The sequence below is a fragment of the Garra rufa genome, chromosome 8, assembly GCF_049309525.1.
Source record: "Garra rufa chromosome 8, GarRuf1.0, whole genome shotgun sequence".
In the NCBI taxonomy this organism is placed as follows: domain Eukaryota; kingdom Metazoa; phylum Chordata; class Actinopteri; order Cypriniformes; family Cyprinidae; genus Garra; species Garra rufa.
The window spans coordinates 48,297,766-48,369,854 of record NC_133368.1 but is presented as its reverse complement, the minus strand read 5'-3'; the positions used below and the strand labels follow the sequence as shown (position 1 = coordinate 48,369,854).

At 34.0% G+C, this 72,089-nt stretch overlaps 1 protein-coding gene across 1 annotated transcript; it reads right to left on the bottom strand.

Annotated features, from left to right (window-relative positions):
• Positions 1–16,994: 16,994 nt before the first annotated feature.
• slitrk5b (SLIT and NTRK-like family, member 5b) lies at positions 16,995–28,671 on the bottom strand. Its single transcript, XM_073846115.1, has 2 exons — positions 28,538–28,671; positions 16,995–19,917 (listed from the first exon to the last, which is right to left on the bottom strand). The coding sequence occupies exon 2, from the start codon at positions 19,915–19,917 to the stop codon at positions 17,314–17,316; it is 2,604 nt and encodes an 867-aa protein (XP_073702216.1). The 5' UTR covers positions 28,538–28,671; the 3' UTR covers positions 16,995–17,313.
• Positions 28,672–72,089: the final 43,418 nt, after the last annotated feature.

Here is a 72,089-nt window from a genome sequence, read left to right as displayed (position 1 = left end):
AGTAGATCCTTCTGAGTTCACAATCAGTTCAAGAAAAGAGTTCTAGTTTTTCCTCATTAGCAGAACATTCTGTGCTCAGTGGACGAACAGTTTCTCTTCATTTCTGACTTCAGACTTGCTCATTAAAACCGTACCTCTGGCTTTACCCAGTATAGAGTTAATGCAGCTTCAGGCCACTTTATCATTCATGTGGACAGAAAAGGTAAAGCAAAAGCAGGCTGTTATTTCATCTGGCCTTGTGCTGTTTAGAACATGATTCTGCAGATCTGGGACTGTAATAATCTAATGCGTCTACCTGTTAGCTATCAGTTTATCAGCGGTTAATGTGTTTGCTGATAGCCGCTGTCTGTGTTTGTCCTTAAGTGACTTGAGAAGTCTTTAAGCAGTACTCTGTCTTCTCGTTCTGACCTAAATTCAATTATGATAGAAATGTAACTTTTGCATCAACTGTTCATTTAAAGAGCAGGTCATATGGGGTTTTGAAAAATATCTTTTTTGCAGTTTGTAACGTAGCTATCCTTCAATGTAAACTGCAAAGTTGTTGTTGTGTACTTGTTATTTTACTGAGGACTGCTTCTCTAATCTTGGCGCTTTTTTCTTCTTTATTTGGACAAGTGAATGCTTAAAATATCTATTTTTTTGTGCTAATATGTGATGTAGACCTAGTGCAGCCTGAGGTTTCCAGTGTAAACCACTATATTACTGTCTTACTGACATAGAAAAACGTTACACATACAGTAACTCACAAAAGTGAGTACACAACTCACATTTCAGCAACCATTTTAGTATATCTTCTCATAGTTAACAGTAAAAATTAGGTGCTTTAAGTACAGTTCTACAACGTTACTTTCGATCCCGATCTACATATGCATTTATGTTCGTGCGAATTGTTCCTGATGCAGCTCCACCCACAGCAGAAGTGAGTATAAAGGTTTTTTTATGCATCTTTGCAAACAGCCTTTCTTAATAATGTGCAAGTTTCACCGCTAAACGCGGCTAAATGTGGCTAAGTGCGGCTAAATGCGGCTAAATGTGGCTAAGTGCGGCTAAACGCGGCTAAATGTGGCTAAGTGCGGCTAAATGCGGCTAAATGTGGCTAAATGTGGCTAAGTGCGGCTAAACGCGGCTAAATGTGGCTAAGTGCGGCTAAATGCGGCTAAATGTGGCTAAATGTGGCTAAGTGCGGCTAAACGCGGCTAAATGTGGCTAAGTGCGGCTAAATGCGGCTAAACGCGGCTAAATGTGGCTAAGTGCGGCTAAATGCGGCTAAATGTGGCTAAGTGCGGCTAAACGCGGCTAAATGTGGCTAAGTGCGGCTAAATGCGGCTAAATGTGGCTAAATGTGGCTAAGTGCGGCTAAACGCGGCTAAATGTGGCTAAGTGTGGCTAAATGCGGCTAAATGTGGCTAAGTGCGGCTAAACGCGGCTAAATGTGGCTAAGTGCGGCTAAGTGCGGCTAAACGCGGCTAAATGTGGCTAAGTGCGGCTAAACGCGGCTAAATGTGGCTAACTGCGGCTAAATGTGGCTAAATGTGGCTAAGTGCGGCTAAACGCGGCTAAATGTGGCTAAGTGCGGCTAAATGCGGCTAAATGTGGCTAAGTGCGGCTAAACGCGGCTAAATGTGGCTAAGTGCGGCTAAATGCGGCTAAATGTGGCTAAGTGCGGCTAAACGCGGCTAAATGTGGCTAAGTGCGGCTAAATGCGGCTAAATGTGGCTAAGTGCGGCTAAATGCGGCTAAATGTGGCTAAGTGCGGCTAAACGCGGCTAAATGTGGCTAAGTGCGGCTAAATGCGGCTAAAGTAAACAATACAGCTCATAATCCCACATCAGAGAGGGGCGGGGCAAGCAGAGCTCATTTGCATTTAAAGGGACCCTGCAATAAAATTAGTTGCTGTTTTGCAGAGATGATTTTGACAGGGTAAAAGTGTGTGTTTTTTTACAGTACTATTGAGAATTTTTAACCAAACTATATTATAGACCTTTCATTAAGACCCTAAAGAATCATATGAACCTTTGGAAAATGGGCATCCGTTAGGATAGGCCAATATTTAGTTGAAATACAACTATTTGAAAATCTAAATATTGGGAAAAACACCTTTAAAGTTGTTCAAATGAAGTTCTTAGCCATGCATATTACCAATCAAAAACTGAGTTTTGATATAGTTATGGTAGGAAAATAACAAAACATCTTCATGGAACATGATCCAATTTATTTTTGACATAAAAGAAAAAACAATAATTTTGACCCATACAATGTATTTTTGGCAAGTGCTAAAAAATATACCGTGCTACTTAAAACTGGTCACATACTATTGTCAAGGTTGCCAGGTTTTCACAAAAAAAAAACAACAAAAAACACATACTTGAAACTAGCCCAATCATGTTTCAAGGGGGTCCCCCATTAAAAATCGCGTTCCAGGGTGTAAAATACACATTTTTTTGTCAGGGTTCCCCTGGATAATTTGCAGTCCAGGAGTTAAATATGAAGTTATTTATCCCACGGACATCAAAAACAACTCTGGACTTGGCAACACAGTACTCCTCTCTGTGCCAATCAAAAAAGGCTTGATCAGCTGACCAATCAGAGTAGAGTAGGCTTATGGAGAGGAGGGGTTTAGAAATATTACACTAAAAGCTGCTTTGAACGAACTGTTTCAAAATCATTGACAAATGACTATGTATGTATACAGTTGCAATCAAAATTATTCAACCCCCTTGACATGCAAGACATTTTGTTCCAGAAAATTTGTTTTTCTAAAAACAAATCTACAAAGGCATTAGTACACTATTAGATACAGTATTTTAATACACATTTGAGTAATTCTGAGAACATAAATTGATAAATAATGGGAAAAAAATCAAATTGGCTCTAAACGTTCATGTTCAAAATTATTCAACCCCCAAAAGTAAAATTTGGTGAAGAATCTTTTATTATTTTAAACCACCAATGAACGCTGTTTGAAAGTGTTTAGAAGCGTTGATCACCTCTCCACTGCAATCTTGGACCATTCCTCAGCTGAAAAAGGTTGAATAAATAATTAATTGAATAATTTTGATTGCTACTGTATACAGTGCCTTGCAAAAGTATTCATACCCCTTCATTTTTTTTTCACATTTTGTTTGTTGCAGCATTATGTTAAACTGCTTTTAATTAGTTTTTTCCCCACATCAATTTACACTCCATACACCATAATAATGACAAAGCAAAAAACAGATTTGCAAATTTTACAAATTTATCAAAAATAAAACACTGAAATAAGTACATTGCATAAGTATTCATACCCTTAACTCAGTACATAGTTGAAGCACCTTTACAGCCTCAAGTCTTTTTGGGTCTGATGTGACAAGCTTTGCACATCTGCATTTGGCATTTAGCCATTCTTTGCCTCACCTTTTCACCTCTCAAGCTCTGTCAGCTTGGATGGGGGCTGGCAGACATTTTCTAGAGTCCTAGTTGTTCCAATCATCTTCCATTATGGATAATGCTTCTGTCAACCTTCAATGCAGCAGATTTGTTTCTGAACTCTTCTCTAGATCATTGCCTTAACGCAAGTCTGTCACTGAGCTCTACAGGCAGTTATCTTGGTTTTTGCTCTGATATGCATTTCCAGCTGTTAGACCTTTTCTGAGAGGTGTGTGCCTTTCTAAATCAGACTCATTCAAATAAATTTGCCACAGTTTAACTCCACTCCAAACGTAGTAACATCTAGAAGCAATATGAATGCTCCTGAGCTAAATTTTGAGTCCCAGAAAAGGATCTTCTCAGTTTTTTTATTTCTAATAAATTTGCAAAGTTGTTACAAACCTGTTTGTGCGTTGTCATTATGGTGTATGAGATTTAGATTGATGTGGGGAAAAACGTAACTTAAAGCAGTTTAACATAATGATGCAACAAAACAAAATGTGAAAAAAATGAGGGGGTATGAATACTTTTGCAAGGCACTGTATATTCTGAGAAAAATACGTTTTCTGACATTATATGCATTTAAATCTGTTGTAGGGGAGTCCAACACATAATTAGGACACTTTAAAAAACTATATGACCTGCGTTTTACCATACAGTGCACATACAGTGTATAAATATATACAGAATTGAACACTGTCACTGAAGAATAGTTGTCTGCCTGACATTTCTTGTATATTTTCTCTGAAAAACTCTAAAGTAAATCTTCTTTTTCTGGTTATAGTCCGTGTTTGGCATTCATCAGAAACACTGAACAAGAGCGATCGCACAGAAACATACCTAAGGGAGCGTGTATGGATCATACACACGACTAGCTGAAGGATGTACAGTACTGCAAATGAAAAATAGATGATATAGAAGAAATGTCACGTTCCTTATTGAAACACTGAGGCACATCCTTACGGAAAAGAATCACACAAGACAGCCAGAGAACATCAATGTCTTGAAAGAAATGTTAAAAATGTCCTTCAGACCAGTGTGTAAGAGTGAAAAACAGATTATGAAAACGTTTGCGTCAGCGCCAGCAAATGCTGTTGATGTACTAAAACTCAAGGTTCGCATACTTTTTGTGAAATTGAAAGGAAAAAGAAATACAATATCAAGCTCAAACTAAACTGAACTAACTTTTATTGAAGGTTAAATGGGTGAAAGTAATCGCATTGGAGTTCACACTGAATCTAAATGCGGCCCAAACAGATTTTTCTCATGACTTGTGACACAGAGCTGTTGTTTTGCACATTAACACTCACATTTGAGCATAAATGAGTGGATGAGGATGGCTGGAGACAATAATGGGATGTTACAGGTACACTGTGTGCTGCATGACAAAATAAATGACTGCCAATTAGAGCTGGAAACTCGGAAAAACAATTCAAAGAACACCACATGCAGATCCAGTTTGGATCAGGCTTGCAAAAAAAATTGTTTTTGTTTTTTTCAGGCTGATTCTCAACCCAAAATATTTTATAAGAACATTTTGTTATTTAGAATTAATTAACACGTAAAATAAAATACATTTTTTTTTAATTAAAATAAAATACAATATGTTTTATTACATAAATAAATATCACATTTATTTTTAAATAATTGTATAATATTATTTATTATATTATAATATATTTATTTAAATGTCATGTTGTGTTCTGTTTTTTTTTTAACACAGGGATAATTTTATTTTTCCCAAAATTGTAAGTTATTTGTATCGCATTGGAGTGAAACTTCCCAATTTACCCCCAAAATTTTACATTTTTGCGCTTTTTTGTTATTCATTTGACAAATTTATCAAAAATGCATGCAAATTTCTCTTTATCATTTAAATAATATAATTTTGTTACATTTTTTTTGAAGTATGACAAAAATTCCAAGAAAATAATGTCATATTGCAAACAAACAAAATAAACAATTAAATATATAAATTAATAAATAAATACAAATTTTTAATTAAAATAAATTTTAAGAAAAAAATATTAAACTGGTTTAAGGACCATTTTTTTTATTACTTCAGTAAATATTGGATATATTTATAAATAATTTTATAATATTTTTATTTAAACTTCAAGTTGTGTTCAAGCCATTTTAACTATTTTAACTATATTTAACTTAATTTTTTTCACAAAATTGCTAGTTCGACTGAAACTTCCAACTTTTTGCAATTTTTGTCAATTTGCAGTCAAAAAAGGAACAGCAAAAATGCTTCTAAATTTCTTATTATCCTATATTATCCTAAAATATTGAATTTTATCTTGCAATTTAAATATCATTTTGTTCAACATTTTGTTTTTGAAGTATGACAAAAAATGTCCAAGAAAATATTGCAAACAAACAAAATAAATAATACAATAAATGAAAAAAATTATGCAAAATGCATAATTAAATTAAATTAAGTACCTTTCAGTTCAGTAGTTTTACATAAATAAATATTACATATATTTAAAAATAATTTTATAATATTTTTATTTAAACTTCATGTTGTGTTCAGGTCATTTAACACAGAGATTGTTTTATTTGTCCTAAAATTGCAAGTTATTTGTATTGCAATGGACTGAAACTTACCAACTTACCCCCCCCCCAAAAAATATTTTTTTTGCACTTTTATGTTATTCAATTTAATTTGCAGTCAAAAATGACCAGCAAAAAATGCTTGTAAATTTCTTATTATCCTATATTATCCCAAAATATTGAATTTTATCATGCAATTTAAATAATAATTAAAGTATGACAAAAAATGTCCAATAAAAAATGTCATATTGCAAACAAACAAAATAAATAATAAAATAAATTTAAAAAATGATGCAAAATGCATAATTAAATTAAATTAAGTACCATTTTTACATAACTAAATATTACATTTATTTAAAAATAAATTTATAATATTTTTATTTAAACTTCATGTTGTGTTCAGGTCATTTTAACACAGAGATGTTTTTTTTTTTCTAAAATTAGTTATTGTTATTGCATTGGACTGAAACTTACCAACTTACCCCCCAAAATTAAAATTTTTGCACTTTTTGCACAAAATGCTTTTAAATTTCTCATTATCCTATGTTATCCCAAAATATTGAGTTTTGTCTTGCAATTTAAATAACATAATTTTGTTTAACATTTTTTTTTAAACTTACAAAATTAAAAAAAATTGAAATGTTGACTTGGCAATTTAAACTACTAAAATAACTGAAATTTAAATAAAAATTGCAAACAAAATAAATAAAATACATTAAAAAAATATGCAAAATGCATGAGTAAATCAGTATTAATAAATATTAGACAATACATTTTAAAACCTACAAACTTAAAATTGAGAAATGTTTGGCTTGGCAAGACACTACTAAAATGACAACAAAATAAATCAGATAAATGTATAAAATTTATTTTAAATAAAATTGAAATAAAAATCAATTAAAGCTAAATAGAAATATTTGGGAATACAAAAATGAAAATGACAACATATAAGAAAAAAATATTAAAATACAAAATAAAATGAAAACTGAAAATATAAAATAAAAGGTAATTCAAAATATGAATACGCACGATATACTAAACAAAAATTATGCAGAAATTGCTAGTAAATAATTGCAAACAAACAGCATTTAAAATGAAATGTAAATTTTCTTAGTAGAAAGTAGAAAGACTAAAATAATATTTTCTTATAAAACACTTATATACAAACCTATAAAACAAGAATCCTTTGTTCTAATCCTAAAATGACTAAAATTAAAATTAAAATTGCAAACAAAATGTATGATGATATAATGAAAAACTTACAAACTTTAAAAATGTTGACTTGGCAAGTTGAACTGCTAAAATGTATACAATTTATTTTAAATAAAATAAAAAGAATGTAAAATAGCTGCTTTGTATGTAAATATATGCTAAAATGTAATTACATTTTTTTTACTTTTGTATTTATCTTTTGTAACATTATAAATGTCTTTATCTGTTATTTTAGTATATTTGAGATATTTGTATTAACATTTTGTATTGGTTTTCAAATTTTAGTTAAATTCTTTATCTTTTTGTTATTTGTTTTATTTTATATTATATATATCACTAAAATTGAAATAGAAATAAAATTGTATAATAATAATGTATAAATTAATAAAAAACAACATTAAGCATATAAGAAAAGAATATTAAAATATAAAATAAAATGAAAACTGAAATTATAAAATAAAAGGTCATTCTTAATATTAATACACACTATATACTAAACAAAAAATTATGCAGAAATTGCTAGTAAATAATTGCAAAGTAAAATTTATTGATACTAATAAAACACTCCAATTTGTTATTTTAGTATATTTGAGATATTTGTATTAACATTTTGAATTGTTTTTTATTTTTATAATTTCCATTTTCATTTTCATTTTAGTTAAAATCTTTATTTTTCTGTGTTTTTTAGTGTTTATAATGTAGCTTATTTTTTTAAAGTATTTTTAAATATTCTATTTCTTTATATATTTTAAAATTATTATAAAAAAAAAAAATATATATATATATATATATATATATATATAATTAAAATTGAAATAGAAATATATAAAAATAATGTATACAATTTATTTTAAATAAAATAAAAAATAAATATTTGGAAAAACAAAAATAAAAACTAATAAAAATGACAACATTAAGCATATAAGAAATTAATACACTATACAAAATATATAATATACAAAAATTACACAGAAATTGCTAGTAAATAATTGAATTTAAAGTATTGTACATTTTCTAAGTAGAAAGTAGAAAGACTAAAATTATATTCTCTTATAAAACACACTCAGTTTTTTATTATCCTTTTTTTATTATTTGTTTTGTTATTTATTATGTCATTTTGTTATTTAGAATTAATTAACACGTAAAATAAAATACTTTTTTTTAAAAATTAAAATAAAATACAATTTCAAAAAAGATAATTTGATACGTTTTATTACATAAATAAATATCACATTTATTTTTAAATAATTTTATAATATTATTTATTATATTATAATATATTTATTTAAATGTCATGTTGTGTTCAGGTTTTTTTTTAACACAGGGATCATTTTATTTTTCCCAAAATTGTAAGTTATTTGTATCGCATTGGAGTGAAACTTCCCAATTTACCCCCAAAATTTTACATTTTTGCACTTTTGTTGTTATTCATTTGACAAATTTATCAAAATTGCATGCAATTTTCTCTTTATCATTTAAATAATATAATTTTGTTAAAAAAAATTTGAAGTATGACAAAACATTTCCAAGAAAATAATGTCATATTGCAAACAAACAAAATAAACAATTAAATATATAAATTAATAAATAAATACAAAATTACATTTGAATTAAAATAAATTTTAAGAAAAAAAAATATTAAACTGGTTTAAGGACCATTTTTTTATTACTTCAGTAAATATTGGATATATTTATAAATATTTTATAATATTTTTATTTAAACTTCAAGTTCAACTAATAAAACACACTCCAATTTGTTATTTTAGTATATTTGAGATATTTGTATTAACATTTTGTATTGGTTTTTATTTTTATAATTTCCATTTTCATTTTAGTTAAAATCTTTATTTTTCTGTTGTTTTTTTTGTTTATAATGTAGCTTATTTTTAAAAAGTATTTTTAAATATTCTATTCCTTTTTTATATTTAAAAAAAGAAAAAAAAATAATTAAAATCTAAATAGAAATATATAAATAGAAATATATTTGCTTTTTTCAGTTAGCACAGGCTTCATTGATCTGAGTTCATTCACCATTGTTTTTGAGTGAATATTGACTTTGTTGTGAAGAGTCAAAAAAAATCTGTTTGATATTTATGGCAACTCGACTTGAAATTTTAATTTGGCCTTTGGCATGAAGATGAAAGTCATTTAACACGGAGAGACGCTCAATATTTGAAACACTTTACAACTGAAAGTGTAGTGAAGCATCGCCGCAGAGAAAATACAAAGCGCCTCAGGGTTCAGCACAAGGAGGTCAACCATTGCATGGCGACATTATTTGTTCATACAATGAAAATGACTATTTGCATGCAAACAAAAAAAAAAAGGAAAAAAAACTGAATTGACTTTCAGTGTGAATGAAGTCTGAGATGCTGCTGTGCTTCTGGACTTTAATTGAGACGGTCCGCTTCAATAATTGAAAAGCTGCTCTCGTGTTTTCTGTGCAGATGCTGTCAGATGGGTCTCCAAACACTTGACAGGGGTTTTTTCATTGGAGATCTTGTTATGGTGTCTAGTTTGGACTTTTCTCCACAAATTAGTTGTAGCAGCTGAGATGTTTTACCTGTATTGTTCATTCCTGGTTGAAGCAAACATCTATAGCGTTTGTCAGTTATTGTGAGATTCAATATCTGTGTCATATCCACTGCTAAGCTCTATTTATTTGATCAAAAATACTGAAAAAAATTGTAAAATTGTGAACTATTATTGCAATTTCAAATAGCTGATTTGTATGTGAATATATGTTAAAATGTAATTTATTTTTGTCACGCGCAGCTGAATTTTCAGCATCATTACTGCAGTCTTCAGTGTCACACGATCCTTCAGAAATCAGTCTAATATGCTGATTTGCTGCTTAAAAACATTTATTATTATTATTATTATTATTTTGTGATACATTTTATGCATTTATTAAGTCTTTTGTAACATTATAAATGTCTTTATCTGTTATTTTAGTAGGCTCGAGATATTTGTATTAACATTTTGCTATGGTTTTCATTTTTTATATTTTCAATTATCATTTTAGTTTAGTATTTATTTTAGTTTTTTTGTATTGTTTAGTGTTTGTTGTTTATATTATGGTTATTTTATAAGTATTATTCCTTTGTAATTTACCACTTTTTTATTTATTATTATTATTTATTATTACTATTATTTATTATTTTTTAGCTGAATGCTGTTTTTTTTCCCCATAAACATTTTAGAAATGTTAAATGTCTTGACCTGTTATTTCAGTATCTTTAAGATGTCATTGTTTTTATTAACATTCTGTATTGATTTTATTTTTTCTACCTTCTTTTTAATTTTAGTTAAAATGTTTTAAAATCATTTTTAGTATTTTGATTTTTTTATGTTATAGGTTTACTTATTTTAGTACATCAAGTTAAACTGAATTAAAATGAGTAATGTAGCTGATGTATTATTATGATTATTATTATTTTATAAAATATATTTATATATTATGATTATTTCATAACTATTTTTTTATTTACCTTTTTCAGTTTTAGTTTTAGTTAATCATAATAAATCTGGTCTTTACTGTCACTTTTGATCATTTTAATTTGTCCCTGATGAATAAAAGTAAAAACATATATGTGTGTGTGTATACTATAGTGATTATTTTATTATTATTTTGTAATTTACCACTTTTCAATTTTATTTTGAATTGATTTAATATAAAAGTTTTCCCCATGAAAGAATCCTAAAAAAAGTATCACAGGTTCAAATAAATAAGTGAATAAAGCAAGCAGCACAACTGTTTCAAATATTGATAATAGATCAGCATATTAGATGCTGTAAATTCAGCTTTGCAGCTCAGAAATAAATTATATTTTACAACATATTAAAATAGAAAGTCGTTTTTTTAAATTGTAATAATATTTCATAATATTACTGTTTTTACTGTATTTTTGATCAATTAAATGCAGCCTTGATGAGCAGAAGAGACTTTTTAAAAAATATAAAAAATCCTATTGATCCCAAATATCTGAATGGCAAGGTATACTAGATATTGCAACGTGTTCAAGGCGGAATATTAGTGCAAAAACTGACAAACTGTGTCTAGTTTGGACTTATTTCCAAAAATGATCTGCAGCAGCTGAGATGTTTTACCTATATTGTCCATTCCTGCTTGAAGCAAACATCCATATGGTCTCTGTCTGTTATTACGAGAGTAAATATAGGAACATCTGCTGAATTTTATGACGTGTTGAAGACAAAATCACTGCAAAAACTGACACACTTTGTCCATTCTGTAATTCATTCGGTTTGCACATGTAAACACACAAATGACACCATATAATAGTCATCATAGTGACTTTGAAATCCATGAAATAATTGCTATTTTCAGTCAAAATCCTATACAGGCGATAGAAACGAGAAGAAACACTGACGTGCCGCAGCAACCGCTGTTTTTGCATAACAATCTCTCCAGACCGCCTCAAGCCCTGCATGAAATTTTCATTGGCATTTGCTGAATAACAAACCCTTGTGTAAAAAGAGGCTCGGGTTGTTGTTTCCTTCACTGAGTCACACATCAGAAAACCGAAGGAAAGTAGAGAGAGGGGGGAAGGGGATTCATATTTGGCTTTACACGCTTTCCCTGTAGTCGTCTTGTCTTCTCCCACGAACGCTCTCATGGCGCTTCTTATTAGCCGACGTGGGTGGACAAACGCCCAGCCAATGTTTAACCCTCTGGTTGTGTTCTGGTCAAGTTGACCCAGAGAACATTTTTATTTTTTTGCATAAAAATACTAGTTAACATTAATGCACTGGACGCAAACTTCCTGACTTTGTTCACACAGGGTTTAAGCGATTCTCTGAATTTTTTGTTGAGTTTTCGTCATTTTTTGTGGGTTTTATTTCACTTAGTCACACTTGTGGTGTTCCCGGGTCAAAAATGACCCGACTCCAAACAATTGCTTATAAATCTATCATTATGCTAGATTATCACCAAATATTGGATTCAATCTTTTTGTCAACTTGTTTTCTTTCATTTAGGACTGGTTTTGTGTTTCTATTCGCATCTGATTAATTGTAAGCCTCATTTATCCAAAAGTAGGTACCTCGTTTTTTGAGTGAAAAAATCATTTTCTAAGCATAATTTTAACAATACCAGGCAAAAAAGGATAAAAATTTGCACAGTTTCTCAAACTAGTGTGATTTAATGTTTAATCAGGAAGTTTGCTTTAAAATGCTTTTATTTTGTAGAAAATTGCAAAAAGTCACACTTGTGGTGTTCCCACGGTCAAAAATGACCCGACTCCAAACAATTGCTTATAAATCTGTCATTATGCTAGATTATCGCCAAATATTGGATTCAATCTTTTTGTCAACTTGTTTTCTTTCATTTAGGACTGGTTTTGTGTTTCTATTCACATCTGATTAATTGTAAGCCTCATTTATCCAAAAGTAGGTACCTCGTTTTTTGAGTGAAAAAAATAATTTTCTAAGCATAATTTTAACAATACCAGGCTAAAAAGGATAAAAATTTGCACTGTTTCTCAAACTAGTGTGATTTAATGTTTAATCAGGAAGTTTGCTTTAAAATGCTTTTATTTTGTAGAAAATTGCAAAAAGTCACACTTGTGGTGTTCCCGCGGTCAAAAATGACCGGACTCCAAACAATTGCTTATAAATCTGTCATTATGCTAGATTATCACCAAATATTGGATTCAATCTTTTTGTCAACTTGTTTTCTTTCATTTAGGACTGGTTTTGTGTTTCTATTCGCATCTGATTAATTGTAAGCCTCATTTATCCAAAAGTAGGTACCCCGTTTTTTGAGTGAAAAAAATCATTTTCTAAGCATAATTTTAACAATACCAGGCAAAAAAGGATAAAAATATGCACAGTTTCTCAAACTAGTGTGATTTAATGTTTAATCAGGAAGTTTGCTTTAAAATGCTTTTATTTTGTAGAAAATTGCAAAAAGTCACACTTGTGGTGTTCCCGCGGTCAAAAATGACCGGACTCCAAACAATTGCTTATAAATCTGTCATTATGCTAGATTATCACCAAATATTGGATTCAATCTTTTTGTCAACTTGTTTTCTTTCATTTAGGACTGGTTTTGTGTTTCTATTCGTATCTGATTAATTGTAAGCCTCATTTATCCAAAAGTAGGTACCCCGTTTTTTGAGTGAAAAAAATCATTTTCTAAGCATAATTTTAACAATACCAGGCAAAAAAGGATAAAAATATGCACAGTTTCTCAAACTAGTGTGATTTAATGTTTAATCAGGAAGTTTGCTTTAAAATGCTTTTATTTTGTAGAAAATTGCAAAAAGTCACACTTGTGGTGTTCCCGCGGTCAAAAATGACCGGACTCCAAACAATTGCTTATAAATCTGTCATTATGCTAGATTATCACCAAATATTGGATTCAATCTTTTTGTCAACTTGTTTTCTTTCATTTAGGACTGGTTTTGTGTTTCTATTCGCATCTGATTAATTGTAAGCCTCATTTATCCAAAAGTAGGTACCCCGTTTTTTGAGTGAAAAAAATCATTTTCTAAGCATAATTTTAACAATACCAGGCAAAAAAGGATAAAAATATGCACAGTTTCTCAAACTAGTGTGATTTAATGTTTAATCAGGAAGTTTGCTTTAAAATGCTTTTATTTTGTAGAAAATTGCAAAAAGTCACACTTGTGGTGTTCCCGGGTCAAAAATGACCGGACTCCAAACAATTACTTATATATCTCTCATTATGCAAGATTATCACCAAATATTGGATTCAATCTTTTTGTCAATTTCTTTTCTTTTATTTAGGACTGGTTTTGTGTTTCTATTCGCATCTGATTAATCGTAAGCCTCATTTATCAGAGAGTAGGCACCTAACAAAAAATTATACAAATTTGAACTGTTTCTTACACTGGTGTGCTTTAATGTTTAATCAGTTAAGTTTGCTTTTATTTTGTACAAAATTGCAAAAAGTCACACTTGTCAATCCTGATTAAACATTAAAGCACACTAGTGTGATAAACAATGATTATAAACAATTTTAGTTAAAGTTTTTATCTCATATTGTGAAAATTATTCATAAAAAGCTATTGACGGTACGTTTTACTTTCAGATAAATGAGGCCTACGATTAATCAGATGCAAATAGAAACATAAAACCAGTCCTAAATGAAAGAAAATAAGTTTTCAAAAAGATTGAATTCAATATTTGGTGAAAATAGATAACAAATTAGAGATTAATAAGCAGTTGTTTGGAGTCGGGTCATTTTTGACCCGGAACACCACAAGTGTGACTTTTTGCAATTTTGTACAAAATAAAAGCATTTAAAAGCAAACTTCCTTTTTAAACATTAAAGCACACTAGTGTTAGAAACAGTGCACATTTGTATAATTTTTTGTCTCATATTGTGAAAATTATTCATAAAAACAGCTCTTTTCACTCAAATAATTAGGTACCTACTTTCGGATAAATGAGGCCTACGATTAATCAGATGCAAATAGAAACACAAAACCAGTCCTAAATTTAAAAAAAAACAAGCTGACAAAAAGAATGAATCCAATATTTGGTGACAATATAGCAAATGCAAGATTTATAAGCAGTTGTTTGAAAAAAAAAATTTAAACCGGGAACACCACAAGGGTGACTTTTTGCAATTTTATACAAAATAAAAGCAAGCTTCCTGATTAAACATTAAAGCACACTAGTCTGAGAAACAGTTCAAATTATTATAATTTTTTTTTTATCGCATATTGTGAAAATTATTCATAAAAACAGCCTTTTTTCACTCAAAAAATGAGGTGCCTACTTTCAGATAAATGAGGCTTATTATTAATCAGATGCAAATAGAAACACAAAACCAGTCCTAAATGAAAGAAAACAAGTTTTCAAATTAATTGAATCCAATATTTGGTGATTAAATAGCATAATGAGAGATTTATAAACAGTTGTTTGGAGTCCGGTCATTTCTGTCCAGGAACATCAAAGGTGTGACAGGAATCCGAACACAAGCAGAGAGTTAAAGGGTGTTTATAATATTGCACAGCCACTGTGACCTGTATATACTGTACATTTTGTGCTTTGACTGCATATGCCTTTTAGATCATGTACACATAGTCAAAAATTTTCAAAAGGAACAAAAAACGAATTTTCCCAGCATTAATTAAATCTAAAAAGTAATTGGTTTGCCTGACAAGACTGTCAATAGAAATGTTACAATTGTACATGTTACAAAATTCTTCTTAGTATAATTTAACCATTGCAAAAAAAGTGCAAAGATCTGCAGAAAACACAATGAAACAGATTGTCCCTTTCGTCACAAGTTAGGAAAAGTCTGATAGAAATGTGAACGTCACAACATCTTACGTCTTTAAGACAAGCGTCACTTTTATATTCACACAGAACTCATTCAAGGATCTCAGAATGTATTAAACAGATGATACAGAAGTAAAAGAAAGTTGTTTAATGCACGGTATGTATGAGAATATGGTGTGAATCTCACAAAACCCCCAAAATTTAAAAGAAAAAATTATTTTGCATTAGAAAAGTGAACCTGGTTTGAAGGATTATTAAGATTTGTTGCATCGTGTCAATTAATTGTGCATGTTTTTGTTAGTTAACTAAAGATCGAAAGTATTTTTAATAATGCATTTATTTAAAGCCGTGTTAAAGACTGTATAACAACACTTTACATTGATACACTGCAAAAAAAAAAAAAATCTCAATAATGTGGAACATAATTATTTTTACATCATAAAATACATTTACACATTTACTTGCAAATTTCCACTGATTTCCATTGTTACATTGCAAAAAAAAATAAAAAATTGTTTCATATTTTCCACATTAATGATTATTATTATTATTAATTTATTTATTTATTGTTATTGTATTTATTTACTTATTTGTGATAAATAAGTAAATTAATTAATTAAATTGTATATTATTTAAATATTTACCATATTAATGATAATAATAATAATTATTATTATTTATTTATTTAAAACATGGCAATATGAAAATGGAAATGAGGGAAAATATGTTTAATTGTCCAGCAAAATGTCACAATGCAAAACGAATAAATAAAAAATAATAGTAATAACTAGGCTTCATTTTCTTTGTAAAATGTAAAATATAAATAAAATACGCATTTATAAAAAAATATATATTTATAATTTATTATTTAAATATTTTCCCCCACATATTATCATCATTTATTTTATTATTATTATTTTATTTATTTATTTATTTATTTTTGAAATATAAAAATGGACATGTGGGAAAACATACTTGTAAATGTCACAATGCAAATAAAAATTAATAAAAAAATTATTAGGGTATTATAGATGTTATATATAAATTATTTATCATAGATTATTTTTTTATATTATTATTATTATTATTTTTTCAATATGAAAATGGAAATGAGGAGACACATGCTTTTGTCACAATGCAAAAGACAATTATAATAATAATAGTAAAAATAATAATAGTAATATCTAGGCTTTGGTTTATATTATTATTATTATTATTATTATACTTTTTGATTTCCAATATGAAAATGGAAAGAAGGAAACCACACTTAATGGTCCGGCAAAATTTCACAATGCAAAAGAAAATTAATAAATAAAAATAACAGTAATATTTAGGCTTATATATATATATATATATATATATATATATATATATATATATATATATTTAAATATTTTTTCACATTATATTATTATTATATTTTTTATTATTTTATTTTTTTTCCAGTATGAAAATGGAAATGAGGAGGGGCATGCTTGTCACAATGCAAAAGACGATTAGAAAAATAATAGTAAAAACAATAAGTAATAACTAGGCTCCATTTTATAATAATATTATTATTATTATTATTATTATATTTTTTTGATTTGCAATCAGAAAATGGAAATGAGGTACACCACACTTAATGATTGAGCAAAAATGTCACAATGCAAAAGAAAATTCATAAATGAAAAACAAAAGTAATAATTAGGCTTAATTTCCTTTGTGCAAAATATAAATAAAATATACATTTATAAATATAAAATATAAAAAAACATTTTAAAAAATCCTTTCTTTTAAATTTTGAGCTGCAATAATTTTTTTGTGAGATCACCCCTAATATCTCCCAGATATTGTTTTATTAAAAAAAGCCAAATCCGTATTTCAGAACTGCGTGAACGTCGTCCTTTTCTCGTGAACCTCCAAATAGTCCGGTTCGAAATGCAGCTTGGCTTTCAGTTCCCAATATTCGCTTCGGTTGGGCTCTATGTAGACGGTGGCTGGCGTCGAGCAGTACACCATGGTCTGCTGTACCCTTTCCGGATTCAAGTATTGATGTCTGGCGTCAAAGTCTGGCGCGCAGTGAGCCGCTGCATTTGTGCCATGCTTACATGGTAAATTACCTCTGTAAGAGGCCTGCTGGTCCCTAGCCAAGATATCTCGGTAAAAGTAATTATCGTCCAAGATTGGAGAATGTCTGTTGAGGGCGTCTGGAGTGCCAGCGCTAAACTCAGAGCTGATCGCGTTGCTCCCGACATCTTCATCCGAATTGGATGCCAGAACCCTATTGAGTTCTTCGAAGTCCCTGTAACTCTCAATCCCGCTCCCATCGCTAAACGGGCCATTTTTCGCAGCACTTTCAGCTCTGGGTGGGATGTACTCATAGACATGTCCCGCCGATGTTCTCGACTTCGTCCTATCGGTGTAAATCGCATTAAAGGAGCTCGCATTGGCAGTCACCGAAGCTAGTCGTTCAGACTTTTTACGCCGCTTCATTATGACGGCAAACAGCCCAGCGGCAGCGAAAACCGATAATATAAAAAGAAGCAACAAAGCAAGTATCAGTACTGAAAGAGGAACAGCGGGATACTGCGTATCATAATCCAAAGCGGTTTCCAAAGTAATAGTACTGCCTGGAAACGATTCCTCCGAGGGCGGGACAACGGAAGATTGCGTATTAGAGCTTTCCGGGCAAAGATGAGGCCCTCGAATGTATCTCAAATCCTCTCCTGCGAGACTCAACGGAGATTCGCAAACGACGCTGTTCACCACAGTCCCCGTGCTAAGCTGCTCCAACCAGTTTTTCATCTCCACCACGAGGCAAGAGCAATCCCAAGGGTTCTCGAAGAGATCAATCTGGACCAAAGACGCAAGGTCGTCGAGAACGCCTCCAACCGGAAGAGTTCGGAAATGATTGCTTCGCAGATTCAATCGAGCCAGGCTTAATCCGTCAAAGACCCCAAGTGGTAGAGTCTTGAGAAGGTTGTTGTTGAGAAACAGGAGTTGGAGATTGGGCGCCTGCTGGAAGGCTCCAACCGCGATCTCTCGAATGACGTTGTACTCCAAATAGAGAAACTGCAAGCTTTGTAAACCGTAAAACATATCCTCGGTGAGCCTCTCGATTAAGTTGCCGTTAAGATACAGCCTTCTCAAGTGAATAAGCTGGCCGAATGTCCTATCGTGAATGATTGCGATGCGATTATTGCCTAGGTGGAGCAAATCCAATCCGGTTGCGCCATTAAAATCGGAGCTGCAAACCGAAGAGATGTAGTTTCCGGTGAGGTACATCTTTTTGGGATTGTACGGCTTGGGATCGAGTTCCGAAATGCTTTCGATTTTCCTCTCCTGGCAGTTGACGTTCAACCCAAGGTCTGAGATTTGCAAATTGCATGTGCAAGCATTGGGACAGTCTAGGGGAACGGGCGATTTGGTTTGGTACGCCAACATCGGACCGTAATTCTGCGGCTTGCTCGAAGACGAGCGCGAAGTGGGTTTGACCCGGAGCTTCCCGGATAAGCGGCTGCTTTTTGTGGCTCGCAGGATGGTTGAAGAAGCAAATCCCGGTATAAAACTCGCAGACGTGGTTTTGTAAAGAATCTCGCTGCTGTGCGCCGGTTCTGCACGCATTTCGTATTCGGCGATGGCTCTGCGTGGACACAGTTCTTGTTTGGAGATTTCGTCGAGGTCGCGTCCGTGCAACCGAAAGGGAGTCTCGCAAACCACATCTCCGACTAACGCCGTGTAGGATATGCTCTCGAGCCAGGCTTTTAGCGCGATGAGTTCGCATGAGCAATTCCACGGGTTTTCCTCGAGCTGTAACTCCACAATGTGACTGAGGTGCTCTAGAAGGCCATTGTAGGGGAGCACTTTGAGTTGATTGCCTCTCAGGTCGAGATGAGTTAAAGGAACGTACTGAAAGATGTTGTTTGGCAGAGCGGAGAGCAAATTGTCATTAAGGATGAGCACTTCCAAATGACGCAAAGCGCTTAGGGCTTTCGGTTCGACGTGGCTGATATAATTATAATCAATCTGTAGGTACTCAAGGCTTTCAAGTCCGAGGAATGTGTCGTCTTTTAGCACCTCTATTTTGTTGTTGTTTAGATGGAGTCGCTTTAACCCCTGGAGTCCGTTAAATCCACCGTCTTCGATTTCTGATATGTCGTTGTTGCCCAGATGCAAATTGGTGAGTCCTTCGTAATGCACGAAGTCGTCGAGCGAGACTTTCTTTAGCAGGTTCCCTGTGAGCAGGAGATGATATGCAGTGAAGTGCAAAGGCGTTACCTCTGACAGATTGTTAATTCCTCTGTTTTCACAGCTGGCTGTAAATATCCCATCTCTGTCTTCACAGACACACAGGCCAGTACATATATCCTCGTAAATGTCGAACATCTCAATTAAGGTGAAGAGCGTGGCGAAAGACGATATGGCCAATATCCACATATGCATGTTTGTGACGATGGATGGTTGAGTAGAGATGTGTGCTGTCATCTGAAAAGAGAAATATGCAATGTTAATTCATGGACAAGAGGATTTCAGCATATAAAATCAATGGTAAATGCAAATAATTAAATGTAGCTCAGTATTTGGGCCATAGAATTGGTGCAAACTGCTGTCCCACAACCAAAAAACACATCTATTTTATCTAACCCACAATAATATTTAAAGTATCAGTAAGCTTAATATATATATAAAATTATCATTTATTGGGTACTTTCAATTTGGAGGTGGGCATTCCAAACCTTAACTCCTAAATTTCAACTTATGAAAATGATATTGAAATAATTTTTGTATTTTTTTTCCATTGTGGTTTTTAAGGCGAGACACTGCAGGTGAATAGGGTTTAAAAAAATTAACTAATAGTTATGACTTTACTTACCCAGTTGATTGATTACATTGATAACTGCAAACATTTTTTGTATTACAAGTTTTCTAAAATGTTAGATTTAAATATGCAAACGAGGCATTATTTAATGAAATATGCGCTAATTTGCATACATTTCTAGCACAAAAATTTAAACACTGGATGAAGTCAGTTTCAAAATGTAAAAGTTTATTTATTTTTTGACATATTAGAGTCAGTTTTTACAAAAGGAATTTTGGGTATCTTATTTCATCACGACATAATTCAGAAAAAACTTAGAATAGACAAGAAACACTATATTTTTTACCATTTTTTGAGGAATAAAATTAAAAATCAAGCAAATTATATATGAACAAATCCCTCTGTAAAAACCTTCAGGATATAGACAGGAATAAAAATGTAAAGTTTGATGTAAGTGCTATTGAATTGGAGATTTATGGCTCAGTGTAGGAGAAAAAACTCATTTTGAGAAAACAGACTTTAAAAATATGCATTGTAATTGAAATCTATTGACACAAATAGATAAAGTGCTATGAAAGAAACACTTAACAATGTCTTTTGGATGATTTCTTTTCACTAGTCTGAAAAAACACTTTTCCCAAAATCCAAAATCTTTTTTGACAAAATTTGACAGGTGCATGAAGGTGTCTCCCCTTAAAGTATCTTTTTGGTTCTTTTAAAAAGTGAAGTTCTTATTATTTTGAGGTAAATTTTGAAAAGTCTTGAAAAATCTGTGTGCAACTTTAAGGAATGATATTACCGAACACCTTTTTTTTTTTTAATTAAGCACACTTTTTTGGGAGTTATTCCATAAAATTTCATTTTTATGTGTGTACAACTGTTCAGAAGTGTCCTAGCCAACCATGTGCCACATTTGGTGAAGTTTCGGAAGTGATATCTTTGTTTTTTGGGTGTTATCCCATAGAACTGTCACTACCGAAACCGGTTTTTGGTTCAGTGTATATTCAAACTAATGAATCCTTAACTTTGAAATCAGTACGATCAACTTTTTGTCATTTACAAAGAAAAATTGGTTTTAAAATACAACAAATCTCATGAATTTGAAATATTATTAAAATGTAATTGTTATGGATTTATCTCAGAAAAAAAAATTATAAAATAGCAAAAAAAAAAAAAAAAAAAAATATATATATATATATATACACTACCGCTCAAAAGTTTGGGATCTGTAAGATTTTTAGTGTTTTTAAAGATGTTTCCAACATTGATAATAAATCAGCATTTTAGAATGATTTTTTGAAGAATCATGTGCCACTGAAGACTAAAATAATGGCCGATAAAAATTCAGCTTTGCATCACAGGAATAAATTATATTTTTAAATATATTAATACAGAACACCATTATTTTAGACTGTAATAATATTTCATCATATTAAATGTTATTAATAGTAAATGCAACCTTGATGAGCATATAAGAATTTTTTATTAAAAATCTTACTGATCCCAAACTTTTGAGTGGCAGTGTATATTCAGACTAATGAATCCTTAACTTTGAAATCAGTGTGATCAACTCCTTGCATTTTACAAAGAACATTTTGATTAAAAATACAACAAATCTCATAAATTACACTTGAAATATTGTTAAAAATTGAATTGTTATGGATTTACCTCAGAAAAAAGTAATAAAATAGCTCTTTACATTCTAGATGTAAGCAAAATCTTAATAGGTTAATATAACCCTTCTAATTAAATTATTATTACTGTGTTTCGATAGTGACAAATTTGGGGAGAAGACAAATATTCCAAAACTTTCTGTAAATACAATATGAGAATTAACTGCACAGTTACTAGAAATGTGTACCTTGGATATTTTACAATTTGCATACATACAATTTTTTTGGGGAAAAAGACACATTATTTTAAAGACTTTGAACCAATTCTGTAGAATGGCCCATATAAGCATGCATAATATCAAAATAATAAAACTATTTAAAAGTAAAACAGATGCACTGCAAAAAATGGCTTTCTTACTTAGTATTTCTGTCCAATATCTAAACATTCTTAAATCAAGACATATTTACTTGAGAAACAAAAAGACTTACGGTATTAAGTCTTGTTTTTAAGAAAATGCATTAATTAAGTGATTTTCTTGCTTAAAGCAAGAAGAAATCTAATCTGGCAAATCTTGTTTTAGATTATTTTTTGCCTAAAAGCAGCTTATTTTTATCCTTGTCTTGTCGAAACAAGACTAAATTTTTTTTTTTCTTACATAAATGTATCTTGATTTGAAAATATCAGATGTTTGTACTGGAAAACAACACAGAGATACTAAGTAAGAAAATCATGGACAGGTTGTGTAAAATGCCTTCAGTAGCACCAAAATTCAAGAAATATTTAGAAACCTTATGTCATCTTAAGACTTGTTGCCTATACTGTTAAGTCTATGCAGTTCATACAAATATATTTTTAGGGACATTTTTCTTTCATTTCTTTACAAAAAGCAGTGTCGCCACTTGATGCGCATTGCACACTAAACTGAGTTTTGAATTGAAACAGCGTCTAGATTTGTTTATCTCATATTGTGGAAGGCACACAGTGGGATCAAATATAACTGTAGGCTAACCGCTGCCAGCTGTACATATACTAAATCCAAAACAAGCGATATGCATGATGACATCTGTGTTACATGAGACAAAAGCCACTGCTTCAATGCTGCTGTTCTGACTCTGTAATATCAGCCGTTATGAAGGGAGCAGGCCGTTCGCTTGTATTTCACTGAATAGGAAGAAATTGCAACACTCAGTATGCTGCCTTTAGTCCCGCCTTAAAGGTAAAAGAGTCAATAATTTAATGGAAGCATTGCCTATTTACGCTTGAATGTGCACCTAGTGAACTAATGGTGCAATTGAGTGCATATGAATGGCATCACATTGTCGAATTACGCATGAGAAACTCTGGATTTGCAGATTCAGGTGCCTGTTGGTGATAAAGCATGGATGATTCAATGGATGCAGTGGATGTAATCATAATAAAACTAACTAGGTTGCATGTATAATATGATAGTGTTTTAGTCGGCTCCGGTCCAGAGATGCGATAGCATGGTGTGGATCATATGAGCGAGTTGGCGCAGACCACAAAATGTATCGAACACATTTGAATTCAACACAGAATGCTATTTTACATATAGATAATATCAAACCTAGCTTTACCAAGCTCAATGGCTCTGTCTCAAGCTGTGAGATAAACTAAATGCTATTGGCTGTTGAAAAAGGGGGCGGGACTGCTGCATATGTCCCACCCTGTCTTCCTGTTTCAGTTGAAATTACGTCAACAGAGAATAACAATGCATGTTTCAAAGGCTATGCAAAATACTCACTTGCTGTTCATAGAAAAGAATCAGCAATGAACACGCGACATTATTAGGCGAATATTATTTTATAGTAGGGTGACCATGCATCCTCTTTTCACTGGACATGTCCTCTTTGTAGACTTAAAATGTGTCCGGCCCGGGATTCCTAAATCGCTCAGTGTCTGGGATTCGGCTTTTGCTTTCTACAGTCGCCATTTATTGAAAAATAATGAATCGTGCATCACAGAGTTGCTATGCAGCTCGTGTTGGATGTAGGGTTGGCAAATCTGTATTTTGTCCACGGAATTGGGCTGATTTCAGATGCAAAACTAACTTTTCCATGTTGTTTGAACATTAATGTGTGTTGGCAGTTTGTGTACACAACCACCCTACAATAATAAAAATCCACCCAGTGGTATTTTTTTAATCTTTAAAAGTAATATCGCCTTTTTAAAATCAGCTCATTCTCAGCTTCTTATCGGTGTGACGAAACACATTTGATTGACATGAGCGTCTTACCTTAGCCCCGCCCTCACCGAGCTGAAACAGTCCGAATACGATCGCCATTGTGTGACTCCAGTGCAGAGGAAGACTCTGATTGAGCGATTGAGGTGTTCTGTTGTTGGATGTAATAATGAACATAGCAGTCGTCATTTACTCCCGACATCTAAACCGCTGAAGATGCAGAGGATCTTTCGTTTTTAAAAGGAAAGCGCTGATCCCGATCTACATATGCGTCTGTGTTCGTGTGAATCATTCGTGATGCAGCTTCACCCACAGCAGAAGCGAGTATAAAAGTTTTTTATGCATCTTTGCAAATGACCTTTCTTAATAATGTGCTTGTTTGCAAGTTTTGCCGATAAACGCTGCTAAATGTGGCTAAACGCGGCTAAAGTAAACATTACAGCTCGTAATCCTTCAGCAGAGAGGGGCGGGGTGAACAGAGATCATTTGCATTTAAAGGGACCCTGCAATAAAATGAGCTCATATTTTTGACAGGGTAAAAGGGTGTTTTTTTACACTACTATTGAGAATTTTTAACCAAAGTATATTTTCATTAAGACCTTAAAGAATCATATGAACTTGTGGAAAATGGGCATCCGATGACCCCTTTAAACGGTTGCGGCGGGTTGATTTCTCTCCCGTGAGTTAAAAGTTTGAAATATTGCATACATTCGATTTGACTGAAATGCTTGTATTGAAACATTTAGCAGTCTACCTGTGATAAAACTGTGGTGGATATTAGTTTTGTGAAAGAGGGCCACTGTGGTAGGAAGCTTATGATCAATCTGCATAACGGTGACTCTAAAATGTAGTTTTGGTATGGAATTGACATATTTGGATACCAAAACTATTTTTAAGTGAATTATTCTGGAATAAATAACTAACGTGGCTTCATCTATTTTACGTTCTGTCTGATCCAACTATATGCATGTCGATCTTCCGACCGATGTTTTTTGTTTTACGGTTTACACTGTTCATAATAGATGAAGACGTTTGTACTAATGGTTAATTGTCCTGCTAACTATTTTGAGTCACAAGATGGTTGAGTCACAAGCAATTAGTGTGAAGATCCAAGCATATATAAGCATTCAAAACTTACAGACTCTAACTTCCGCCAATATGGATCAACGATTTTGATCACATCACCCTGCACTTCAGCTTTGCATCAAACTTTTTGCCCAATCAAATGCTCTATAGAATTCGAAAAAAAACAAAAACCGGAATCCGAAAACCCGCCCCCTACATTATAAATAGACGCTGAAGCTTGGTTGGTTGGGGTCCTAGTTTTGGTATTAAAATATGTAATTTCCATACCAGAACATATTTTACAGTCACTGTTATGCATATTGCAGCTTCCTACCACAGTGGCCCTCTTCCGCAAAACTAATATCTCCCACAGTTTTATCACAGGTAGAATGCAAAATGTTTCAATACGAGCATTTCAGTCAAATGAAATGTATGCAATATTTCAAACTTTTAACCCACGGGAGAAAATGAACCCGCCGCAACAGTTTAAAATCAGCCCAATTCCGTGGAAATAATACGGATTTGGCAACCCTACATTCAACACGAGCTGCATCCAAAGCAAATTAAATACTCTGCATATTGATAGTGACTCTGTGATGCGCGGAAATTCTTTTCAATATTATAATGTTTGCAGGAGCGGGATTAAGAAAACCGTCCTGCGCAAGGCTTTAATACATAAACACACACAATGAATGGCGACTGTAGAAAGCAAAAGCTGAATCCCGGACATTTTGGGCGATTTAGGAATCCTGGTTGTCCAAAAAGAGGACATGTCCAGGAAAAAGAGGATGTATGGTTACCTACTATAAATTAAAATTTGCCTAATAATGTTGCATGTTCATTGGCGATTATTTTCTACGGACAGCAAGAGAGTATTTTGCTTAGCTGTAAATTATAGCTTATAGCTTGTAAAGTTACAGATAAGTAAAGCTAAGTAGAATGCTGTATTTTTATGAAAATTTATGGTAAATCGCCATTTGTCTCAAAACCAAGTCGTGACGTCGTACAACTTCGCGACAAGTAAATACGAATTCCGCAGGGACTTGAACACACTGCATGACTTAAACGTCCAATGAAGTGCTTTGAAACACGCGTTGATTTTCTGTGTTGACGTAATTTCAACTGAAACAGGTAGACATATGCAGCAGTCCTGCCCCCTTTTTTAACAGCCAATTTGCGTCATTGTTTGGGAGCACACTAGCTTACATATTCACACTAAAAGCCAAAAAACTTCAATTTTGATTTCATTGGGACTTCAAGTTTGGATCCTCACACTAATTGCGCCATCTTGTGACTCAAAATGGTTTGTACGACAATTAACTATGTGTTCATTTTTTATGACAAGCATAAACCATTTGATAGTTGCAAAAGCTAAATAAACAAACAAACAAACAAAAAACATCGGTCGGAAGATCGACATGCATAGAGTTGGATCAGAGAGACCGTAACATAGAGGAAGTCACGTTAGTTATTTAGTACAGAATAATTGACTTAACATTTAGTAAATATAGGCTATTATTAACGCTGCAGTAGGGCTGTGCAATTAATTTCGATTTCTGCTTTAAACGATCATGAAAATGCAGTAATCGAGATGAAACAATTATTGCGCCCCCTTACCAGTGGTGCGATTTCACTCCTCCATAAAAGCCTAATTTCACATGCAAATCAGCAAAATCGTGTAACGTGACTTTCATAAAATGGGACATACTTGATTTATTAATGTTTCTTTGATGTTGTGTTTTTAATAACGCATAAGAAAACTTGCGCTGTTCTGTGTATGCGATCAGAGACGGAGCAGAACACGGACATGTAAAGTTATATTTTAGCTCAAGGTGTGCGCCTAAATGCTCAAATACACACACAAATATATTTCAAAATGAGGCGCTTGGTGATTATTTATGTAAACCCTTGTCAGTTATGTCTTAAATGATCAGAAACGGTTGAGAATGAAAATACGTGTGTAACAGTAACGTTATATTGGATCCGTGTTGCACTTAAAGCTGCGACAAATAATATTCCTTCTGCTGTGCTTAATATTAATAAAACATAAAAATACAAAGTGAAAAATCACTCACTGCTCTTGAATGAAGGACTTTTGTAGTTTTAATAAGAAACAAAGCATGTTTAACTATTACAGTGAAGACGTTTTATTTTACATTCAAATAATTACTTTCAATGTCTGTGTTAGACTGCTTTTAGACTTGCATAAAAGTATTCAGGTTTTTTTTTTTTTTTTTTGCTGTATTGCTATCTTTAAATTAATCACTAATATAAAGTTTTACTGATTATGATTTTTGCCGAAATCGAGCAGCTCTATGTTGTAGTGTTCATTACTACGTGCCGTTCACCAAACAGAAAATACAAATTCTGTGGAAAAAGTGACCGATTTTAGCCGCAGCTTCAGCGTCTATTTATAATGCAGGGGGCGGGGCGCTTCTGACTCTAGCGAGCATTTGATTGGACAGAATGTTTGAGTGCAGGGTGATGTCAACAAAATCGTTGATCCACATTGGCGCAAGTTTTGAATGTGTATTTTATCTTCTAAATGCTAATTCTGTCACGCTAGCTGACAGGCTATAATAGCTTATGGCTAAAATATTCATATTAAAAGCCAAACAACTTGGACCCTCACACTAATATGACTCAAAATGGTAAGTACGACAATTAACCATTAGTAAAAACAGATTTTATGACAAAGATAAACCGTTGGATAGCTGCAAAACAAAACAAAACAAACAAACAAAAAACATCGGTCGGAAGATCGACATGCAAAGAGTTGGATAAGTGAGAACGTAAAATAGAAAAAGCCACGTTATTTAGTCCAGAATAATTCACTTAAGATTTCATATTAATAACAGCGAGCGTATAAATTAATATTAGGTAGCATAATAATGTTGCAGTGTTCATTGCTAAGCCGATTGTTTACGAACAGCAAGTAAAATAGAATAATTCAGACTCAGTTTCATGTCTGTATATTTATTTAACTGGTAAGTAGTCGACAAGCGTGATAATATACCACCAGCTGGTCGTCTTCATGGTGATATACAGTCATTCTGTGAGGTTTTATTTTTAACTGCATTATTGCATCCAAGTAAATCTGCAATAACGAGACTGACAGGAGCTGGTGAAAAAAGTTGAACGACATTAAACGCCTCTCTCTCTCATGAACACCCGAATGACAGATTCACTTGCACGCTTGTGAATTCACTTGCATGTTTTCCTGTTCGAGGGATATTTATGTCTGACAAGACAGCATGACATGACTCTATGGCATTGATTGACTCACTCCAATCTGTGATAGCGCCGAGTTTGCCAATAACTTCTCCATCGCCGCGTATTGCAATCGATCGGTGTCAAAAAATAAGTAAAGACAATTCGCAAACAGTCAATGCAAATGTTCATCTCACCCGAGTGCACCGCAGAGCAAAACGCGCATCTCATCTGGAAAGATGGTTTTCCCTTGACGCTGTTGCTGTATTTACATTTTAATCCGAGCTCAATTGTTTCCTGGATCCCGGTGTACGGTGATGCTCGTCAGGCAACCATTTCTCTGACTAACATGACGATGACTCGGAAATCGCAAAAGCTACATCCCACAAATGTGGGAGGGGGAGGAACAAAACACTGGCATATGATGATGATGAATGAATTCAAATGAATCACGTTTATTAAATCAAACACTGGGGTCAGCGAGGGAGAGAAATGGCCACTGCAGTGTCCTTAAAAAGTATTTGGACACTTGAGTCATACTTATGGATGACCCAGGGAGCTCAGATGTAAACAGTGCTTTCATTAAAATATTGCACTGCAAAAATGCTTTTCCTACTTGTTTCCAGCCAAAATATCTACAAATTCTTAAATCAAGAAGGATTTTCTAGAGGAGCAAAAAGCATTGTCTTGTTTTCCGAAAACAAGAAGTCAAAATTAAGTGCATTTTAGCTTGAAACAAACAAAATAATCTGTTTCTGTTTGAAATAAGATTTTTTTTTTTTTTGCTTACCCCATTGGCAGATTATTTAGCTTGTTCTAAGCAAAAACTCGCTTAATTTTGACTTGTCTTTTCTGAAAACAAGAAAATAATCTTCACTTTTCTAGACAATCCTTCTTGATTTAAGAATTTTTTGATGTTTTGGCTGGAAACAAGTAAAAAAAGATTTTTTTTGCAGTGTAATATTTTAATGAAAGCACTCTCTGTGTCTAATGCAATGACATCCATAAGTACACTGCAAAAAATGCTTTTCTTACTTGTATTTTTTGTCTTGTTTCCAGCAAAAATATCTAAAAATTCTTAATTCCAGAAGGATTTTCTAGACAAGTAAAAAGTATTGTCTTGTTTTTTTTTTTTTTTTTTTTTTGGAAAACAAGTCAAAATTAAATGCATTTTAGCTTGAAACAAGCAAAAAAATCTGCCAATGGAGTAAGCAAAATAATCTTGTTTTCTGTTTGAAATTAGATTTTTTTTTTTCTTACCCCATTGGCAGATTATTTTGCTTGTTCTAAGCAAAAACTCGCTTAATTTTGACTTGTCTTTTCTGAAAACAAGAAAATAATCTTCACTTGTCTAGTCAATCCTTCTTGATTTAAGAATTTTTTTGATATGTTGGCTGGAAACAAGTAAAAAAAGATTTTTTTTGCAGTGTAATATTTTAATGAAAGCACTCTCTGTGTTTAATGCAATGGCATCCATAAGTACACTGCAAAAAATGCTTTTCTTAGTTACATTTTTTGTCTTGTTTCCAGCCAAAATATCTAAAAATTCTTAAATCAAAAAGGATTTTCTAGATGAGTAAAAAGTATTGTCTTGTTTTCCAAAAAAAAAAAAAAAGTCAAAATTAAGTGTATTTTAGCTTGAAACAAGCTAAATAATCTGCCAATGGGGTAAGCAAAATAATCTTGTTTTCTGTTTGAAATTAGATTTTTTTTGCTTGTTCTAAGCAAAAACTTGCTTAATTTTGACTTGTCTTTTCTTTAGATATTTTGGCTGGAAACAAGACACAAATATAAGTAAGAAAAGCATTTTTCGCAGTGTCATTGCATTAGACACAGAGAGTGCTTTCATTAAAATATTGCACTGCAAAAAAATGCTTTTCCTACTTGTTTCCAACCAAAATATCTAAAAATTCTTAAATCAAGAAGGATTTTCTAGAGGAGTAAAAAGTATAGTCGTTTTCTGAAAACAAGAAGTCAAAATTAAGTGAGTTTTTGCTTGAAACAAGCAAAATAATGGGGTAAGAAAATATATATATAATTTTTTAAAATAAGATTATTTTTGCTTACCCTATTGGCAGGTTATTTTGTTCTTAAAAATAAAGGTTCCAAAAGTGTGTTTTGGCAGTGATGCCATAGAAGAACCATTTTTGGTTCCACAAAGAACCTTTCAGTGAACAGTTCCTAAAAGAACCGTTTTGAAGAAATGGATGTTCAAGGTTCTTCATGGAACCATTGATGCCAATCAAGAACCTTTATTTTTAAGAGTTTAAACAAAAACTCACCTCATTTTGACTTGTTTTTTTCTGAAAACAAGAAAATAATATTTACTTGTCTAGAAAATCCTTCTTGATTTAAGAATGTTTAGATATTTTGGCTGGAAACAAGACAACAAAATCTAAGTAAAGCATTTTTTGCAGTGTTTAAAATTACATATTTTGTTCATTCAAGTTGATATAAATGTAATTAAAGCTTTAAATTATTCATGTTTTGCATATACAAACACCCTGCGGTAGACAGCAAAAGTGTCATTTATTTTTAAAGAAACATCGCACTACCATGTTTTTTCAAGCATCGCTTATGTGTGAAATAATAAAACAAGACACCTATTTATGACACTTGCTGTGAATCTGAAGAGAACTGCCTTCATACATCCACTGTAATTACCAGATAAAGAAAGCAAACGGGTGAAAATGAAGAAGTTAGTGAAGAGAAAAGATCATATTTCAGCACAGATACACCTGCTGTGATATGTTTAGATGTTTGCAAGCGTGATTTAAAAGAGTGGTTCATGCAAAAAATGAAAATCTGCTGAAAATGTACTCATCAGATTTGGAGAAATGTGTCATTTTTTTGCACTTGCTCACCAATGGATCCTCTGGAGTGAATGGGTGCCGTCAGAATGAGAGTCCAAACAGCTCATAAAACATCACAATAATGCACAAGTAATCCACACCACTCCCGTGCATCAATTAACGTCTTGAAAAGACAAAAGCTGCGTGTTTGTAAGAAACAAATCCAGCATTAAGACATTTTTAACTTTTAAACATTCGCTTCTAGCTTAAATCCAAGTCCGTAAAACTTAACGTACAGATCAAGCACCGTTTACAAGCCAAAACAGCTGTAAACAAATATGTGGCTGGATTTCATGTCTTACAAACGCAGCTCTTGTCTTCTCAAGATGTTAACTGATGGACTGGAGTGGTGTGGATTATTGTGACAGCAATAATCAAACAGCAATGGATCCTCTGGAGTGAATGGGTGCCGTCAGAATGAGAGTCCAAACAGCTCATAAAGACATCACAAGTAATCCACACCACTCCAGTGCATCAATTAACATTTTAAGAAGACAAAAGCGGTGTGTTTTTAAGAAACAAATACATCATAAAGAGGTTTTTAACTAAAATACTAAAAGTTCATAATTCATAATAACGCTTCTTCCAGTCTAAAAGTCCATCTCCTGTTGTCTCTCACATCAAAACCCAGCCAAATTATTTGTTTAGACCTGTTTTGCACTGTAAACGGTGTTTGATTTCTTAAGATTGCAGATGTTTTTAAGATTCCCTTTTAACTCCATCTAAAATGACTTTAACAGCATTTTCAGATTGTCTTATTATCATTTATGTGCGCCGAGTTTTTGCTTCAAATCAGGAGAGAAATCTGCACAGATCAAGCACAGTTTACATAGACATCAAAATAGTCCTAAACAGCTCTAAATAAATATGTGAGAGACTACAAGAGAAAAATCACTGGAGGAAGTGTTATTCTGGATTATAGATAGACATTTTGGCCAGAAGCGACAGTTTGAAGATAAAATGTCTTAATGATTTATTTCTTACAAACACACAGCTTTTGGCTTCTCAAGACGTTAATTGATGGACTTGGACTGGAGTGTGGATTAGAGCTGCCACTATCGACTATTTCTATATTGATTAATCTTACGAATAATTATTCAATAATCTAAACGATTAATTACAGAAATTTTTTTTTTTTACTTAAGAACATTTAAAAAAAAAAATTAAGTGGAGATGCTTTTGATTATTCAAATTTATTTAAACCATAAAATTGAATCCAGAAAAGCAATAGAAAACACAAAATTTGGTAAAAATAAAACTGTAAAAAAGACAGGGCTTAATTAAGTATTATTAAGTCATATGAAATCTGTTTTATTTCTAAATTTACTTTTTTTCTGTTTTAATTTTTCTATACTGTTTTATTTAAGTCCAGTCTAATTAATTGAGTTTTACAGTTTTATTTTTTGTGGTAATAAAAATAGATGCAAGTGAACGATAGCCTTTAAAACGACAAATTCAAATGTCCACTTAATCAACAGAAATGCTATAGCCACTGTCTTTTAATGAATATGTGGACATTAATACGTGCAAAGGTTTTAGGCTTTTATTATGAAATCAATGCATAAATGAGAAGGGTATTGATATTCTCCTGAGTTTGCGTAGGTTTATTAATGATTTACCTTACAAATCTGATGAAATGGCGCACATTGCATTCCCATATGAACGTTACAATAAACCCAAACTCACAACAACATGCAGAGATGGAGTTAATAGAATAATAATTACTTGTGGACTTTTTAAACTAAAATATGAGTCTATAATCCATAATAATGCCTGAATCAGGAGAGAAATCTGCACAGATCAAGCACAGTTTACAAGCCAAAACAGTCTCTAAACAAATATGTGGCTGGATTTTGATGTGAGAGACAACAGGAGATAGACTTCTTCACTAGAGGAAGCGTTATTATGGATTCTGCACTCATATTTTAGCCGGAAGCAATGGTTTGAAGTTAAAAGCGTCTTAATGATGGATTTGCAAGCTTTTGGCTTCTCAAGATGTTAACTGATGGACTGGATTACTTGTGGATTATTGTGATGTTTTTGCTCAGTTTGGACCCTCATTCTGACGGCACCCATTCACATCCATTGGTGAGCAAGTGATGTAATGCTACATTTCTCCAAATCTGATGAAGAAGCAAACTCATCTACATCTTGGAAGGCCTGAGGGTGAGTAAATGCTATACTGAATATCTCTGATGCATCTGTAATTAAAAGGCATTTCTATTTTCTGTCCATCATATTAAACAGATGCAACTGATACAGAAACTGCTTCGTATTCACATCACACAGTCATATGATTGTGCACAGCATGGAATACGCCATTTCCCTGCGTGGGATTGTGATTTGACTAGAGTCTCAGAGTATGAGGCTTTTTCATAGTGGATGACTGATATGGATTTTTTAATGCTTATGGCGATATCTAGAGGCACTAGTTCATTTTGTTTTTATGTGCTTTTCGGGGGCGGGTTTATCTGAAAGAGATTAGAGTGCAATAATAGACTGCAATGGGAAAAAAAAGTCTCCAAAAATTGTTTGTAGAGAAACCCCCTCAAAATATCAGTAAATGGATCATGTGACATTGGAGACTGGAGTAATGATGCTGAAAATTCAGCATTGCATCACAGGAATAAATTATGTTTTAACTTGCATTCACATAAAAAGAGTTGTTTTAAATTCTAATAATATTTTACAATTTTTACTCTATTTTTAAAAAAATAAACGCAGCTTTGGTGAGCAGAAACAGCTTTCAGAAACCTTTCAAAGGTTTCACATCGCTACCCCGGTAACTTGTTCTCTTCAAAGCGCTTGTCGTATCAACTTTCTACCTTGTAAACATGATTTTGTTTCCAGGAAGCCTCATAAAGCATTGATGATAAGAAGAAAAAATGCCATTTCCCCCATGCATGAGATTCTGATTTGACTAGATGAGTATAAAAAGTCTTTTAGCAAAGGATTTAATCTAGACCAGTAGAGCTGCTAATGCAATATATACATCATTAAACAAATAATTGCCAAAATGAAATGAGCATTTAGACAGTATGTACTCAAAATTCATTACAAATGTTGGCGGTCAGGAGATTTTGGAAGTGATACAAGGAAAAAATAACACTTTTATCAATGAGCCAAGTTGTTGCAATTATTGGCATCGTTTATAATCCTAAATTGGCTGGTGTACATCTTACTGTTTATTTAGTGTAGAAAGTTTTCTCGCTATGGATGGAAGAATATATATTATATTGTATTATGCTCTTTCTTCTGGAGGAATCATGCGATTAACATAGCTTTGGAGAAACATGGAAACGCAGCAGTGTTTACTTGCGAATCTTAACCGGTGTCAACTTCTAAGATTTGTTAGAGAGCGAATCTCACCGGAGAAAGCGCAGAGATCTCACTTGTGTGGGCTGTTTTATATAAACGTGTGAGTGTATATATAAATAAATATATATATATTTTTCACTTTCAGTCCCTCGAGTATCAGCCGTTTGTGCTGCTGAACCATCTGCGGTCCTTCACATCTGTGCAGCATCAACAGCAATCTCTGTCTCTGTTTTTTTTGACGTTTTTGCAAGACTAAGGCACGACATTTAAATAAACCGCTCCCGTATTTTTAAAAAAGCCACCAAATCCAAATAGCAGTCAGCAGTTTGGCTATTTCACAGGGAATTAAGTGCACAATGACCCAAAACAGAACATAACGTGAGTGTAAAATGTAATGTTTAGGATTTGTGTGTCTGAATTGCATTTGGATTGCACAATTTAACCAAAATAAACGAATAAACTTAACGTAATGCGTATTTGTTAGCCATACATAAATTAAACAGGTCAGATTTCGTGGCATAGTTTAACTTTTTGCATCTACTCTTATTCAAATAATAATTTCTATTTTTTTTATTACTTTACCAAAATAAGAGGGATCATACAAAATGCATGTTTTTTTTTATTTAGTACTGACCTGAATAAGATATTTCACATAAAAGATATATACATATAGTCCACAAGAGAAAATATTCAAAAGTTCTTACTGTGTTGTTACCTGAATGATCCACAGCTGTGTTTTTTGTTCAGTGATAGTTGTTTATGAGTCCCTTGTTTGTCCTGAACAGTTAAACTGCCTGCTGTTCTTCAGAAAAATCCTTCAGGAACCACAAATTCTTTGGTTTTCCAGCATTTTTGTGTATTTGAACCCTTTCCAACAATGACTGTATGATTTTGAGATCCATCTTTTCACACTGAGGACAACTGAGGGACTCATATGCAACTATTACAGAAGGTTCAAACACTCACTGATGCTCCAGAAGGAAACACAATGCATTAAGAGTGGAATTTGAGTATCAGGGTAAATGTAACTTATTTTGTCTTCTGTAAAACTTCTGTAGCTTCTGAAGGGCAGTACTAAATGAAAAAAAAATATATATATTTAGGCAAAATAAGACAAATGTACACATCTTCATTCTGTTCAAAAGTTTTCACCCCCAGCTGTTAATGCATTCCCAGGTGAAAAAAAGTGCACTAAAATACAATTTAAGCACACTTAGTGCACTTCCCTAATGTACTTAAAGTGCTGTCTTTTCACGCACTAATTTTGAACTTAATAGACTAAAAGTTACTCTTTAGTACTTCTCAAGATAAACTTAAGATCATCTAAGTGAAGATGAAGATGAACTAAAATGTGCTTTTAGCATACGATCTCAGCATTTCCAAAAAGTATTTTGCTACCACTTTTAATACAATTGAAACATTTCCTAAACCTTTAAATATACTAATTGTACATAAAAAAATACACTTATTTATTATTTAAAATATATGAATAATATAAAATAAATATATACAAAGCGTATTTATAATGTATTGCCCACATATTTGTATTAATAAAAAAAACACTTATTATTTAAAATATAAGAATAATATATCTTAAATGTATACAAAGCGTATTTATAATGTATTTTTTATGAATAAAAATATGTGGGCAATACATTATAAATACGAATGGAATTTGAGTATCAGGTTAAATGCAACTTATTTTGTCTTCTGGGAAACTTCTGTAGCTTCTGAAGGGCAGTACTAAATGAAATAGAATATATATTGAGGCAAAATAAGAAAAGTTTACACATCTTTATTTTGTTCAAAAGTTTTCACCCCTGGCTCTTAATGCATTGTGTTTCCTTTTGAAGAATCAGTGAGTGTTTGAACCTTCTGTAATAGTTGCATATGAGTCCCTCAGTTGTCCTCAGTGTGAAAAGATGGATCTCTAAATCATACAGTCATTGTTGGAAAGGGTTCAAAGACACAAAAATGCCGGAAAACCAAAGAATTTGTGGGACCTGAAGGATTTTTCTGAAGAACAGCAGACAGTTTAACTGTTCAGGACAAACAAGGGACTCATGAACAACTATCACTGAACAAAAACACAGCTGTGGATCATTCAGGCAACAACACAGTATTAAAGTGTATGATCTGGGTCATTTTTATAAATTCAACTATTATTCGTAAATGTCTTTTATGTGAAATATCTTATTCAGGTCAGTACTAAATAAAAAATAACACCCATTTTGCATGATCCCTCTTATTTCCATAAAATAATTATCACTTTTGACTTCGACTGTAGATAGATAAACAAAACGGTTCAGTGATAAAGAGACTGGCAGTCTCTGTTTACAACCTTATATTTGTCAAAGTCAACAGAACACACAGCGGTCATGCCTTCACGGGAATTAACTCGTGTCTTGGTCTGAGCGCGGAGGTGGAAGACAGCCTGACGCTACCGAATCTGACACTCGTGTCGGTCCTCACATGAAAAGCATCTTGTTCTTACTCACAATGAGAAAGCAATTAGAGGCATCTCCAAATCTGGAGAGCAGAGGGACTGAGCACCGAGAGGAGAAAAACAACAACAAAGGCATGAATTGCATCCAAGGACATGAAACTGTGCGAGCCAGCAAATGCATGCATTCAGTTTTTGTCCTTTGCCATGGGAAAAAATGAAAATAATAGCAAGGTCGTGTCTGCAAATGGTTGTACTGAAAAATAGAAAATAATGCGTATTAACATTTTTTCCTATTTGCAAGTATTAAAAGTCCTAGGTATTGCACAAACATGACATGCTTGTTTACTTGTTATTTACTCCCTCAAACAAAAATGGCCTGAGGGTAAATTTTCAGCATATTTTCATTTTAGAGTCAGATTATTGGCATCAAATCTTGTAGATGAAGAGCCAAGATGTAAATGAGTTTGTTTCTGCATCTGATTTAGAGAAATGTCGCATTGCATCACTTGCACACCAGTGAATCCTCTGCAGTGAATGGGTGCCGTCAGAATGAGCGTCCAAACATAACAATAATAATACACAAGTAATCTACACCACTCCAGTCCATCAATTAACATCTTGAGAAGACAAAAGCTGTGTATTTGTAAGAAACAAATCCATCATTAAGACGTTTTTAACTAAAATATGAGTCCATATCAACAGGCTGGGATGCAATCAGGAGAGAAATCTGCACAGATCAAGCACCGTTTACAAGCCAAAACAGTCCAGACAATCTCTAAACAAAAATGTGGGTGGATTTTGATGGGAAAGACAACAAGAGATGAACTTTTTCACCGGAGGGAAGCGTTATTATAGATTATGGATTCATATTTTGTCCGGAAGCAATGGTTGGAAGTTAAAAATGTTTTAATGATGGATTTGTATCTTACAAACATGCAACTTTTGTCTTCTCAAGATGTTAACTGATGGACTGGAGTGGTGTGGATTACTGTGATGCTTTTATCAGCCGTTTGGACTCTCATTCTGACGGCACCCATTCACTACAGTGCATCTGTTGGTGTCGATCAAGCACCATTTACCAGCCAAAACAGTCCAGACAATCTATAAAAAAATATGTTTGTGGATTACTTATTATGGATTATTGTGATGTTTAAATAAACTGTTTGGACTCTCATTCTGACGGCACCCATTCACTCCAGAGCATCCGTTGGTGTCAGTCAAGCACCGTTTACAAGCCAAAACAGTTCAGAACAGCTCTAAACCAATATGTGGCTGGATTTTGATGGAAAAGAAAACAGGAGATGGATTTATTGGAGAAAGTGTCACTATGGATTATGGACTCGCATTTTAGTTAAAAACGTCTTAATGATGGATTTGTTTCTTACTGTACAAACACACAGCTTTTGTCTTCTCAAGATGTTAACTGATGGACTGGAGTGGTGTGGATTACTTGTGGATTATACTGATGTTTTTATCAGCCGTTTGGACTCTCATTCTGACGGCACCCATTCACTCCAGAGCATCCGTTGGTGTTGATCAAGCATTGTTTACAAGCCAAAACAGTTCATAATAGCTCTAAACAAATATGTGGCTGGATTTTGATGGGAAAGACAACAAAACATGAACTTTTTCACTGGAGGAAGCGTTATTATAGATTATGGACTCATATTTTAGTCGAAAGCAACGGTTAGAAGTTAAAAACTTTTTAATTATGGATGTTTCTTACAAACACGCAGCTTTTGGCTTCTCAAAATGTTAACTGATGGACTGCAGTGGTGTGGATTACTTGTGGATTATTGTGATGTTTATATAAACTGTTTGGACTCTCATTCTGACGGCACCCATTCACTCCAGAGCATCCGTTGGTGTCAGTCAAGCACCGTTTACAAGCCAAAGCAGTTCAAAACAGCTCTGGGTTTTGATGGGAAAGTCAACAGGAGATGGACTTTTTCATCAAAGGGAGCGTCATTATGGATTATAGACTCATATTTTAGTTAAAAACGTCTTGATGGATTTGTTTGTCACAAACTTGCAGCGTTTGTCTTCTCAAGATGTTAACTGATGGACTGGAGTGGTGTGGATTACTTGTGGATTATTGTGATGTTTATATAAACTGTCTGGACTCTCATTCTGACGGCACCCATTCACTCCAGAGCATCCGTTGGTGTCAATCAAGCACCGTTTACAAGCCAAAACAGTTCAGAACAGCTCTAAACCAATATGTGGCTGGATTTTGATGGAAAAGACAACAGGAGATGGATTTATTGGAGAAAGTGTCATTATGGAATATGGACTTGCAATTTAGTTAAAAACGTCTTAATGATGGATTTGTTTCTTACAAACAAACAAACAGCTTTTGGCTTTTCAAGATGTTAACTGATGAACTGGACTGGATTACTTGTGAATTATTGTAATGTTTTTATCAGCCAAAAACAACAGGAGATTAACTTTTTCACCGGAGGAAGCGTTATTACAGATTATGGACTCATATTTTAGCCGAAAGCAATGGTTGGAAGTTAAAAATGTTTTAATGATGGATTTGTTTCTTACAAACACGCTGCTTTTGTCTTCTCAAGATGTTAACTGATGGACTGGACTGGAGTGGATTACTTGTGGATTATAATGATGTTTTTATCAGCCGTTTGGACTCTCATTCTGACGGCACCCATTCACTCCAGAGCATCCGTTAGTGTCGATCAAGCACCGTTTACAAGCCAAAACAGCTCTAAACAAATATGTGGCTGGATTTTGATGGGAAAGACAACAAAAGATGAACTTTTTCACTGGAGGAAGCGTGATTATAGATTATGGACTCATATTTTAGCTGGAAGCATTGGTTGGAAGTTAAAAACTTTTTAATTATGGATTTGTTTCTTACAAACACGCAGTATTTGGCTTCTGAAGATGTTAATTGATGGACTGGACTGGTGTGGAATACTTGTGATGTTTATATAGGCTGTTTGGACTCTCATTCTGACGGCACCCATTCACTTCAAAGCATCTGTTGGAGTTGATAGGAAACGAACTGTCGATTCCAGTTAGCTTTTGACATTTTTTTTTTGCGTTCAACATAAATGAGCAGGTCAGCGAAGCGATTGTGGGCGGTCCGTGCCGTCACTAGACTTTCCTTGCCACTTCTTCTGTGACACTGCACACATTTACATTCCTAACACTTCAAAGAACAAAGCTTTCCAGCTGCCGCAGACGACCGCAGATGACTGAAAATGAGAGGTGAGTCATAATTGTTGGTCATTAGGTCCGAACGCACAAAACATTCAACTACAATCAGCCTCAAAGCCAATCAGTGAAGATGTATTTCGTTCAGAGCGTAAAAGGATGTGACAGTGGGCTCCAGGCTTGTTTTTCCAAGTGCTCATTGGTGGAAAAAAAAGGTCAGGGATCTGTAGCTTCTTAGACGATGTGTGTAATTAATGATGAAGGAGAGGGAACAGCAAGGGTGGTGTTTAAAATAAAATCAAGTGCATTGCTTCTGAAATGTATTATTAGATGTATTACATAACAGATATCTGAAAGATCTTCTCAAGCACTACACAAATATTTTTCGAGGTGTACAAGAAAGTACTTTCTGAAAGCAATTTCTGAGTGAAAATTGTTTCTGTGCCTGTTTTTTGTCAACAAGTTTCCATGACTTTTCCAGTTGATCATGATTAAAGGATAAAGTTTTTATTATTATTAAATATTTTAATTACAAACAGACATTTCTAGCTGATAAGCATAACTAGAAAAAACAAAATGCATAACAAAACCTTTGATATTTCTATGATTTCTAAGATTGTTTGTATTCTATGCGTTTCAAAGCCTTCAAGTGCTGCAGAGTTCAGACTTACAGAAACTCAAAGAGAAAGCAGCGACAACAGAAACACTATTCCAGGCTTCTAATAGACTTTTATATTGCACACTTGGATATTATTTTGACACAAGTCGTATCTCATTTGAGGCTGCACTACTGAAATGTTGACTAGGTGTTTCTTTTTCTCTCTAAAATGGGTCATGACTACAAAAAAAAACAAAAAAAAAAACAATGAGACACGGCAGCGATGCCCTTGCTTCTGCTCTTATCTCCTCCTCCTCACGATATCTACTAAATAAATGACCGGAGATTTAAAAATAGGGCATTACGTTTCCTTATAGCATCGGTATATTTATCCGACAGCAATAAAGCTAATCTGACACGCATTTAAGAGATGTGTGAGCTCCCTCTGTTGGCCGAATAAGATTAAAACCTTCCCGATTCAAAACAAGGAAGGCCTACATTCATTATTTTCCCCTTAAACAGGAAAAAAATATAGAGAAACAAAGCTTAGCATTCAAAACTAGCTTTATATTTTCTGAACTAAACACAGGCTATGGCGTTCAATGGTTATTTAAGCGTTTTTTTTTTTGTGTGGTTGTTAGGTGATTATTTACTGAGCCCAGCTTCTAATTTCTAGTATTTACAAAAATATGACTTGGAATCCTTCTTTGCTTCAATGCAAGTCACTTTCACAATAAACAAGACACGAACAAGTCAAAACACAACTGTAGACTAGATAAAAAATGTTTAGGTTGGCTTGAGAAAGCCTAGCTTGAAAGTTTAAAGCAGCTGTAAAAGCTTAAAGCTTTGAGCTTAATATAGATAGATTAGATGATTAGCATGTTGCTAGCATGGTTAGAATGTAGTTAGCATGATTCTAACATTTTTCTAACATGTTTAGTATGTTTCTAGCATGATTAGCAAGTTACTAGCATGTCATTAGCAAGTTGCTAGCACGTTTCTAACATGTTTTTATCACGATTAGTACATTGCTAGCATGTTTCTAGCATGATTAACAAGTTACTAGCATGTCATTAGCAAGTTGCTAGCATGTTTCTAGCATGATTAGCACGTTATTTACATGTAATTAGCATGACTGACAAGTTACTAGCATGTTTAGCATTTCATTAGCATGTTTCTAACATGATTAGCAATTTGGTAACATGTTTCTAGCATTAACAAGTTGCTAGCACGTTTCTAACATGTTTTTATCACGATTAGTACATTGCTAGCATGTTTCTAGCATGATTAACAAGTTACTAGCATGTCATTAGCAAGTTGCTAGCATGTTTCTAGCATGGTTAGCACGTTATTTACATGTAATTAGCATGACTGACAAGTTACTAGCATGTTTAGCATGTCATTAGCACGTTTCTAACATGTTTTTATCACGATTAGTACATTGCTAGCATGTTTCTAGCATGATTAACAAGTTACTAGCATGTCATTAGCAAGTTGCTAGCATGTTTCTAGCATGGTTAACACGTTATTTACATGTAATTAGCATGACTGACAAGTTACTAGCATGTTTAACATGTCATTAGCATGTTTCTAACATGTTTTTATCACGATTAGTACATTGCTAGCATGTTACTAGCATGTCATTAGCAAGTTGCTAGCATGTTTCTAGCATGATTAGCACGTTATTTACATGTAATTAACATGACTGACAAGTTACTAGCATGTTTACCATGTCATTAGCATGTTTCTAACATGATTAGCAATTTGCTAACATGTTTCTAGCATTAACAAGTTGCTAGCATGTTTCTAACATGTTTTTATCACGATTAGTACATTGCTAGCATGTTTCTAGCATGATTAACAAGTTACTAGCATGTCATTAGCAAGTTGCTAGCATGTTTCTAGCATGGTTAGCACGTTATTTACATGTAATTAGCATGACTGACAAGTTACTAGCATGTTTAGCATGTCATTAGCATGTTTCTAACATGATTAGCAATTTGCTAACATGTTTCTAGCATTAACAAGTTGCTAGCACGTTTCTAACATGTTTTTATCACAATTAGTACATTGCTAGCATGTTTCTAGCATGATTAACAAGTTACTAGCATGTCATTAGCAAGTTGCTAGCATGTTTCTAGCATGGTTAGAACGTTATTTACATGTAATTAGCATGACTGACAAGTTACTAGCATGTTTAGCAATTTCATTAGCATGTTTCTAACATGATTAGCAATTTGCTAACATGTTTCTAGCATTAACAAGTTGCTAGCATGTTTCTAACATGTTTTTATCACGATTAGTGCATTGCTAACATGTTTCTAGCATGATTAGCGCGTTATTTACCTGGCATTACCATGAGACAAGTTACTAGCACGTTTCTAGCATGATTAGTGAGTTTCTAGCATGATTAACAAGTTGCTAGCATGTTTCCAGTATGATTAGCAAGTTGATAGTATGTTTCTATCATGATTAATATTTACATGTAATTAGCATGACTGACAAGTTACTAGCATGTTTCTAACATGATTAGCATGTCATTAGCATGTTTTAACATGGTTAGCAAGTTGCTAGCATGTTTCTAGCATTATTAACAATTTGCTAGCGAGTTTCTAACGTTATCACTATTAGTAAGCTGTTAGCATATTTCTAACTTGATTAACAAGTTGCTAGCATGTTTCTAGGCAGACTAGCAAGTTGATAGCACGTTTCTAACATAAGTTGCTAGCATGTTTCTAGCAATTAGCACATTATTAGCAAGTTGCAAGCATGTTTTTAACATGATTAACAAGTTACTAGCATGTTTCTAGCATGATTAATGTTACTAGAATGATTAGCAAGTTACTAGCATGATTGTAGTTGCTAGGCTTGTCTAGATAGTTAAATAGATTAGAAATATTCGATAGAATGGAAGTTTGAATGGTTTAGAAATAGTACATAGAAGGGAAGCTTGATTTAAATTTGAATTTTGTCAGTTGGAGTTTGAATAGTGTTGGCTCATTTGAACATTCCGTCAATGTAAGTCTATGGGATTTTGATGATATTTAATCTTCAATTTGATGAAAACTATAAGTGAGATCAGTCTGAAGAGCTGGGCTGAGTTTGGTGGTTCTAGCTTGAAAGCTCTTGGAGGAGTAGCGTTCAGAAATGTAGTCAACTTTCAGATGTTGAGATCTACTGGAAGTGGTTATAAGTAGCCGTTTCAGTGCTGTATTTCCTTGCTGTTTGGACTTTTGTAATGTGTAAAAGTTGTTGGAAAGTTATTATGTAGTTTAATAATCTCTACGCTCACCACATTTAGTGGTTGTCTGGTTCTGATGCGTTTCATTAGTGTTAAAAACTTAACTTTCTGTCAGGGCTTAGGCCTATTTTTCACAGGACTAATCCACTGCTGTTACGTTTTTTACCGCTTGGTGGCAGTGTTTACTTTTTTTTTTTTTTTTTTACTTGAGGGGAAAATACTGCTTTAGGTGTTTTCATATTAACTTATAAGCACATTAATGTAAGAGGGAATGATGAAACGAGTGTTGTTTGTGTTAGTAAATGGTTTCTTTTCCCATGCTGCAAAATAAATAAATACACTACACTACCAGTCAAAAGTTTTCAAACTGTAAGATTTTTAATGTTTTTAAAAGTCTCTTTTGCTCACCAAGCTTGTATTTATTTGATCTAAAGTACAGCAAAAACAGTAAAATTGTGAAATATTTTTCCTATTTAAAATATCAGATTTCTATTTAAATGTGTTTTAAAATATAATTTATTCCTGTGATCAAAGCTGAATTTTCAGCATCATTACTGCAGTCTTCAGTGTCACATGATCCTTCAGAAATCATTCCAATTCGTTGATTTTCTGTCAAAAAAACATTTTTCATTATTATTATTATTATCAATAATTAAAATAGTTGAGGAGATTTTATTCAGGATTCTTTGATGAATAGTCAGTATATTTATTTATTTGTTTGAGAAAGAAATTATAGAAATGAATATTTTTGTTTAGCAAGGAATATCAAAAGTTAAAAAGACTTTTATAATGTTACAAATGATTTCTATTTCAGATAAATGCTGTTTTTCTGAACTTACTTTTCATCAAATAAACCTGAGAAAATTCTACCCGGCTGTTTTCAACATATTAATAATAATAGTTTTTTTGAGTGGCAAATCAGAATATAAGAATGATTTCTGAATGAATGTAGCTTTGATCACAGAAATAAATTACAATATAAAATATATTCAAATAGAAAGCAGTTATTTTAAATAGTAAAAATATTTCAAAATTTTAAATAAATACAGGCTTTGTGAGCAGAAGATACTTAAAAAAAAATATAGAAAAACTTTTGACTGATAGTGTATGTATTTTAAATGTATTTTAAAATATACTAAAAATAGCCAAAGTAAATTTGCATATTTTTGAAAATATATTTAAAAAAATATAAATATGTTTTTAAAACACTTTTAAAATATATGTTTTGGCCTGTATATTTAAATCCAACAAAATACATTCACATTTGGAAAAATATATATTTAGTATATTTAGCAACATATACAGTATTTAGCATGTATTTAAAATATGTTTTGGGAAGTCTTAAGTAGCACGGGTATATTTGTAGCAATAGCCAAAAAAACATTGTATAGGTCAAAATAATCGATTTGTCTTTTATGCCAAAAATCATTAGGATATTATGATCATGCTCTAACATATCTAATATATCGAATATATCAAAACCTAATTTTTGATTAGTAATATGCATTGCTGAGAACTTCATTCGGACAACTTTAAAGGCGATTTTCTCAATATTTTGAATTTTTTCCCTCTCTCAGATTCCAGAACAAACCATACATCAATGGAAAGCTTATTTATTCAGCTTTCAGATATACATATGTGACCCTGGACCACAAAACCAGTCTTAAGTCGCTGGGGTATATTTGTAGCAATAGCCAAAAATACATTGTATGGGTCAAAATTATTGATTTTTCTTTTATGTCAAAAATCATTAGGAAATTAAGTAAAGATCATGTTCCATGAAGATTTTTTGTAAAATTCCTACTGTAAACCTATCAAAATGTAATTTTTGATTAGTAATATGCATTGTTAAGAACCTAATTTGGACAACTTTAAAGGTGTTTTTCTCAGTATTTTGATTTTTTTGCACCCTTAGATATCAGATTTTCAAATAGATGTATCTCGGCCAAATATTGTCCTATCCTAACAAACCATACATCAATAGAAAGCTTATTTATTGAGCTTTCATATGTATATATCTCAGTTTTGTAAAATTTAACCTTATGAATGGTTTTGTGGTCCAGGCTCACATATATAATAAAAAACTGTTAGTTGCGTCTGTTGTGGGAGTTTTTTGTTCTGTTATTCTGTTATTTTTTTTAGCAGAGCACATATAATAATAATGCAACTCCATGCTGACTCCCCTGGCAAGCTCTAATTTTGAGTCTTGTGTAATAATTAAACCGTGCAGCTGTTTCAATAGTTTGATCACACAATGGTGTTTTGATTGTCCTGATTTTGAGCTATCTAGGGCAGCGCCTCACAGCCCCATCAGCCCTTCATCCTCATTTTACTCACATCATTATCAGTAATATTGGCTATTATGATAGTGATTCATTTTTCTCAGTCAGTAGTGTGAGTAAAAACAGATTCAATTGCCAGCTTCCTCTCAAACTGAAGCAGTTTAATTTGATATTGCTTTAATTGGATGAGACGAAAATAGGACGGAGTGTTGTATTGTTATGAAGAAAAGTGTGAGAGAGATGAAGCGTGCTGCTTTTGAAAATTCATAAATATGTATACAGCCTCATCAACACGATTGAGAAAACTTATTATCGCACGTTTCGATTTATATCCGTAAAAACAACCAAAAGTTTTAAGTTGTGTTTGACACCTTCAGTATTTTATTTTAAAGTTGTGAACTTGTTTTTAAGGTGGAACAAACTCTGAGGTGCACAGACATCTGGCATTACATCATTTACTCTCCAATGGATCCTTTGTAGTGAATGGGTGCCGTCGGAATGAGAGTCTAAACAGCGGATGAAAACACAATAATAATCCACACCACTCCAGTGCATCAGTTAACATCTTGAGAAGACAAAAGCTGCGTGTTTCTAAAAAACCAAATCCAAAAACAGCTCTAAACAAACATTTTGTTGTATTTTCATGTGAGAAACAACAGGAGAAAGCATTATTATGGATGATGGGCTCATATTTTTGTTTGGGACTTTGGAGCGGGTTTCAGAATTATTTGATTCAGATTGGGACTTCAGTGTGGGTTCGCAAATTATTTGATCAGTTCGGGACTTCGGGTCAGGTTTGAGAATCTTTAATTCAGATTGTACTTCAGCGAGCGCATTACGAATCATTTGATTCAGATTGGGACTTCAGTGTGGGTTCGCAAATCATTTGGTTCAGTTCGGTGCGGGTTTGTGAATCTTTAATTCAGATCGGTACTTAAGTTCGGGTTCGCAAATCGTTTGATTCAGTTCAGGACTTCGGGTCAGGTTTGCGAATCTTTAATTCAGATTATACTTTAGCGAGCGTATGACGAATCATTTGATTCAGATTCGGACTACAGTGTGGGTTCGCAAATCATTTGATTCAGTTTGGGACTTTGGGTCAGGTTCGCGAATCTTTAATTCAGCAAGTGTATGATTAATCATTTGATTCAGATTGGGACTTCAGTGTGGGTTCGCAAATCATTTGATTCAGTTTGGGACTTTGGGTCAGGTTCGCGAATCTTTAATTCAGTTTTTACTTTAGCAAGCGTATGATGAATCATTTGATTCAGATTGGGACTTCAGTGTGGGTTCGCAAATCGTTTGATTCAGTTTGGGACCTCGGGGCGGGTTTGCAAATCATTTGATTCAGTTTGGGACCTCGGGGCGGGTTCGCCAAAACGTTTGATTCAGTTTGGGACCTCAGGGCGGGTTTGCAAATCATTTGATTCAGATCGGGACTTCGGAGCAGGTTCGCAAATCTTTTGATTCAGATTGCGACTTCGTGAGGGTTTACCAATCGGTTGATTCAGTTTGGGACTTCGGGATGGGTTCACCAATCATTTGATTCAGTTTGGGATTTCAGAGCAGGTACACAAATCATTTGATTCAGATCAGGACTTCAGAGTGGGTTTTGCAAATCGTTTGGTTCAGATCAGGACTTCGGGATGGGTTCACCAATCATTTGATTCAGTTTGGGTCTTCGGGGGGGAATTTGCGAATCTTTAATTCAGATTGGTACTTCGGTGAGCGTATGGCGAATCATTTGATTCAGATCAGGACTTCAGTGCGGGTTCACCAATTGTTTGATTCAATTTGGGACTTCAGGGCAGGTTCACAAAAACCATTTGATTCAGTTTGGGATTTCGGAGCAGGTTCGCAAATCTTTTGATTCACATTGGGACTTCGGAGCAGGTTCGCAAATCTTTTGATTCACATTGGGACTTCGGAGCAGGTTCGCAAATCTTTTGATTCACATTGGGACTTTGGAACAGGTTCGCAAATCTTTTGATTCAGATTGGGACTTCAGTGTGGGTTTGCAAAACGTTTGATTCAGTTCGGGACTTTGGGTCAGGTTTGCAAATATTTAATTCAGATCAGTACTTCGGCAAGTGTATGGCGAATCATTTGATTCAGATCAGGACTTAGGTGTGGGTTCACCAATCATTTGATTCAGTTTGTGATTTCAGAGCAGGTATGCAAATCATTTCATTCAGATCGGGACTTCAGAGCAGGTTTGCGAATCTTTTGATTCGGATTGGGATTTCGGGAAGGGTTTGCAAAACATTTGATTCAGTTCAGGACTTCGGGGTGGGTTCGCAAATCGTTTGATTCAGATTCAGACTTTGGAACAGGTTTGCGAATCTTTTGATTCAGATTGGGACTTCAGTGTGGGTTCACAAATCAGGTTTGCAAATCTTTTGATTCAGATTGGGACTTTGGAGCAGGTTCGTAAATCTTTTGATTCAGATTGGGACTTCAGTGTAGGTTCACAAATCGTTTTAAAGGTGCCATAGAATGGAAAACTGTATTTACCTTAGCATAGTTGAATAATAACAGTTCAGTACATGGACATGACATACCATGAGTCTCAAACACCACCATTTCCTCCTTCTTATATAAATCTGGTGTTTGCAAAAGACCACCGAAAAATAGGTCAATTCCAACATAACACCGACTATTAAGCAATAGTCCTGATCGTTAATAGTTTCGCCCCCAACATGAGCTATTGAGATGAGCAGCTCTGTGAAACAGCCAATCAGAGCAGAGCTCCTCAGTAATATCAAAGACTATAGAATACCCAATACATGTCACTCATATAGTTTTGAATGGGGAGAAATGCAACGTTAATTATGGCCGCGAAGCCCCGCCTTCCTGGTGAAAGAGCCAATCGTTGATTAGTAAAGTCAGCGCGTCACTGCAGCTGCCGTTAGAAGTCCCGGTTGCTATAGAAACAATCGGCGCTTTAAGACGTGTGCTCAGTAGTGCACATGCGCACTGGCTCATTTAGCCGGAAAAATAAGCATTTTTAAACGCTATTGGAGCACAAGGAACCATATTTATGAGGCAGTTCTTGTCGGATTTCTTTGGAGATTTAAAATATGAAATTTAATCGTAAGCTTGGTGCACAGTTTTGGAGAATTTGATGTTTCCCCATTCAAACAGATAGGAGCTGCACTTGCCTGCCCAAGTAGCGTTTCAAAGATGGCCGCAGAGTGACTTGACTTGCCTTAAAGGGACTTTGGTAATATTCTCGAACGTTCCAAATAGGGCAATAACAGAGCATTTCATTCTAGGGACAAATCCTAGGGTTGTAAATGGACTTGTTAAACCGTTTCTGGAGATTTTTTGCCCTTTCCTATCCCATATACCTTCTATGTAGACATCAGAGAACAATTTAAAATATTGTTTTAATGCATTCTATGGCACCTTTAATCGGTTTGGGACTTTGTGGCGGGTTCGCAAATCATTTGATTCAGTTTGGGACTTCGGGGCGGGTTTTCAAAATGTTTGATTCAGCTCAGGATCTTCGGGGCGGGTTCGCAAATCATGTCTGGAGTGAATGGGTGCCGTCAGAATGAGAGTTCAAACATCTGATGAAAACATCACAATAATCCACCAGTAATCCACACCACTCCAGTCCATCAGTTGACATCTTGAGAAGACAAAAGCTGCGTGTTTCTAAAAATACAAATCCATAATTAAGATGTTTTTAACTAAAATATAGTTCATAACTCTTTCTCCAGTGAAAACATCCATCTGGTCTGAATCTGGAGAGAAATCTGCACAGATCAAGCACCATTTACAGTCCAAATTAGCTCTAAACAAACATTTTGTTGGATTTCAATGTGAGAAACAACAGGAGATGGACTTTATTATAGTTATGGATTTTTAGGATTTTAGCCAGAAGCAACGGTTTGAAGCTAAAAACGTCTTAATGATGTATTTGTTTCTTACAAACACACAGCTTTTGGCTTCTTAAGATTAATCAATGGACTGGAGTGGTTTGAATTACTTGGATTATTGTGATGTTTTTATCAGCTGTTTGGACTCTCAGTCTGGCACCCATTCACTGCAGAGGATGAGCAACTTCATTAAATCTGATAAAGACACAAACTCATCCTAATCTTGGATGGCCTGAGGGTGAGCACATTTTCAGAATGTTTTCATTTTTAGGTGAACTGTTCCTTTAAATCTGTTTTATGATTATTTTTCCCCCTCATAAGCACAGTGCTTTAATTAAAATGTCAGCTGTACAGATTTGAAATGGGCAAAAGTGAATATTATGAAAGCTGTTTGTTTATGCACGGCAAATCCGAAGAGGCTCTTACATGATATTTCCTTTACCAATCGAACTGTCTGGGGAGAGCTCAAAATGGCATATTTCTACAAATGTAATAACAGATATTTGGTTAAAATTTGCTTTTAGGTGCACGAAAGGGCCCCCAAAAAGCAGCAATGCTATTTATGTTCAGTAAGTATTGCAAAATCTCGTTCTCATGGGCCTCACTAATGCCGGCAATAACATGAGAACCACACGCTTGAAAGCTGAAAGCCTGTTTCTGCTCATTCAATCAATGGTTCATGAGAGGAAACATTCATTATAAAGCAATTTCAGTCCCTAATCCTGTCAAGATTAAAAATGTTTACCAAAAAATAGCAGTTTGACCTGCTGCATTTCTTCTGCAGTTTTGTGGGAGGCATGCTTGTACATTTTTAGTACTTTTTATTAGGTTTGGATTTTATTTTCTTATTCTTATTATTTTTTGAACTTGAAGTACTTGAATTTGACTTTTTGAAATGTGAGGCCTGCAAAACCTTTGAAAATAGCAATATTCCTGTGGAGGTACTTGAAAAGTGCTTGAATTATTGAAAGACAATGTAGCCTAGTTAGATTTTTTTCAATAAGCACATGTAAGTGCATAACAATCAAAAAGACATCATACTTTTTCGCTTATTTCAGTTAAATAAGTGAACTAAGACGGTAGTAGTACATGACAGTGTCATGTAAACTTGGCTGAGGATGCAAAATGTGGAACAGATGAACTGAGTCAATTAAGTCATTTACACTGGAACCGCTCCAATTGATTCAAACTCGTGACTTCGATCCTTCATTTCAAGCGATTCAGTTGCAAAAGCCAGATCAAATTAAAAGAGCCATTCATTTTTTAATTTCAGCATCACTAATGATTTTGACTTTTCAAATCATTTTATCTAGATCAGGACTTCAAAATCACATACTGGGAATAATTTGATTTAGATCAAAATCTTGCAAATTAAGTGATTCCTGATGAAGTCCTCATGTGAAATTATGCTTGCAAATTATTTTTCAGATCAGGACTTTGGATTGCAAATCATCTAATTCAGATCGGAACTTCGGAGCGGGTTTGCAAATTGTTTTCGATTCAGATTGGAACATCGGAGCGGGTTCCCAAATCATTTGATTCAGATCAGAACTTTGGAGCGGGTTCCCAAATCATTTGATTCAGATCAGAACTTTGGAGCGGGTTCACAAATCTTTCAATTCAGATCGGAACTTCGGAGCGGGTTTGCAAATTGTTTTCGATTCAGATTGGAACATCGGAGCGGGTTCCCGAATCATTTGATTCAGATCAGAACTTTGGAGCAGGTTCCCAAATCATTTGATTCAGATCAGAACTTTGGAGCGGGTTCACAAACCTTTCAATTCAGATCGGAACTTTGGAGTGGGTTCACAAATCATTTGATTCAGATCAGAACTTCGGAGCAGGTTTGCGCATTGTTTGATTCAGATCGAACTTCGGAGCAGGTTTGTGAATCTTTTAATTCAGATCGGAACTTCAGAGTGCGGATCGCAAATAATTTGATTCAGATCAGAACTTCGGAGCGGGTTTGCAAATCGTTTAATTCGGATCGGTACTTCTGAGCACTTATCGTAAATCTTTTGATTTAGATTGGAACTTCGGAACAGGTTTGCTATTTTTTTTTATTCAGATTGGAACTTCGAAGCGAGTTTGCAAATCATTTGATTCAGATCGGAACTTCAGAGCAGGTACACAAAACATTTGATTCAGATCGGAACTTCAGAGTGCGGTTCACGAATCAATTGGTTCAGATCGAGACTTCGAAGCAGTTGCAAATCAGTTCATTTGGATCGGAACTTCAGAGCGGGTTCACAAATCATTTGATTCAGATCAGAACTTCAGAGTGCGGTTAGCGAATCATTTGGTTTAGATTGGAACTTTGGAGAAGTTGCAAATCATTTGATTCAGATCGGAACTTCAGAGTGCGGTTCACGAATCAATTGGTTCAGATCGAGACTTCGAAGCAGTTGCAAATCAGTTCATTTGGATCGGAACTTCAGAGCGGGTTCACAAATCATTTGATTCAGATCAGAACTTCAGAGTGCGGTTAGCGAATCATTTGGTTTAGATTGGAACTTTGGAGAAGTTGCAAATCATTTGATTCAGATCGGAACTTCAGAGTGCGGTTCACGAATCAATTGGTTCAGATCGAGACTTCGAAGCAGTTGCAAATCAGTTCATTTGGATCGGAACTTCAGAGCGGGTTCACAAATCATTTGATTCAGATCAGAACTTCAGAGTGCGGTTAGCGAATCATTTGGTTTAGATTGGAACTTTGGAGAAGTTGCAAATCATTTGATTCAGATCGGAACTTCAGAGTGCGGTTCACGAATCAATTGGTTCAGATCGAGACTTCGAAGCAGTTGCAAATCAGTTCATTTGGATCGGAACTTCAGAGCGGGTTCACAAATCATTTGATTCAGATCAGAACTTCAGAGTGCGGTTAGCGAATCATTTGGTTTAGATTGGAACTTTGGAGAAGTTGCAAATCATTTGATTCAGATCGGAACTTCAGAGTGCGGTTCACGAATCAATTGGTTCAGATCGAGACTTCGAAGCAGTTGCAAATCAGTTCATTTGGATCGGAACTTCAGAGCGGGTTCACAAATCATTTGATTCAGATCAGAACTTCAGAGTGCGGTTAGCGAATCATTTGGTTTAGATTGGAACTTTGGAGAAGTTGCAAATCATTTGATTCAGATCGGGACTTCAGAGCATTACACAAATAATTAAATTCAGATTGGAACTTTGGAGCGTGTTCGCCAATCATTTGATTCAGATCGGTACATTGGAGCAGATTCCAGAATCAGACCAGGATTTCGGTGTAGGTTCACAAATTGTTTAATTCAGTTCAAGACTTCAGGGCAGGTTCACAAATCTTTTGATTCAGATCGGGACTTCGGAGCAGTTGCAAATCATTTGATTTAGATTGGGACTTTGGGGCGGGTTCACAAATCAATTTTTTTACATTGGAACTTCGGAGTGTAGATCGCAAATTATTTGGTTCACTTTAGGACTTCAGTGCGGGTTCGCAAATCATTTGTTTCTTGGGGTGTGACGAGACAGTTATCTCACGAGACGAGATGAGATTTTGGGTTCACGAGAACGAGACGAGACGAGATTTTTTAACTTTTTAAAAATAAATCCTCAATGATGAAATATATAGGGGAAAATAGTATTTTATTCAACAAAAAACACAAAATGAAAAGAAATGTAGGTACATTTTGATATGAACTTGTACTTTATGAAATTAAACTTAAACTCATGCAACTAATGCTGCATGATTCTGGGTAAACTGAAAAACTATTTTCTTTTATAAACTGGAGATCACGATTCTGAAGAAAAAAAGGATTAGAAATCTAAACAAAATTACGTAATTTACTAGTGGTTCTGAATGTTCTCTAATGTTCATTGCTTAAGTCTGAATTAAAAAAATAAAAATAAATGAAGGAGCCCATGTCTCAATTAATAATGATTTGTTTCACTATTGGAATCTCTTGAATATATAATTCAATAACAAATACTTTTTTTAAAACGTGCAGTTGTCGCCACCTCCTGGCGGAAGAGAATAAACGTTGCTCTACAGACGTGTTAGAAGATACTTTCGTTTTTATCGCTACTGTTGACAATAAATGTTTATATCCAAACTATAAGCTTTTATCCCAGTACTTATCTTATTTAAATGTCTGTAACAAAGAAATAATGATGATTATGTGGTTAAAAAGACTGTTGCTTTCTGAAACCGCAGCAGTAAGAATGCAGATTTGAATGTCTTCAATAACTTTCACATCGTAAGCGTCAGTGGAGCTCGTGAAACAGTTTTAATAGACACTGCTGAATCGTTGTCATTCATGAATAAGATCGCATGGGTGTTTGAATAGAGATTGTGATATTTTAACTATTAGTCATGCAGCTCTAATGTAAACATTGCAAAATGTTTTGCCATGATATCGTCACGTTCTCGCGAGACCAGTCAGATCTCGCGGGACACATTGGAATATCGCGAGATCTCGTGCCACGATATCTCGTCACACTCCTATTTATTTCAGATCGGTACTTCGGAGCGGGTTCTAGAATAATTTGATTCAGATCGGGAATTTTGGTGTGGGTTCGCAAATCATTTGATTCAGATCGGGACTTCGGAGCAGTTGCAAATCATTTGATTCAGATCGGAACTTCAGAGCGGGTTCACAAATCATTTGATTCAGATCGGGACTTCGGAGCAGTTGCAAATCATTTGATTCAGATCGGGACTTCGGAGCAGTTGCAAATCATTTGATTCAGAGCAGGTTCACAAATCATTCAATTCAGATTGGAACTTTGGAGCAGATTCGCCAATCATTTGATTCAGATTGGATCTTCGGAGCAGATTCCAGAATCATTCAATTCAGACCAGGATTTCGTTGTAGGTTCACAAGTTGTTTAATTCAGTTCGAGACTTCAGGGCAGGTTCGCCAATCTTTTGATTCAGATCGGAACTTCGGAGCGGGTTCGCCAATCATTTAATTCGGATCGGTACTTCGGAGCACGTATCGCAAGTCTTTTGATTTAGATCGGGACTTCGGAGCGGGTTCTAGAATAATTTGATTCAGATCGGGAATTTTGGTGCGGGTTTGCAAATCATTTGATTCAGATCGGGACTTCGGAGCAGTTGCAAATCATTTGATTCAGAGCAGGTTCACAAATCATTCAATTCAGATTGGAACTTTGGAGCAGATTCGCCAAACATTTGATTCAGATTGGATCTTCGGAGCATGTTCGCCAGTCATTTGATTCAGATCGGTACATCGGAGCAGATTCCAGAATCATTCAATTCAGACCAGGATTTCGGTGTAGGTTCACAAATTGTTTAATTCAGTTCGAGACTTCAGGGCAGGTTCGCGAATCTTTTGATTCGGATCGGGACTTCGGAGCAGGTTCACAAATCTTTTGATTCAGATCGGAACTTTGGAGCGGGTTCGCCAATCATTTAATTCGGATCGGTACTTCGGAGCATGTATCGCAAGTCTTTTGATTTAGATCGGGACTTCGGTGCGGGTTCTAGAATAATTTGATTCAGATCGGGAATTTTGGTGCGGGTTCACAAATCATTTGATTCAGATCGGGACTTCGGTGCGGGTTCTAGAATGATTTGATTCAGATCGGGAATTTTGGTGCGGGTTCACAAATCATTTGATTCAGATCGGGACTTCGGAGCAGTTGCAAATCATTTGATTCAGAGCAGGTTCACAAATCATTAAATTCAGATTGGAACTTTGGAGCAGATTCGCCAATCATTTAATTCGGATCGGTACTTCGGAGCACGTATCGCAAATCATTTGTTTCAGATCGGTACTTCGGAGCGGGTTCTAGAATAATTTGATTCAGATCGGGAATTTTGGTGCGGGTTCGCAAATCATTTGATTCAGATCGGGACTACGGAGCAGTTGCAAATCATTTGATTCAGAGCAGGTTCACAAATCATTCGATTCAGATTGGAACTTTGGAGCAGATTCGCCAAACATTTGATTCAGATTGGATCTTCGGAGCGTGTTCGCCAGTCATTTGATTCAAATAGGTACATCGGAGCAGATTCCAGAATCATTCAATTCAGACCAGGATTTCGGTGTAGGTTCAGTTCGAGACTTCAGGGCAGGTTCGCAAATCTTTTGATTCAGATCGGAATTTCGGAGTGGGTTCGCCAATCATTTAATTCGGATCGGTACTTCGGAGCACGTATCGCAAGTCTTTTGATTTAGATCGGGACTTCGGAGCGGGTTCTAGAATAATTTGATTCGGATCGGGAATTTTGGTGCGGGTTCGCAAATCATTTGATTCACATCGGTACTTCGAAGCACGTATCGTGAATCTTTTGATTTAGATCGGGACTTCGGAGTGGGTTCCAGAATCATTTGATTCAGATCGGGATTTTGGGGCACGTATCGCAAATATTTTGATTTAGATCGGGACTTCGGAGCAGGTTTGTAAATTTTTTGATTCAGAAATCTTTTTTTGTACTTCAACATCAACTTATCAAGGAAGTACAGTTATATAAAAAGTAAAACTGTAGTAAGCACGTTTTCTTGTATAACCACAGTTTTACTACAAATACTATAGTTACACTATGGTTAGTGATTTGTGGTTATCATGGTTTAACTAGTAATAGTTTGGGGGGTTTGGAGTGAGGAATGTGTTGACATCAATGCGTTTTTTTAGTGTGTGCATGGTAAATACATTTTTTGACCATATAGCCATAATAATAATGCATATAATATAATAATAAATAATAATTATAAGGATTATGAGGTAAAAATAAATGCTATTTGTTTTAATGTTTTTTATTTTTTATCTGAGGTACTGACAAGACATTTTTGTGTTCAACAAAAACTTAATAAGGGACTTGTTTGGGAAGAATACAAATATGATAATAACAGAGTACCAAAGAGCTTCCATGTACTTTACCATACAAGCCATTTCAATCACAGTCTCTCTTTTTTGTGTGCAAAATTACATATAATGACAAAGTGATTTATGAAAAACCATCAACAAAAGCTTGAAAAGCACAATGTGTTTTATACGCAAGTATGCATATCTAGTAGCTGCTGTTGAAATAAAAAACACCTTTTTATAAATGTCATCGTTTGGACGTACAATCTACCTGTGGAAGTTCAACATCATTTCTTTAATAGGCGTAAATATGAAACATAATTACCCACATTCAAAACAATTTCACTGATGTAGAAATAATTGAGCAATTTACTTTGCTCATAATGCATGATATGGATGAATTATCTTTCATTATAGATGAACAGACTCCAGGGTTGAACTGCGGAGGCCTGTTTAGTTTAATCTCAATAACACCAGCACACTTTATAAAGATATATGAAGGATCCGTAGACTAATAGACTCATTTGCTGTTGCCACTGGAAGTTCATTAAATACATTTTTAAGCACTAACAGTAAGCCTTCAGAAAATTACAGTACATCTGTTGAGCAGTGCTGTGGGATCTGGAGGTTTTCATGACACAAGCGTACGTACTGCGTGTCCGTATGTTTGTCTATGAGTCAAACAAGCTCAAATCGAGCGAATAAATCCTCTTCCTTTGCCTTAAAGGAATTGTTCACCTTTGAAATAGTTCACCTTTGAAAGTTTGCTGAAAATGCACTCATCTCAGGCCAACCAAGACATAGATGAGTTTGTTTCTTCAACAGATTTCGAGAAATGTAGCATTCCATCACTTGCTCACTAATGGATCTTCTGCAGTGGATGGGTGCCGTCAGAATGAACATTTAAAAAAGTTGAAATACTGCGAGAATACAGTCAAAATATTATTTGAATAATGTCTAAATATTTAGAGAATGAAGTCAAAATGTTTTGAGGATTTAAACTAGAAATTAAAGTTACAATATTTTGAGAATATAGCCTATATTGAGCATGCAAATCTTATTTAATCATTTAATCTCGTAATTGCTATGAATTAATTCTCATAATTTTGACTTTATTCTCATAATTTTGACTTCATTGTCGAAATATTTTGACGTTATTCTTATATTAATCGACTTTATTCTCGAAATATTTTTACTTTATTCTCATAGTATCTCGACTTTAATCTTAAAATATATCGACTTTGTTCTTGTAGCATTTTTACTTCATTCTCGTAGTATTTTGACTTTATTCTTGTAATATATTAACTTTCTTCTCAAAATAGTTTGACTTTTTTCTTGTCATTTTGACTTTATTCTCGTAGTGTAACCTTATGTTGAATTCATTGTTTTATTTTATTTTGTCAATTCATAGTTTAAAAAAAAAAAAAAGAAATAAGAAGAAATGTGAATGAATCTGTTTACAAAGGTTTTTCATGCATTTTCATATGTCTAATGCAAAGTTTTATATATGTTAGTCCGAAAGATATTTTGTGCCCCTGCCCCTTTAAGGCAGTGCGTGCTTAGGGAAAGGGAGAGAAGAAGTGGAAGCGAGTTGTGCGAGTTCGGCTGTTCATGCTGTAATGCCGATGCTTCTGATTAAAGAAAGAAACGAGAATTATCACCCTGGTAACCCGTGTTTTATTTATGTTATCCACGCGGAAGAGACTGGAGCATTCAAAGCAGAAAATAAGGGTTACAGACTGGCGGCAGCGGTGTTACATTCAAGAGTTTCTGGAAGTTTCTCGGCAAAAGCATTCAACTAAGACGGCGCATTTTTGTATGCGCAGTGAAGCGTTCTCGTGAGTGTACAATGTACAGTCGTCAGTTTCATTCAAGTGGATGAGTTTACCGCTCGCTTCATTACAAGTTAAACAGCAACTACGCAGTGAAAATGTCTACTGATTCTCGCGTGCTTCCCGCACGAGCTTCGTCCCCTAATGAGAGTGATGACGATGAATCTGCACCTGCGGCTGAACGCAGAGAGGGCGCCACTTCTGTAAATCGCACTACAAGATTGCTGCACTTTAAAGTTGATCTTCCCCCGTGTTTTCATGGAGACGGTAGGGATAAGGACAGTTTTTCTTTATGGAAAGCCCGTTTAGAGCTTGCAGTTAAAGCCTGTGCTGATGCACAAACGCAAGATTTGGCTGCCATTTTGCCTACTAGGTTGAGTGGAGATGCTTTAGCTTATTGGCTCTCCCTGTCTCCTGACATTCAACAGAATTATGAACTGTGTGTTGCTGCATTAAATGATGTTTTTGGGAGGAAACAATTTTTGCTGCATTTTCAAACTTTTGTGAATGCCCGACCACGTATGCCTAAAGAACCTTTGGAAGTATTTGCAGCTGAGATCACAAGACTGGTTTTGGAAGCATTTCCAAATTATGGTGAGTCCGCCATTGCCATGGAAAGATTTAGACGGTTCATAGCTGGTCTTGACCCTGTTCTCCAAGCAAAATGTCACGAGCATGGCGCTACTAGCCTAGAGGAAGCTTTAGCCATTGCTTGTAAGTGGGAACGGGCACAAGAAGTTCTCAGACTTGCACCTCTTCCTCCTCTCAGTCAAAAGACTGGCCTTTCACCAAATTTGTCCACAACCTTACCCAGTGAATCGCTTTCAGCCATGGTATCCACAAAGACCACAGAATCTGGGGACATTTCTTCTGAAATCATGACTGCGGTAAAGCAATTGACAGCTGATGTTAAGGCTCTCAGGATGGAAGTAAGTCAAATGAAGAAGCAACACGCTTCCTCTGGACAGAGAGACTATTCACCTGAACGTGGCAGAGACAAGCATCGTTATTCTCCACTCTCATCTCCTAGGAGATATCCATTGTCACCGGCATCTTCTCCACATCGTCGAAATGAGCCTTACTCAATCATCCACCGGGAAGGTGGCAGACGTCGGAGCTATGGAGATCGTCAAATTAACCCATCTTCACATTATCAAAATCGACACATGAGCCCATCTCCAAGTCATCGAGATCGTCATGTAAGCCCGTCTTCACATTATCAAAATCGACACATGAGCCCACCACCATCTCATCGAGATCGTCACGTCAGCCCATCACCATCTTATCGAGATCATTATATCAGCCCACCTCCACCTCATCGAGATCGTCATGCCAGCATGTCTCCACACTATGCTGCTCAACATGCTAGCCATAATGCTGTTCGTCGTGATCAACATGTCAGCTCGCCTTCACCTCACCGTGATCATTACGGTCGTCCAACCTCTGATCATCGAGATCATCGTTTACATCAGGCTTCTCATCATCAGGATCGTCATACATCAGAATGGCCCTCTAATAAGTTCTCTGGCGAGAGATCTTCTACTGACTATCTGCCCTTGTCTGGTGATCATCATGTCAGTTTCGTTGATGAGGATGTGGATCTTCAGGGAAACGGCTGGTAGCAGGTACTATGGGCCAGGTATCTGCTGAGCCTATGAGTTGGCCCAAACAAACTGAACTCGTACTTCCTGTCATTCCCACACCTTATGTTTTTGCTATCATTGAGAACATTGCCATACAAGCATTTGTTGACACAGGTTCCGAAATATCTTTGATTAGTGAAACACTGAGAATGTCAATTCCTTCTCTCACAAAAAAGCCTATTCAGAAATCCTTTCTCTTGGCAAAGTCAGTGACTGGCGACTATCTTGACACTTTGGGTATGTTGCCTATTACTATTAGGCTAGGTGAGGAAGTGTTTTCGCATGATGTTCAGGTGGTTAGGAATGCTACACAGCCAGTTATCCTTGGGTGGGATTTTCTTAGCAAACATCATGCTGCAATTGACCTCAGAGAGAATCATTTAAAATTGTGGAACTGGACTGTTCCTCTCTTGTGTTCGCAAGAAATAGTCCCTCTTAGGAGTAGTGCTGTAACGTTAGAGCCCATTCTGATCCCTGCCCGGTCAGAGATGAATATTTTGGCAAAAATTCAGGCCAATGTTGGGGAAAAAGAGTACACATGCAATTATGTTGGACTCTTAGACCCTGAAATTCAGTCAGTACCTGGTCTTTTTGTAGCACGTACAGTAACCTCTGTAAAAGCAGGTGTGACTTGTGTTCGAGCTATGAATCCGACAAATGAGGATTGCCATGTTCCCTGTGGCACAAGGCTAGGTGAGTTTCATTCCTTAGTCACTCAACCAGGTGAAGAATTCACAATGCTGGAACCCACAGTAGCTCAGATACAGACTCAATTGTACCCCCGTGCAAAACCTAAAGTAGATCTTAGTCATTCTGCACTGAACAGAGAAGAACAGACTCAGCTAGAGACTCTAATTTCCAAGTTCTCAGATGTGTTTAGTGCAGATGATTATGACTATGGTCGTACTGATTTGGTCAAGCATACCATCCGGACAGGGGATGCACAGCCCGTTAGGCAGAGGGCTTACAGAACATCTCCACATATTCGAGCTGAGATAGACAGGCAAGTCCAGCAGCTCCTTTCCCATGATGTAATTAAGGAAAGTTGTAGTCCCTGGGCTTCTCCTGTTGTTTTAGTGAAAAAGAGAGATGGTAGTTATAGATTCTGCATTGATTTCAGGAAGCTTAATGCAGTCACTGTAAAAGACTCGTACCCCTTACCTCGACCCTCAGATGCTTTAGACAGCTTGGCAGGTGCATGTTGGTTTAGCACAATGGATTTGTCCAGTGGATACTGGCAAGTGGAACTAGACCACAATGATAGGGAGAAAACTGCGTTCAATACAGGCAGTGCTTTATATCAGTTCAAGGTTATGCCAATGGGTCTCACGAATGCCCCTCCCACTTTTCAACGACTGATGGAGCTGGTGCTTCGTGGGCTTCATTGGAAGGTTTGTCTCGTCTACCTTGATGATGTACTGGTGTACAGTCGGTCTTTTAGGGAACATCTTGGCAGCCTTGAGGAGGTTTTCAGTCGTTTCCGTTCAGCAGGTCTAAAATTGAAGGTTAACAAATGTCATTTTGCTCGCAGTGAGGTGTCCTACTTGGGTCATGTTGTATCCAGCCAGGGTCTGCTCCCAGATGGGAAGAACCTGGACAAGGTCCGGTCATGGCCTACCCCCAGGACTGTAACAGAGGTGAGAGCATTTGTTGGTCTGTGCTCCTATTACCGGAGGTTTGTCAGGAATTTTGCTGTTGTTGCTGCACCCCTTCATGCTTTGACTCAGAAAGGCGCTGTCTTCAATTGGTCCAGTGAATGTGAGGAGGCTTTTAGGTTACTAAAGCAGGCTCTCACTAGTCCTCCCATTGTAGCTCACCCTATATTCACGTTGCCTTTTCTTTTATACACTGATGCTTCTCATGATTGTGTAGGTTCAGTGCTTGCTCAGATGCAGGATGGGAAAGAACGCGTAATTGCTTACGCCAGTCACGCTCTCACTCCTTCAGAAAAGAAATGGTCAACATATGATCGTGAACTTTGGGCTGTGGTGTGGTCCGTTCGACATTTCAGACATTTCTTGTCAGGGGCCCCATTCAAGGTTATTACCGACCATAAACCGTTGTTGAATCTAAAAAAGGCATCGGTTGATAATGATCCGACAGGTAGAAGAGCACGCTGGATACTTGAAATGGACGTGTATGACTTTATCATTCTACACAGGGAAGGGAAGCAGCATTGTAATGCTGATTCCATGTCACGGCGTCCTAGTTCACCTGTGACTGAACCAAAAACAGTGCAGTGTGTAATTTCCAGTCATGATGCTGCTAAAAGAATCCCATTTTCTTCTGAAGTGCCACTGGTTTGTGGGGTTCTTCCTGACATGACTCTGACTCTGTCAGTTGATTTAGCTGAATTACAAGCTCAGCAAAAGGCTGACTTTTGTCTTAATACTGTCATGGGATGGAATGAGAATTTGAATCAAAGACCCCCATTAGGCAGACTGAAACATTCCCCTGCAACTCTGAGGAAACTCTGGCATGAATTCCCCAAATTAACAGTCCAAGAGGGTATTTTGTGTCGCAGAGTGAAATCATCTCCTCATAGCCCTCCTGGTTACCAAGTAGTCTTGCCTGAGGTACTCATTCAAACAGCTCTTAAGTGTTTTCATGGAGAGAAGTTTAGTGGTCATTTGAGTGCTGAGCGTACTTTGTTGAGAGCCAGAAAAATATGCTATTGGCCGTACATGTCCCGTGATATTCAGAAATTCTGTGCTGAATGTGTATCTTGTCAGTCCTGTGCCTCTACCACTCCTCATGAAAGGGCCCCGTTACAGTCAATTCATGCAGAACGACCATTCCAAAGAATTGCTGCTGACATCACTGAGCTACCTGTTACTTCACTTGGGAATAGGTATGTTTTAGTTGTAATGGACTATTTTACTCGTTTTGTCAATTTGTACCCTTTAAAAGATCAGCGTGCCACAACTGTAGCACAGTGTATTTTTGAGGATTACGTTAAGCAGCACGGAGTCCCTGAAATAATCCATACTGACCAAGGTAGACAGTTTGAGTCAGATTTGATTAAACATCTGTGCAGTCAATTGGGCATTGAGAAAACCCGTACCTCCCCATACCATGCTCAGTGCGACGGTATGGTTGAAAGATTGAATCGAACTTTGAAAGACCAGCTCGCCAAGTACATTTGTGAAGGTGGGGGTGAATGGGACAAATATCTTCCTCAAGTGGAACTGGCCTATAACTCTAGTGTTCATTCTAGTACAGGGTTTTCTCCTTTCTTTCTTGCACATGGCAGAGAACCACGCCTACCTGCCGAAATCCTTCTGAACTGTAGTCCTGCTGTCACTTCATGTACGCCTGGCACCCCAGCAGACTATGCTCGTGATGTGACCACACGTTTGTCCTATGCCTTCAAGGATGCTGCTGTGCGGTCCACTGCAGCTAAACTAAATCAGAAACGGCAATACGACAAAAAGACATTTTTCCACCCTCATAAGCCAGGTGACTTGGTATTTTTGGATGACCCAGCTCAAAAGCAGAATAAACTGGCTCCTAAATGGAAGGGCCCATACAAAATTCTGAGTAGAATGGACAAAGATGACAGTCCTGGTGTAACTTATGAGATTACAGATCCAAGAAATCCACAGTCAAGAAGGTGGGTGGTTCATCACAATCGCCTAAAACCTTACAGGTCTTCTTCAATGGATTTGCCTATCACTTCCCCTCCGAGCTCTGAGCCTCTGGTGGTTAGTAGTACGGACGCCCCTTCTTCAGTCCCCCTTACTGCATTGTCAGGTGCTTTACCCTTTCGACCTTCTACACCACCGTATGTGCCTAACCAAACTATAAACCCGACAACTACTAATGCAAGGACTGAACGTTCAAATCCACCTGTTTTGTTGTCTGAACCTGACATTGTGCCAAGTCTCAGTGTTCCCCCTGTGGCCTCTAAGGCCCCGGACAGGGCCACCTTGCCTTCAGAAGATGCACCTCAGTTAACTCGTAGTGGTCGCATAGTTAAAAAACCTGAAAAGTTTAAGGATTTTGTTTGTTGTTGATTTATGTACACATTGGTTGTCTGTTTATGGTGTTTTCACTGTATTGTATAATGCACACAACTTCTCAAAACATCTTGTGTTATAGGAATGTGATACAGCATATGCAATTGTTTACTTGGGTATATCACATTATTATGCACATATTTTGATGCCATACTGCACTTTTGCAATGTTGTCATGTTAGTATGTTGATGCTACATGAATAAGTGGAAGTTGTTCAGTATAATTTTGAGAAACGAGGACGTTTCTTTGTTAGCAGGGGAAGACTGTAACCTTATGTTGAATTCATTGTTTTATTTTATTTTGTCAATTCATAGTTAAAAAAAAAAAAAAAGGAATAAGAAGAAATGTGAATGAATCTGTTTACAAAGGTTTTTCATGCATTTTCATATGTCTAATGCAAAGTTTTATATATGTTAGTCCGAAAGATATTTTGTGCCCCTGCCCCTTTAAGGCAGTGCGTGCTTAGGGAAAGGGAGAGAAGAAGTGGAAGCGAGTTGTGCGAGTTCGGCTGTTCATGCTATAATGCCGATGCTTCTGATTAAAGAAAGAAACGAGAATTATCACCCTGGTAACCCGTGTTTTATTTATGTTATCCACGCGGAAGAGACTGGAGCATTCAAAGCAGAAAATAAGGGTTACAGTAGCATTTTGGCTTCATTCTCATAGTATTTTGACTTTATTGTAATATTTCGACTTTATTCTTGTAATTTTTACTTTATTCTCATAATATTTAGACTTTATTCTTGTAATTTCGTCTTTATTCTCATAATATTTCAACTTCTCTCTCGTAATTTCTAACTTTATTCTCATAATATTTAGACTTTATTCTCAAAATAGTTAGGCTTTTTTCTTGTCATTTTGGCTTCATTCTCATAGTATTTTGACTTTATTGTAATATTTCGACTTTATTCTTGTAATTTTTACTTTTCTCATAATATTTAGACTTTATTCTTGTAATTTCAACTTTATTCTCGTAATATTTTAACTTCACTTTCATAATTTCTAACTTTATTCTCGTAATATTTCAACTTTATTCTCATAATATTTTAACTTCACTTTCATAATTTCTAACTTTATTCTCGTAATATTTCAACTTTATTCTCGTAATATTTTAACTTCACTTTCATAATTTCTAACTTTATTCTCGTAATATTTCAACTTTATTCTCATAATATTTTAACTTCACTTTCATAATTTCTAACTTTATTCTGGTAATATTTCAACTTTATTCTCGTAATATTTTAACTTCACTTTCATAATTTCTAACTTTATTCTGGTAATATTTCAACTTCACTTTCATAATTTCTAACTTTATTCTCATAATATTTCAACTTCACTTTCATAATTTCTAACTTTATTCTCGTAATATTTCAACTTTATTCTCATAATATTTTAACTTCACTTTCATAATTTCTAACTTTATTCTGGTAATATTTCAACTTTATTCTCGTAATATTTTAACTTCACTTTCATAATTTCTAACTTTATTCTCGTAATATTTTAACTTCACTTTCATAATTTCTAACTTTATTCTGGTAATATTTCAACTTTATTCTCGTAATATTTTAACTTCACTTTCATAATTTCTAACTTTATTCTCATAATATTTCAACTTCACTTTCATAATTTCTAACTTTATTCTCGTAATATTTCAACTTTATTCTCATAATATTTTAACTTCACTTTCATAATTTCTAACTTTATTCCCGTAATAATTTCTACTTTATTCTCGAAATATTTCAACTTTAATCTCAAAATATTCTCGCAATATTTCGACTTTATTCTCATAGTTTTTTTTACTTTATTCTCATAGTATTTCAACTTTATTCTCGAAATATTTCGACTCTATTCTCATTATATTTAGACTTTATTCATGTAATTTCAGCTTTATTCTTGAATTATTTTGACTTTATCCTCATAATTTCGACTTTATTCTCGAAATATTTTGACTTTAATTTCTTAATCTTAATTTTTTTCATTTTTTAACGTGCAATTAAAATGCCATCATACTTCATCACTTCAGAGAATCCTTTGGTAATCAAGTGATGGAATGACACATTTCTCCAAATCTGATGGAAAAACGAAATCTAGATCTTGAATGACCTGAGGTTGAGCACATTTTCAGCCAAGTTTCATTTTTGTGTTATTACTATAAATGACGGAAAAATTATTTTTAGATGATGCTTGAACTGTTTTGAAGGTTTCAAAGGACTTTGGCTGTAGTACTACTGTAGTTTTAATTCTGCCTCCCAGCATCATGTCCTCTTTCTGTGGCCTATATGGAAAACACTGCGAGAGGAGACAATAAGCCATTTGGTGTGGTATTGATCTTTTTCTGCAGTTGCCCTTCATATCCAATTGGAGATCTGTCATATCCTATCAGCTATGAGCAATTACTAACAAAAGGATGATGCCGCTGTTCCTCCTGTTATTTGCACGAGTGAAAACATCCCTTTAGGCCAAAGTGAAATGAAAGAATCTTCCTTTTATTTATTTATTTTTCGTCCACAGAATGAAAGCACCTAAAAGATGAATGTTTCATAGCGTTTTTTATTGTGCAGCATTATTCCTGTTGTGGTATTACACAACTTTGATATTAAAAGTGTAATCCTGTTTGATTTGTGTATGGAAAAATCCTAATGAGAGCAACACAAACCAGTTTATTCCAGAGGCATGATACAGTTTATGGATTTATAGATCTATTTTTCTTTTACATTAGCTTTGAATGACAGATTAGGCCAATGCAAGTTTGCATGCCACTGTATTCAAACTCAAACAATACGAAGCGTCTTCTGCTCACCAAGCCTGAATTTATTTGATTCAAAGTACAGCAAAAACAGTAAAATTCTGAAATACTTTTATTATTTAAAATAACTGCTTTCTATTTGAATACATTTTAAATTGTTATTTATTCCTGTGATTTCAAAGCTGAATTTTTAGCATCATTACTCCAGTCTTCAGTGTCACATGATCCTTCAGAAATCATTCTAATATTCTGATTTGCTGCTCAGAAAATTTTATTATTATTATTATTATTATTATTATTATTATTATTATTATTATTATTATTATTATTATTATGTTGAAAACAGCTAAGTATATATTTTTTGAGATTTCTTTGATGAATGATCACTTCTGATCAATTTAAAGCATTGTTGCTAAATCAAAGTATTATTTTCTATGATTTCTAAATGCTATTTTTGGGATCTTTCTTTTCATCAAAGAATCCTGGGGGGAAAAAGTGTTTAAAATAAATATATATTTAAAATAAATAAACAAATAAGTACATATATATATATATATATATATATATATATATATATATATATATATATATATATATATATATATATATATATATATATATATGATGTATTTATTTTCTGGCCAAAATATCTTTTAAATATATGTTGTAAACTGTAAATCTCAATTAAATATTTTTGAAATGTAAAATATATTTTATAAACATATATTGTTTGTTATACTTTCATATAACAATTTTTTTTTCTTTAAATTTGACTTTAATTTATTTGGTTGGATTTAAATATTTAGAGGTCATAAAATATTTTTAAAAATATATATTTACATTTAAAAAAAAAATTTCAAATATACAAAAAAATAATTAATAGAAATATACTTAGGTAAATATATTTAGAAAATTATTCAGGTTTCATTGATGAATAGAAAGTTCAAAAGAACAGCATTTATCTGAAATATAAATCTTTATAACATTATAAATGTCTTTATCATCACTTTTGATTATTTTAAAGCATCCTTGCTAAATAAAAATATTATTTTTTATTATTTCTAAATGCAAATCTTTTGATCTTTCAATTCATTAAAAAATACTGAGAAAAAATCTCTCTCTCTCTCTCTCTCTCTCTCTTTCTCTCTCTCTCTCTCTAAATTTTTTTTTTTTTTTTTTTTTTTTTAATTTGTTGGATTGAACTATTTGGAGGGTAAAAAATATTTAAAGAAATATATATTTAGATTTTTTAAATATATTTTCAAATATACAAAAAAAAAAAAAAAAATGGCCCAAAAATGTATTAATAGAAATATACTTAGGTATATTAATAAGAATTTATTTGAAATAGAAATCTTTTGTAACTTTATAAATGTCTTTATCATCACTTCTGATCAATTTAAAGCATCCTTGCTAAATGAAAGTATACATTTCTATCTTTCTATTATCAAAAAAAAACGTAAAAAAAAAAAAATTCTGCAGGATCATGTGACACTGAAGACTGGAGTAATGATGCTGAAAATTCAGCTTTGCATCACAGGAATAAATTACATTTTAAAACATATTCAAATAGAAATCAGTTAATTTTAATAATAAAAATATTTCAAAATGTTACTTTTTTGCTGTACTTTGGATCAAATAAATGCAGGCTTGGTGAGCAGAAGAGACTTTATACTGTTCAAAAACTTTTGACTGGAAGTGTATTTTTAAAATATATGTTTTTAAATATGCATACATATACATATATCACCAAGTATTATATCTGTTATCTGTAACATTTCAAATGTTTTGGCTAATTGTATTATTATACATTGCAACTAAGTGATGCCGGCCATATACTCTCTCAAAGCAACCTCTTTAACTCCACTAATATGCCTGATTGTGTCTTTTTAAGCCTTATTCTTCACATGTCATTGTATATGCCTTACAAACCAGCTAATCCAGGACAGGCCATGTGTTAGCAATAATCGGACAGGCTGGATTTGAGGACTTAATGTTAACTTAATGTGTCTGCATTGTGACATGAGTCTTTTACAGCTAATCAGCTATTAAACAAAACACATTCAGAGCTCAGGCAACAAAATAGGCTTCTAAGTAGCTGGGTCACTGAGGTGAGAAAATTATTTACAATTAATATATATATAATTAATATGCAATAAGAAAAAGAAATTAAAAGACACATTTTAGCATATTTTTTAAGAGTTTTTACTCAACTATTCCAGATGAAAATATAAATACATTAAATCCAGAAGGATTTTCTGCTTCAAAATTCCATGCTTAATTCAATGCAACTTGACAATTCTTTCATTCTTATGAGCAATTTCTGAGTGAAAATTGATTTTTTTGTGTATTTATGAGAAATACTTCATCAAGATCTATATGCAATTAGAAACAAATAATAAATTGACAAAGTCTCGCAGATTTCTGCGAATTTTTACTCAACTATTCCAGATGAAAATATAAATATATGAGAATAAACAGCATCAGATGATGCAATCTAAACAAATTCACTTCATTTACTACACTTACTTAGATTTTTTTGTCTTGTTTCAGCCAAAATATCTAAAAAATCTTAAATCCAGAAGGATTTTCTAGAGAAGTAAACATTATTTTCTTGTTTTCAGAAAAAAATGCATTTTGTCAGGCAACAAAATAGGCTTCTAAGTACTTTATTTGGGTCACTGAGGTGAGAAAATGATATATAATTAATATGTACAGTCAATGCACACGTTTATAAGCCCCGCTTAAAAAGATGGAAAATGAGGAAAAGCAAATACACAAAAATTCAACGATTATTGGAGGACGTTTAAACAAAAAAAAAAATACTATTTCAGTCTTTCTGCTTTAAAATTTCATGCCTAATTCAATGCAACTTGACAATTCTTTGTAATTATTATGAGCAATTTCTGAGCGAAAATTGATTTTTCAGTGTATTAATGAGAAATCAAAATGTGCAATAAGAAACAAATAATAAAAAGACAAACTTTAGCATATTTTAGAGAATTTTTACACAACTATTCCAGATGAAAATATAAATATGTGGGAATAAACAGCATCAGATGATGCAATCTAAACAAATTCACTTCATTTACTACACTTACTTAGATTTTTGTCTTGTTTCCAGCCAAAATATCTCAAAATTCTTAAATCCAGAAGGATTTTTTAGACAAGTAAACATTATTTTCTTGTTTTCAGAAAAAAAAAAAAACATTTTGTCAGGCAACCAGTTTTGGAAATTTAAAATTTGATTTAAAATTTCATGTTTGATCCAATGCAACTTGACAATTCTTTGTGATTAGTATTAGCAATTTCTGAGTGAAAATTAATTTTTCAGTGTATTTATAGGAAATACTTAATCAAGATCAATGTGCAATTAGAAACAAATCATAAAAAAGACAAAGTTTAGCATATTATTAAGCATTTTTACACAACTATTTTACATAATTTCATGCTTAATTCAATGCAACTTGACAATTCTTTGTAATTATTATTAGCAATTTCTGAGTGAAAATGTATTTTTCACTGTATTCATGAGAAATCAAGAAAAAAAAAGACAGTTTAGCATATTTTTGAGAATTTTTACACAACTATTCCAGATGAAAATATAAATATATGGGAATAAACAGCATCAGATGATGCAATCTAAACAAATTCACTTCATTTACTACACTTACTTAGATTTTTTGTCTTGTTTCCAGCCAAAATATCTCAAAATTCTTAAATCCAGAAGGATTTTCTAGACAAGTAAACATTATTTTCTTGTTTTCAGAAAAAAAAAAAAAAAAACATTTTGTCAGGCAACCAATTTTGGAAATTTAAAATTTAAAATTTGATTTAAAATTTCATGTTTGATCCAATGCAACTTGACAATTCTTTGTGATTATTATGAGCAATTTCTGAGCGAAAATTGATTTTTCAGTGTATTTATGAGAAATCAAAATGTGCAATTAGAAACAAGTAATAAAAAGACAAACTTTAGCATATTTTTGAGAATTTTTACACAACTATTCCAGATGAAAATATAAATATATGGGAATAAACAGCATCAGATGATGCAATCTAAACAAATTCACTTCATTTACTACACTTACTTAGATTTTTTGTCTTGTTTCAGCCAAAATATCTCAAAATTCTTAAATCCAGAAGGATTTTTTTAGAGAAGTAAACATTATTTTCTTGTTTTCAGAAAAAAACAACAACATTTTGTCAGGCAACCAATTTTGGAAATTTAAAATTTGATTTAAAATTTCATGTTTGATCCAATGCAACTTGACAATTCTTTGTGATTGTTATTAGCAATTTCTGAGTGAAAATTAATTTTTCAGTGTATTTATAAGAAATATTTAATCAAGATCAATGTGCAATTAGAAACAAATAATAAAAAAGACAAAGTTTAGCATATTATTAAGCATTTTTACACAACTATTTTATATAATTTCGTGCTTAATTCAATGCAACTTGACAATTCTTTGTAATTATTATTAGCAATTTCTGAGTGAAAATGTATTTTTCACTGTATTCATGAGAAATCAAGAAAAAAAAAGACAGTTTAGCATATTTTAGAGAATTTTTACACAACTATTCCAGATGAAAATATAAATATGTGGGAATAAACAGCATCAGATGATGCAATCTAAACAAATTCACTTCATTTACTACACTTACTTAGATTTTTGTCTTGTTTCCAGCCAAAATATCTCAAAATTCTTAAATCCAGAAGGATTTTCTAGACAAGTAAACATTATTTTCTTGTTTTCAGAAAAAAAAAAACATTTTGTCAGGCAACCAATTTTGGAAATTTAAAATTTAAAATTTGATTTAAAATTTCATGTTTGATCCAATGCAACTTGACAATTCTTTGTGATTATTATTAGCAATTTCTGAGTGAAAATTAATTTTTCAGTGTA

Coding starts and splice junctions, on each gene's coding strand:
- slitrk5b (XM_073846115.1), bottom strand. CDS start 19,917: ATGACAGCACACATCTCTACTCAACCATCCATCGTCACAAACATGCAT.